The sequence below is a fragment of the Beta vulgaris genome, chromosome 6 (assembly GCF_026745355.1).
Source record: "Beta vulgaris subsp. vulgaris cultivar EL10 chromosome 6, EL10.2, whole genome shotgun sequence".
Classification (NCBI taxonomy): Eukaryota; Viridiplantae; Streptophyta; class Magnoliopsida; order Caryophyllales; family Amaranthaceae; genus Beta; species Beta vulgaris.
The window spans coordinates 33570251-33642339 of record NC_079207.1 but is presented as its reverse complement, the minus strand read 5'-3'; the positions used below and the strand labels follow the sequence as shown (position 1 = coordinate 33642339).

Here is a 72089-nt window from a genome sequence, read left to right as displayed (position 1 = left end):
GAATTAGGGGGAGGGTCACATAATCAAGTTTCCTCTTTGCTTCAAAAGAGTCTCTAGCCTTTTTAGCCTCTGCCTTATCATGTTATTTTCTGAATTTGATCATTGACCTTCATACATGGATGTACACCATGCCCAGGTAATTTTAAGAGATGGGCTTTCAGTTTTCAGTTTGAACTTATAACCTTTTTATCACAATAGTTACAACTCCATTTTCTATTCCCGCCACTACAAGGATTTTGAACAACAATAACATGGTTCCATAATGGTTTATCATCATATGAGGTAAGTTGTGATGCACTAGGTAGTTTTTGAATTTCTTTGGAGGTTGAGCATAGAGGAGTCTGGTGAAGCCATTAAAATGAGGAGATTCTAAAAGCTGAAGAAACTCAGAAATATTTGGTTGTGCTGTGAGAATTGGGCTATGCATAGGCTTCATATTTATAGTTGAGAGATAAAGGAATTCAAGCTAGGAAAATTGAAGAGGGATACACAGAGTCGAAAATGATACTGGAACTTAAGAAGATATATTTAGTTGGGAATGAATATTATATATTTAGTTAGGAAATGAGTAAATCATGGGTAATATTAAAACTTTGATGCTACAACTCTACAACATAGGGAAAATAAGAATCCATCATTATATAAGTAATTGATCATTGGCAATTTGGCCTCAACACAACAAACTATATCTCTGGTGCACCTAACGTCACCAACTTTGTCTAGTAGCCAAAACACCAAAAACTATTGCCATGGGTGCAGCAGTGTCATAAATGATGCTGAATCTAACTTTTTTTTTATACATGTTCACGTGACAAACTTCTAATCAATGAAAAAATAGTATGAATGAAAGAAAAAGGGTAAAATGGGGGGGGGGCGGATAACACGGTTACCTTGCCATCGGCAAGAAAAAGTTAGCTCCAACTTAATTTATGATACTCGTTGCACCATGCCAATAATATGAGGTGTTTTGGCTACTAGTCAAATTTGGTGGTGTTGGGTGCACCCCGTCCATAGTTGGTGGTGTTGAGGCCAATTTTGCCTTGATAATTTGATATTATCCATAAATTTGTTACTTATGCTTTCATCCATCCTTTTTTTTCTTTTTTCTTTTTAAAGGTAGTTTTTTTTTTCTTTTATCAATCACATGCTAATAATAATTTTTTTACTATATTAATAAAATTACCATAAACGTAAAACATTTATATAAATTCTTAGCTACCTTTATTATTTTTGTATGTAAATGTTATGATCATAATATATTTTATATCAATTTTTAAAAGATGATCACTCACATATCATTAATTTTTATTCCATTAGAGATGATCAATATATCGATCATAGGCGTCACTTATATAGTTTATCGATCATATATTTTTATTATTATTCAATTCATGGTGATTAATATGTCGATCATAGCCACTAGTTTAGTTTATCGATCATATAACATTGTTCTTATTATTTGATAATTTTGTTTAAGGATGATCGATTATGTATTATTATTCCTTAGTCAATTCATGATGATCACTACATATTTCATAGCAGTCACTTATTAGTTTTATTTGATCATATAACATTGTTCTTATTCCTCGATTATTTTGTTTAAGGATGATCGATTATATATTATTATTTCTTATTTAATTCATGATGATCAGTTAATCAATCATAAGCGTCACTAGTAATTGTTTATCGATCATATAAATGTTGTTCTTATTACTTGATCATTTTCTTTGATGATAATTGGTCATATGTTGTTATTCCATATTCAATTCATGATGATTAGTACATCGATCATAAGCGCTTTTTATATTTGCTTATCGATTATATAACATTGTTCTATTTGAACTTATATAAATATTTTGTGTCTATTATGTTCGGACCTTTAATTATTATAGTATATACTATATATTACTCATTTATTTTTGGTGTATAGTAATATATTTGAAATAAACTTATGATACATTTTGATTTTTGATAAGTATGGCTTTTCTTCAAACCTTTCCATATATAATTTTTCAATAGTGTTTTTTATTTTAGATCTTATTGTTCATTTAAAAAAATTAAAATTTATTACTCTATGGTAAAAAAACTTTATAATTCCCACTCTTTTTTTGTATAAGAAAATATCATTTTATTCTACAAATGATATATTACAAATTTACAAATAATGTTATTATTCAGTCAATTCAATTATTTTGTTATGTTATACCTTGAAATATAATTAAGGCCATCAAAAAGCTAAAGAAATATAGGATATTAATTACTAATTAGGGGGTAGTTGGCAGATAGAAGTTGACTTGTTGCTCTTTTCTTTATCTTTTCACTATTTTACTATTTTTATTTTTTCAAAAATAATGAATCATTCCTTATTTTGATCTTTTCCTTATTTCTCTGATCATTTACTCCAATCCATTCCCCAAATCTCTCCTTATTTATTTTTTTCATAACTGCTAAATTCAAATTATTCCCACTTCCAATAAAATGTTTCTAATTAATATTTACATATGTCTTTTGACAAGAAAATTTATACATTATATAGATAACTAATTTTTTTGAGAAAATAGATAGTAATAATTTATTAACACACTTTTTTTATAAACTTATTTTTAATTATAAAAAAAACTTACAAATTATATACCCAGTCAGTTAGTCTTAATTTTTTTGTCAGCTAATATAGTTAAATAGTAGTTATAAAATCCATTGAGTAACTATTAGTTTTACTATTCGTTTAAATGTTGAGAAATGAAATATCTTTTTTATTGCTTTTATAGTTAAAATTGACCAAAAAAATTTTTGTTTAATTTGTTAGAGGGTTGAAGTCTATGAGGTTCCTAACAACTAACTTAGATATACATCATATTTGCCTCAAGTAAATAATTAGTACATCGTCTTTAATAAAAATCACAACATTGAAAGACTAAGTGTATAGCTTATGGGGAGTGAAAACTTTTTATTGTAGCATGAACGGAAGTACACATACTTGTATTATTTACTATATACTAGGAAAATTAAATATTGAGCTCATCAGGTAACTTAATAATCTAATTGGATAAACTTGATGTTTCAAAATTCAATATTTGAAGCGAATGAGTAGCATACCTTATATATGCTTCGACTACATGATCTATCATCTATGCCATGATAAGTACTCAACCAAATGTTGCACATGCCTTGAGCATGTGTAGCAGGTTCCAAGCAAATCCAGGAGAAGCACACTGGACTGCAGATTAGAGCATCCTAAAGTACTTGAGGAGGACTAAAGGTTAACCGATGCGAGCTTCCAAACTCATAGAGATTGTTGTATTCACGGTTTTAATGATGACAAATAATGTTATTGAGTCTAGGAAAATAAGTTGAGTCTAGGAAATTAATTGTATAACTTAGAATTAATTTTCATATTGTCTTGAGTGTAATTTATTTAATTATAACTTGTGGAGAAATGGTTATGAGTTTAACCTAATAGTCAAGTTATTCAAATAAATTAATTCATTTACTCGAATTATTATGTGTTATAATTTGCTAACCTAATTACATGGAATGTTATTTTGAATAAAAATAATCTCCATGATATTAGAGAGAGTATGCGTTTGTTAATTCCTTATAGATTGAATGGCTGAAGTTTTGGGCGTAACAAACCTTAACAAACTAAGCTATTGCAAAGGACACTAAAGTCACGCTGTTGTTCATGGAATCTAGGGAGTCAGTTCCTAGAATCTTGGAGGAGTAACCAACTACCCAAGAAGATAGCGCACAACTAACCTAATGCTAAAATTGTGAAAAGGTGGCTGGAAGAACGTGGATTTAGTGGGAAAAACGGCGTGGATATTATGGCTACATCAACAGATAGATCAGGGTCATTTCTAACACCCACGTCTATGTAATGGAGCAAAAATAGGAGCTGTTGAGATCTCCTTTATATGGCTCAACAATGAACTAGATTATTTTGTACAACTTCCCAGATTTAATTGTATTATTTTATAAGGAAGTTTATTTTGGTTTTATTACTCTTCAAGCAATTATTCGTGTAATACTTTTCGAGAGTGGGTTGAGATAACAAAATTTTGTAATCAAGTGTGAGAAAGAGAAAGAGAAAGAGAAGAGAGAAAGAGAAGACTTCTACTGAAGTCAAGTGAGGATAGTCACGTGTTCAGGGGGAACAAGGTTACTAGAACTGGTTCCTAGAGGAACTAAGTGAGGATTGATTTATATTAAGTTGTAATAACAATTATAAATAAAAGATCAACATTTCTCCCTAAAAAATTGAGGAAGAGAACCTTGTTAAAAGGATCTTCTTGTGTTCTTCCTTATTGTCTTTTCTCTTCATTAGGTTTCAAATCATATTATCCGCAAAAAGTATGAAAATCTCCCCAACTACAATTCACCCCCCCTCTTGTAGTTGTTCTAGTGTTTATACTAGACTAACAATTGGTATCAGAGCTTGGTCCTCCAAAATCAGTTAACACTGAGGAGCTAGTACCTAATAATCATGAACAATACGGGAGAAAGATTAGATGAAGGTTACTCAACCCAACATCCGCCTATGTTCAATGGCAAGCATTCTCCATACTAGAAAAACCGTATGGAAATCTTCATTAAGGCTGAAAATTATCAAGTGTGGAGAGTCATTGAAATCGGTGACTTTGAAGTCACTGAGAAGGATGAAAAAGGCGATTCAGTTCCTAACATCTCTCAAAATATGATAAAGATGACTTCGATAAGATGGAGATGAACAACCCAGCAAAGAAGATTCTCCACTGTGGTCTTGGTCCCGACGATGAGCACAATAGAATCATGGGTTGTAAATCTGCCAAGCAAATGTGGGAACTTCTACACGTAACACACGAAGGAATAAGCGAAGTCAAAAGATCAAAGATATACATGCTCATGCACAGATATGAGTTGTTCCAGATGAAACCTAAAGATTCAGTTCAAGATATGCTCACTAGATTCTTTAATATTATCAATGAACTTGACTCTCTAGGAAAGTCTATCACTCCAGAGGAACAGGTTCGAAAAGTCCTAAGGAGTATCCCACAAGATGAAAAATGGATCGCTAAAGTAACAGCTTTGCAAGAAACTAAGGACTTCACTACATTCAATGTCGAGCAACTTGTAGGGTCCTTGTTGACTCATGAGTTGCACCTAGGAACTCATGAGGTTGATCCTAGTAGGCCTAAAGCTTTACCTCTCAAGTATAAAGAACAAGATGATTCAGAAACTGATGATGAGGAAGCAGCATTGATCGTGAAAAAGTTTATGAAGTTCTTTAACCGGAACTACGAAGGGAAGAATGCCAGAAAGCCCTCAAAGCTAAGCTGTCATAAATATGGAAGTTCTGATCACTTTATTAAGGAGTGTCCACTTTGAGAGAACGACAAGAAAAAAGTAAAATACAAGGAAAAGGAAGGAACAACAAAAGGCTTCCTCAAAAACATAAATGAGAAGGGCCATGGTTGCAGCCTGGGGGAATTCGACTCTGATGAGGAGCAGGAACAACCTGAAGAAGAAACAACTCATCTATATCTTATGGCAAATAAAGATAACGAGGAGGACTTGCTAAACAACAAGGTATGTATTAATGTTATTGAAGAAGAGTTATCAGAACTTAAAACGAACCAACTTATTAAATTGCTTTTTGAAACTTTGGATGATTAGAAGGCAATCTACATTAGAGAGAAGAATATGGAGAATGCTTTGGAAGTCACCAAAGAACATGCAAACTGGTTTAAAACTTTAAACTCAAGTATCGAGGAACGGTTCTTTGAAGTGTTTAATGAAAATCGGCGTATTTAAGAAGCATATGAAAAGGTTAAAAATGAAAACTACTTCTTGAATATGGAGATGGCATAATTGAAATTGTTTGTTCCTGAAGGAACCAGTTCCCCTAGAAATACCAGAACAGATTTCAAGAAATTGAAATATGCATGCGATTCTGTTTTAAATGAAAGTTTGGTACTTAAAGGGAAATGTGAGTCTTCAAGAACAAAACTTCCTGATCGAGTTAGCTGGATAGAAAAATATAAAAATGAATGAAGAAATGGACTAGGTTTCAATCATAAGAAGAAAAACAAAATGAAGAAATATGTTGATCTGCCAAGCAACCGAATATGCTCTTAATGTGGGAACAATGGTCACTTAGTATCTGACTGTTCCACCAGGGAAGAACATATTGAGGGGAACATTCACTTAGTTAAGCAAGTGTGGAAAGATAAAAGGAACTCAAGCCCAATAGAGGAACCCAAGTCTGACTGGGTTCCTACCACTGACTAATTATTTCGGATACAGGCTAAAGTGAGGGGGAACAACCTGTGGTACCTTGATAGCAGTTGTTCCAAGCACATGACAGGGGACAAAATCAAATTTCTCTCACTTTCAGTCTACGAAGGAGGAATTGTGACATTTGGAGACAATCTTACAGGTAACATTGTAGTTGTAGCTAAGGTTGGGAAATCTCAGTCACATTCCCTAAATGATATATTTTTGGTCGAGGGTTTGAAACATAATTTACTAAATATTTCCCAATTCTGTTATAAGGGGAACAATGTGAAGTTTACTAATGAATGTTGTGTAGTAAGTGATGTAGTTACAGGTACCAAGATACTGGAAGGAACTAGGAAGAGAAACACTTATGTTGTTGACCTAAACCTGGTTCCTAGGAACAACTTGACTTGTCTAAGTGCAATAGAAGATGAACCGCTCCTTTGGCATAAAAGGTGTGGACATGCAAGCATGACCTTACTTCATAAGGTAAGTGGTAAGGACTTAGTTGTTGGTCTTCCAACAATTAAGGTCTCAAACCATGAAGTTTGTGGAGCATGTGCGAAAGGAAAACAAGTTAGATCCTCATTCAAAACAAAGAAGATGGTAAGTACACAAAATCCACTTTAATTGATTGACATGAACGTATGTGGCCCTCTACGTGTCCAAAGCAGACTAGGTAAAAGACATGTATTAGTCATAGTTGATCATTTTTCTAGATACACATGGCTTATTTTTCTTCATAGCAAAGATGAAACTTTTGATGAATTTGTGACCTTTGCTAAGAGAATTCAAAGAATAAGTGGTTTTAAATTGAAACACTTAAGATCTAACCATGGTAAGGAGTTTGAAAACTCCAAGTTTGATGATTTTACAGCAATGAAGGACTTGATCACAACTTCTCTGCTCCTAAGACCCCACAATAGAATGGCGTGATTGAAAGGAAAAATCGTACTCTGGAGGACATGGCTAGAATACTGCTCATAGCCAGCATTCTTCCAAAGAACTTTTCGGCAGAATCAGTTAACACAACTTGCTATATCATCAATAGGGTCATGTTGAGACCCATCACCTTGAAGACCCCCTATGAACTTCTCAAAGGAAGAAAACCCAATATCTCTTACTTTCGAGTCTTTGGATGTAGATGTTTTGTACACAATAATGGTAAAGATAACTTAGGATAATTTGATGCAAGAAGTGATGAAGCAATTTTTATTGGATATGCTATAAACTCTAAAGCCTATAGAGTGTATAACAAAAGAACAATGTGTGTTGATTGAAGAGAGTGTCCACATTATCTTTGATGAAACTAACTCTCTGTAGGAACCATGTTATAATAATGACTTTGAAATTGGATTGACTCGATCTGAAGAGTCAATCAACTTTGATGAGGAACTAACTCCTGCAAGTACCAACAGAAAGCATGTTCCCGAAAAAGAGATGATTGTTCCTAATCCTACTCCTCAAGGGGAACATGCAGATGAAGGAACTCCTGATGAAGGAACACAAGAAGAAGAATTACATCCACATAATGAATCAATAGAAGAACCTCAAGCAGAAGGAACGGGAACAAGAAGGTTTGATCCAAAACCTTGGAAGCACCTAGACTCCCATCCACTAGAGTTGATCATAACTGATATTGAGAAGGGAACTCAGACAAGATCCCAACTCAAAAACTTTTGAACATTCCAAGTCTTTCTGTCCATGACAAAACCTCGAGATCATAATGAAGCGTACTAGAGTCTGACTGGATAAATGCCATGCAAGAGGAACTGAATGAGTTCCAGAGGAACAAGGTCTGGCATCTTGAGACCAAGCCTAAGAACCAAAAGGTGATTAGGGCTAAAATGGGTCTTCAGGAACAAGCTAGATGAGCATGGAACAATCATAAGGAACAAATCCAGACTTGGGCTATAGGTTATAATCAACAAGAATGTATTGATTTCGATGAACCTTAGCTCCTTTTGCTTGAATAGAAGCTATTTGAATTTTGATTACGTTTGCTGCATTTACGGGATTTAGGTTTTACAAAATGGACGTTGAATGTGCTTTCTTAAATGGATATTTAATGGAAGACGTCTATGTGGAACAACCTCTTGGATTTGAGAATCCATCTTCCAAACAAAGTCTATAAGCTAGATAAAGCTCTTTATGGGCTGAAACAAGCTCCTAAATCTTGGTATGAAAGACTTTCAAAATTATTACTTTCACATGAGTTTATAAGAGGTAAAGTTAATAGGAACATGTTCCTTCGATCTAAAGGAACAGACATTCTAGTAGTACAAAGTTATGTAGATGATATAATCTTTGTACTAACGAATCTCTTTGCAAGGAATTTGCTGATCTAATGAGTAGTGAATTTGAGATGAGCATGATGGGAGAATTGAACTTCTTTCTTGGTTTACAAATCAAGCAAACAGAACGAGAAACAATGATCCATCAGCAAAAATATGTGAAGAAAAAATACAGAGATATGATTGGATCTTTACTTTATCTAACTGCTAGTAGACCTGACATTTTGTTTAGTGGTTGATCATGTGCTAGATTTTAGTCAAATCCAAAGGAATCTCATTTGACAGCAGTCAAAAGAATTCTTAGGTATTTGAAAGGAAGTGATGATCTTTGTTTGTTCTATCCTCGAAGTGACACGTTTGATCTAGTTAGCTACTCTGATGCTGACTATGTCGCGGACTTGGTAAATTGCAAAAGCACTTCTGGAATTGCTCAGTTCCTAGGAACAAGCTTAGTTTCTTGGAGTTCAAAGAAACAAAACACTGTTGCACTCTCAATAGCTGAAGCCGAGTATATATGTAGCAGCAGCAGCTTGTTGTTCCTAGGTATTGTGGATCAAACAACAGGTACACGATTTTGGCATAAAATATCAGTGTGTTCCTATTTTCTGTGATAACACAAGTGCAATATGTATCTCCAAGGATCTTGTACATCATTCTAGCATATTCATATTAGACATCATTTCTTGATGGACTATGTTGAAAAAGGCTTAGTAAAAGTAGAGTTATGTCCTACTGAAAATCAAATTGCAGATATCTTGACCACACCTCTTTCTAGAGACAGATTTCAAAAGATCCGCTTGGAACTAGGGATGATCAGAATAATATGAAAATGCCTTTATATTTATCTTCCTAAGTAATATTCATTACTAAGTGTGTCCTGCAACTTTCATGAATTTTATTCATACACCTTAGTTAAGGTTAAGGACTCACACTAGTCTCATAATATTCTCCTTAGTGTTCTCACTAGTACTTAGCTAGAAGGTATCATAAGCATGAGTTCAAATATTTTTCATTTTTTTATTTTTTTCTTCATAATTTTTTTCCTTTTCTTTATTTTTCCGAATTTTCATTTTCTTATTCACATTTCATATGTTGCATTGGTTCGAAAAATTTATATGCATGCCCATTTGAAAAATTTAATGTCTAAGAAAAATGGAAAGCACCACATTAAATGAACCTCTTTTCACACGCATAAAGCCTCCTTCATAAACACTTCCCTCCATCCCATCATTATTTGCGCCTACTATTCACTCTCAAAATCTCATCACTCCCAAAACTTCCCATCTACTCTTTCTCTTCTCAAAAACCCTAATTTCCATGGCACCCAAGCGTTCTAGCACCGAAAGTATTCCTCTTCCATAAGAGAAACTACAAGAGGGGGGTGAATTATAGTTGGGGAGATTTTCAAACTTTTTGCGGATAATATGATTTGAAAGCTATTGAAGAGAAAAGACAATAAGGAAGAACACAAGATCATTTTAACAAGGTTCTCTTCCTCAATTCTTTAGGAAGAAACCTTGATCTTTTATTTATAATTACTATTACAACTTATTATAAATCAATCCTCACTTAGTTCCTCTAGGAACCAATTCCTAGTCACCATGTTCCCCCTAAACACGTGACTCTCCTCACTTAACTTCACTAGAAGTCTTCTCTTTCTCTCTTCTCTTCTCTTTCTCTTTCTCTTTCTCTTTCTCTTTCTCACACTTGATTACAAGATTTTGTTCTCTTAACCCACACTCGAAAATTATTACACGAATAATTGCTTGAAGAGTAATAAAACCAAAATAAACTTTCTTATAAAATAATACAAATAAATCTGAGAAGTTCTACAAATAATCTGGTTCGTTGTTGAGCCATATATAGGAGATCTCAGCAGCTCCTATTTTTACTCCATTACATAGACGTGGGTGTTAGAAATGACCCTTGATCTATCCGTTGATGTATCCATAATATCCACGCCATTTTTCCCACTAAATCCACGTTCTTCCAGCCACCTTTCCATAGTTTCAGCATTAGGTTAGTTGTGCGCTATCTTCTTGGATAGTTGGTTACTCCTCCAAGATTCTAGGAACTGACTCCCTAAAATCCAGGGACAACAGCGTGACTTTAGTGTCCTTCGCAATAGCTCAGTTTGTTAAGGTTCGTTACGCCCAAAACTTCAGCCATTCAATCTATTAGAAATTAACAAACGCATACTCTGTCTAATATCATGGAGATTTTTTTTGGGGAAATTCAAAATTATTATTGATAACAAAAAAAGAGTTACAAACACCAAAACAACAAGCAATAGGAACACAAGCATCAGTATCTATTTGAACCCACCTTCTAGGAAGGTTAGAAAAAATAGACTCTTCATATGCTTTCCTAAAGCAAACACCAGAGCACCCGAATCAAGCTAGGCACTAAAACAAAAGGTGCCAAAAGGTACAAAGCATAATAAAAAGAGTAAACTATCTATTCAAAAGTTGTTTCAGTTCCTCAGAACATCTACATGCTACATTAAAGACAATGTTGTCCTAATTGAGCAGGATCAATAAGTTTGTTCTCGAAAACCTTCTGATTTCGTTGAATCCATATGTGATAAACAGCTTCAGCAAACATCATGCCATAAACCTTGCTGTTTAACATGCCAGAAGGTGAAAATACAACATATGAAGCCTGGAGGAAAATTGCAACCATTGGAAGTGCCAGGATGAAATGGGAATCTATCTCTATGGATTTCATCATGGGATTATAGAATATGAGGTTAGGAAAGAATGCAATATGGGTAATAGTGGATCGTTTGACCAAGACGGCAAGATTTATAGCAATGAAGGATACTTGGTTGTCAAAACAATTGGCTGATGCTTACTTTAATGAGGTCGTTAGGCTGCATGGTGTTCCGAAGGACATCATTTCAGATAGAGACTCGAGATTCTTATCTAAGTTCTGGAAACAGCTCCAGACAGCCGTGGGTACACTATTGAAATTCAGCACAGCTTTCCACCCAGCAACAGATGGTCAAACAGAAAGAACCATTCAGACCTTGGAAGATATGTTGAGAGCATGCGTGATGGATTTCGGAGGATATTGGGATGATCATTTGATGTACATTGAGTTTTCATACAACAATAGTATTCACTCGAGCATAGGAATGGCACCTTATGAGGCATTGTATGGACGAAAATGCAGGAGTCCTATATGTTGGAGTGATGTGAACAAGTCATTGAATCTAGGACCGAAATGATAGAAGAGACTACCAACAAGGTGAAGTTGATTCAAGAGCGTATGAAAGCAGCTCAAGATCGACAAAAATAGTATGCCGATCAAAGGAGACGAGATTTGGAATTGTAGTTGGAGAGAAAGTGTTGTTGAAAGTTTCACCAACCAATGGAGTAATGAGGTTCGGTAGGAAAGGGAAGCTAAGTCCTCGTTATATTGGACCCTATGAGGTATTGGAAAGAATTGGACAAGTGGCTTATAGGATAGCCTTACCTACAAAATTAGCCAAGGTTCATAATGTTTTTCATGTGTCTCAACTTCGTAAATACATCTCTAACCCCTCCCATGTTATTCAACCTGAAACCATTGAACTAGATGAGACCCTTACTTTTGAAGAACGTCCTATTAGAATCCTTGATTCCAAAACAAGAAACACCCGAAGCAAGGCAATAAAATTAGTCAAAGTTTTATGGTCTAATCATGAAATCGAGGAAGCAACGTGGGAAAGAGAAGACGACATGAGAAAGCTTTATCTTGAACTCTTTTTTGAGGTACGATTATCGAGTTTCGGGGGCGAAACTCCTTAAGGGGGACCGAATGTAATACTAACAAAGCGCAAAGCTAATGCTTTGTTAATATTAAACATCTAACTCTAAAGTTCGAGGACGAACTTTGTTTTTAAGGAGTAGATGTAATACCCCGAATTTTCAGAATTTATTTTATTATTTATTAAGGTTTAATATTATTTCCACTCAAAATTTATTTTATGATAATATGATTTTATTTGATAACTATGTTTATTAAAATAATAATTTCATTTAGTTTTGATTTATTTAACAAAGTTTAAAATAAATTATTTGTTTTATTATTCATTTCATTATTTCTAATTAATTAAACTTTTTACATTTCTTATGAGTGTCCTTATACTAATTGTCCATTCAAATTGTCCATTCATATTGTACAAAGCCCAAATGTCAAGTCCATACCCATATGCCTTTTAGCCAAAAAGAAAAAAAAACAAAAAAAAAAAAGAGGAGAGGTGAAAACGTGATTCACCATCTTCATCCCCCTCCTTCTCCTTCGTCTGGTTCGGCTCAAGAACCAAGGAAATCAACTCCTTCCTCCATCTCCTTCCTTCTCCTTCATCTGATTCAAAGCACTAAAACCAAGATTTTGCAACTCAAAATATCAACCTTTGTCAGCAAATAATTGAATTTAGGGGCAAATTTTTCAAAAGCTAAACTCATCCACCATTGGATTTTCTATCCAAATCTTCCATATAAATACTGATTTCACTTTCATCAATTACTCAAGCAAAACAATTCAAAAGGTTTGCTTCAATTCTCTTCTTCCTAATTTCTGAAATTTTGTTTTGAAAATAAAAAAAAATGAAATTCAACCCCATAATCAATCCCTCTGTTTTCTTCCTCCACTGGAAAACCACCGCACCACCTGACCTCCAACCCATCTTTGAACCACCACACTGCCAGAAATAATCGAACCACCAAAATTGACCGCAACACTGTCGTCCTTCCTTCCCTTTCGCGACTCGCTTGCGGCTCTGCAGCGCCCTGCTGCCTCGCGCCCTGCCACCACACAAGCCGCCACCTGAATTTCGCCACCCTACTTTGCCCAAAACCACCGAAAACCGCCGGCCACAATAGCCACCACCAATTTTCTTCACCCTCCTCTGCTTCATCTCCTCTGTCGCCTCTCCTGTTTTCTCCCTCTTCTTCTTTCATTTTTCCTCTGTTACGTTTTCTCAGTTTGAGAAAACTGATTCCTTAAAAATTTCCTTTTTCCTTTTCCTTTTTGTTTAATTAGTTTTATTTGTTTACTTTTATTTTTAAAACTAAAACCTATAATTTTCCTAAACTAACTTACATTGATTAAGTTAGTATATTTTAGATCACTTAATCTTTTATAACTTGATAATGTTTCTTGATTTTCTAAAATAAAATAAGGAGTAAAATAAAATTAGATTTTCATGTTTAAAATAGTTGTTAAAGATGATGAAAGTTAAGTTGAAATAATTTTGTGAGTACTTAAAAAGTTAAAATGATTTCATAAATGATTTACTTTGATTGATAAACTCTCTTAAAAATCATTGAGAATTTCTTTAAGTTATTTGGATTATTTAAATCGTATATTTTATATATGTATATAAAAAGGGGTTATTTAGGAACTAACTTAGATCTCGTTAACATCTATTGTAGACTCCGATTTCGTAAATGAGGAATACCAGGAGTGCTAATACATTCATGAATTTAACTTTGGACACACGTCACGAGGTAATCTCCGATGTCCATCTATAGATAGATCCCATTAGCGTAAAACGAATTAAATACGTGATTATGTGGTTATAAAATTTATAAGTATGGACTATAATTATGGATTATCAACTTAATGTGGATTATGAATACGAATAACAAAATGGGCAACGACTATGGATTTCGATGATGAATTATGAATAATGACGATGGACGATGGACGATGTACGATATGACAACGATGTTTATTATAACGCTATTAAAATCGGTTAATGTCATTTAATAATGTTATGATTATTATTAGTATATTAATATGATTATTATATTATTATGATCATTATTATTATTATTATGATTATTATTGGTATTACTGTATATCATTATTATTCATGAATATTATTGTTATTAATATTGAGACTTTATGAAAGTTGGAATTGATAAGAACTTGTGATAATGAAATGATTATGAATCTGAAGTGATAAATGAACTCAAGAGATGATTGTGTTTATGAAATGAATTATTGAAATCTCTATGAATGGATTGAGATTATGATGCATTGAATATGTTCACACTAGATTGAACAAAATGACGAAAATGTGTACGTGATTTATGTGATGACTTGATTAAAAGATGTTAATCACCTAAAGTGAAATATCGGAGGAAAATGATGAACAGGTTACCCTGTATGAGTGGTTCAGCGGGCCCTACAGGTTCTCTGGTTATTATGCTTATTATTCTGTTACTGTCTTTCTTCTATCTTGTTTTGATCCAAGTAGAAGGGGTGTGCACACTAGGGACTCTGTTACTATGGCTATTATGATATCCGTAGGTGGTTACAGGGGTTCGCCCCGCCTAAAAGTAGGTGGTTACAGGGGTTCGCCCCGGCCTACAATGTTGAAGTAAGTGGTTACAGGGGTTCGCCCTGGCTTACTAGCATTCTATTTCCTCTCCTTGAATAACTGGATTAATTGAACTAATGGCATGATTATTCTGTGTATATATATGTGTGTATATGTGCTATGACTTCCAAAACTATTAACTTACTATTTTACAAAGTATTCTCAACTTAAGTATTTTACGGGATGGTGTTGGAATTACTCAGTTTTTCTGATTTTTGGGAGCTTGTCTCTCTTGTCTCTTTTCAATGTGTTTGTTCAGGTGGGTGATCGATCGGGGGAATAAAAGGGAGATCATTTAGAGTTGTCATCCACTTAGCATATGATTAGCTTCCGCTGGAACTCTGAAACACTTGATTAATTAGTAATGTTAATGAACGATTCACTTGGTTGTAAGGATTAATGAATTGAGTTTAGTTTGATTTTAATACAGCCTTGCCTTTATTTCCAGGGAGATAAGTGCAGCGGTAGTGCCACCCGTCGAGTCGAACCCTCGTGGATTTGTTTTCCCCAAAACCCAAGTTTTACTAAATGAAGAAGGGTTCGGGTCGGCGGGGGTGTTACAAGAAGTGACGAGGCTATTTTTCTAGGTTATGCTTTAAGTAGTAAGTCTTATCGTGTCTACAATAAGCGAACAATGTTTTTCTAGGAAAGTGTCCATGTTATTTTTGATGAGACTAACTCCCTGCAGGAACAGAGACATGATAATAATATCTTTGAAATTGTATTAACTCGTCTTGATGAAGTGTAATCAAAATGATAAGGAACTAACCCTTGCAGGAAAAGAGAAAAAGCTGGTTCCTGATCCTGATAACCCTGTGCCTGATCCCCTTGAGGAGCCAGGAACAGGAGGAACTTAGGAGGATCAAGGAACTCGTGACCTAGGAGAAGATAATATGAATCAAGCATCACAAGAAACTCAAGAAGCAACTAGAAGATTTGATCCAAAGCCTTGGAAACACCTAAATTCTCATCCTTTAGAATTGATAATATGTGATATTTAAAAGGGAACTCAAACTAGATCCAAATTGAAGAATTTTTGTGTTTTTCACGTTTTCTTATCCATGACAAAACCTAAGGACCATATAGAAGCGCTCAAGGAGGCTGATTGGATCAACGTTGTGCAAGAGGAGCTAAATGAGTTCCAAAGGAACAAGGCTAGACTTCTTGCCAAAGCTTATAATCAACAAGAAGGAGTTTGCTGATCTGTGAATTCGAAATGAGTATGATGGAAGAGTTAAACATCTTTTTGGGATTGCAAATTAAGCAAACTGAAAGAGAAACAATGATCCCTCAACAAAAATTTGTCAAAGAACTACTCAAGAAATATGGAGTGGAACATTCAACAACCAACCACACTCCCATAAGAACAGGAACAAGGTTATATGAAGATTCAAATGGTAAGTATGTAAACAAAAAGTATTATCGAGGTATGCTTGGTTCATTACTATACTTAACTGCAAGTAGCCTGATATTTGTTTTAGTGTTGGTTTATGTGTTCGGTTCCAATCAAATCCCAAAAAATCTCACTTAACAGCAGTTAAGAGAAATTTAAGAAATTTGAAAGGAAGCGATGACTTATGTTTGTTCTATCCTAGAAGTAATGTGTTTGACATAGTAAGCTATTCGGATGCGGATTATGCTGGTGACTTGGTTAACTGCAAGAGCACATCAGGCATTGTCCGGTACCTAGGATCAAGCTTGGTGTCATGGAGCTCAAAGAAGCAAAATATTGTTGCCTTATCAACAGCAAAGGCTGAATATGTGGCTGCTGCTGCATGCTGTTCCCAGATCCTTTGGATCAAGCAACAAGTAAGAGATTTTGGCATTAAGCTTAAGTGTGTTCTTATCTACTGTGTTAATACTAGTGCTATTTGTATCTCTAAGGATCAGCTCATTATTCAAGGATCAAGCATATTCTCATTATATATATTTTCCTTAAGATTAATGTATCGTGTCAAACTTAAACTTTGTCCAACAGAAAATCAAATAGCTGACATTCTGACTAAACCACTTTTTAGAGAAAAATTCGAGAAAATTCGCTTAGAGTTAGGGATGATTAGAATTCATTGAGTGTGCTACTTCTAATAAAACCCTTAGTTACAAGATGATACTAAGTGGCCAGCAACATTTTGTGATCTTCATCACTCATTGTACAATCTTTGTAAAGGACTCACATTAGTCTTCATAATACTCCCCTTATTGTCCATGCATATACTTGAGTAAAAATAGAAAGGTTGTTGTACATATAGATTGAACATGTGTACATGCATGAGTTCACACTTTCTACTCCTTTCTTTCTTTTCACGTAAATATTATTTTTTTTCTTCTTCCATTTATTATCATCTTTCATTCATCCCCCACAAATTTTTTTTTCAACGTTTCACCAGCGTTCATGTACAAACTTAAAACTAAAATCACTCACCGGATTTAATGAAGGAAGGGAAAAGCCACATTGGATTCCTCCTCACAATTCCCATAAATTAAACCACAAAATAAAAACCCATCATATCAAACCAAATTTACATGGCACTTAATCCCATTTATCCCAAAACCACTACCTCTGCAAAACTGCCTCTCTCTCTCTCTCTCTCTCTCTCCACAACTCTGCCATCTTCATCTTCCTCACCTAAAACCCTAAATGGCTCCCAAAAGAAAAATCTCCGAAAGTACCAAAAAAATTTCGGCTGAAAAAGCTTTACCCCTGGTGGATTATAACGGAAGCAAGAATGAATCTTCCAACTCAAATGAAGATTCTCTGGGTTCTCAAGCAAATTTGGCTGAAAATGAAGTGCTTTCCCAAAGAAAGAAGAAGATCTAGATGATGCTGAAACAGAGCAAGAAAAAGAAATTATTTACCTACGAAAAGGGGTAAGAAATCAAATCCTCTAAGTATATCATTGGGTTTTGTGTCGATTTCACCTGGTGCAAGAAAATTAAGTGGAATCAGTTTCTTGATCTTGTTAATTTAAAAATGGGTCAAAGTTTTGAGTTTTGATGAAGGTCTTTATGAGAGTGAAATGAGTGAGTTTGTTGCTAAGTTTGAAAATACTGAGGGTTTATGTATAAGTGTTGTCGCTGGGAAATTGGTTAAGTTCAATGCAAAGTCCTTATGGGAATGGTTTGATGTACCTAATGAGGGGTACAGGGATATGTGAAGGGTCGGGCTAAGTTAAATGTGAATGAGCTTCAAACGCTACTATTTTGAGTTACTTTGGGGGTAAGGAGGCTGACCAGTCCCTAGATCAGAAAGATCTCTCTCCTTTTCACAAATTCTTGTTTCACTTAGTTTGGCGCTTTATTCTGCCAAGGACTTCCAAGAGGACTCAAGCGAGCCTCATGGATCTTTCCTTGATGTTTTCCCTTGCTAAGAACATAAAAATAAACTTTCCTGCTTTAATGATTTCTCACCTTTTCCTACTGTATCTCCCATAACACCAAGGTGGGGTATATGCTAACCTTGTTTATGTTATCCTCAAGAAGAATCACATAAAACTCCCTTCTAGTACCTCTTTTGATCTGGAGCCTGATAACTATTTGACTAAGGAGACCTTATCCAGGCTGTCTCTCAGGGTACAGGGTGGGATGTTAGACTTTGAGGTCACAGAAACTAAGGTGAAGTTTGAAACTCGGGTAAAGCGGAAGTTAGAGGAGGAGGTCAGTGCTGAAGGACCTAGGTTTGTGTGTAAGAGTCAGAGAATTGCTGAGACCAAGGCTCCCAAGGAACAGGGTCCGGGGGCAGTTCATATTGATCTTGAGGAGGATTAAGCTCCTTCAGGATCGAGGATTGTAGATTTTCCTCTTATCTCTACCTCTAGTCTTCATGGTATACTGCATACAATTCAGGAGTCTCTGTCTCTCCTTCATACTAGAGTCCAGGGTCTTGAAGCAAGAGTTGCTCGTGTTGATCTTAAGCAGGAGCAGATCCTCACACGTGTGCAGAAGGGAGAATCAGCTATTCGGGAGAAGATCGATTCTGTGGTCGGTGCTTTCCTTATGCGTCCCAAGATTTCTAAGCCCTCCAATCCTTAATCTCCTTCCTTCATTAAATGGATGAAACAATTTTTATTTGGTTGGTTTGTATTAAAACAATGGTGACTAGTTGTTACTCTCTTTTATCACCCATCCTTTTTGGTGATAAAATGTTTTGGTTTATATCTTTTCTTTTCTTACTTTTCTTTATTTGTGCTCTTTTCTCTTTTTCTTATATTCATGTTGAACACAGTTTGTGCTTTTTCATGACTATGTGCTTTAATCTTATCTTAATATGCTCATGATAATGTTAGGATGGCTAGTATTATTATATGAGTGTTTGAGCTACTACGCATTGACATTGTTGTACATGAGGCACTCTTAGAGTTCAGCTGGGTCCTTATTGTTTTTGATGGTGACAAAAGGGTGAAGAAGTAGAGTGGCACATAAAAATCAATTCTAATTCTCTTCGGTTCTAGGTGATGATTTTTGGATTTTTCTTTTTCAAAACTGATTTATGATTAATTTAGTTTTAGTTTTCTGTTAGTTTAGTGTTTTATATATTTTCTTAGTTTTTGTTAGTTTTGTTTTAAAGACATTAGCTCTTGATTATTTTGCTTTAGCTCTTGATTCTTTTGCTTTAGTTATTTTATTGTTTTTATATGCCTTATATTTGCCATCATCAAAAAGGGGGAATATTTTGTATTTCATGTTTTGATGATGTCAAATACTTAGGTTAATTTTACTATATAGTAAAAAATCAAAAATAATGTAATGTTCAAATTTGCATTTATATCTTGTGGAGAAAGATTAATTATTTAATCTAAGTCAAGATATTTAATTTATACACTTTGAATTTTTATCATATGGTATGTTTAATATTCTAGTAACTTAGAATCTTTAGATAAAAGATTCTTTAATCGTGCTGTTGGAATTGTTTGAAAAACAGATTGAAAATAGCGTGGAGGAAAGCATGGAGATGATCCTTGAATATCTCCAACAAACTCCAATGGCGTGGCATACGAAGTGGAACTGATTCCTTAAAGCTCTCCAACAAACTCCATCTACCTGCGTGTTACTTGCTGGAAATTCTTCCACTAGCAGATAGTGGAAGGTAGTTTGTTTCCGTTGCAAAAAGCATGGAGGAAGTGCAGCGAAAATAGGAAAATGATCTCCACACCACTACAAGCTCACATCATGGAGAACGTGGAGCACAAACTGTCCAGAAGAAGAATAATTGCAACAACTATTTAAGGAAGAAATTATTTGAAGAAAAACTTGAGAACTTTCAAGAAAAAAAAATCTATCATTACTCAAAAAGTTTTTCCTGTAATTTCTTCTTCATTCAACATACCCATTATTGTAATATTCATAGTGTGTGGGTGAGATAAAATTAAGAGAATATCCTTATATTCAAGATAAAGAGAAAGAGAAAGAGATAGAGAAGAGCGAAGACTTCGAGTGAAGTCAAGAGAGAAAAGTCACGTGTTCGAGGGGAACAAGTTCCTAGAGAAACAGAGAAGGTCCAATATTAGGTTGTACAAAAGAGAGTCTTTTGGCCTAGTATATTAAAGAGAGTTTGAGTCAAACTTCCTTGTGATCAAGGTTTTTCTTCCTATTGGGCCTAGGAAGTTTTCCTTGTAAAAATCTCGTGTGCTTGTCTCTTTCTAATTTCGAGTTTGTTTTAATTCCGCATTACAAATTGAAAATTTCTCCTCAATTACAATTTACCCCCCCTCTTGTAGTTGGTCTAGTGTTCATACTAGAATAACAGCACTACTTGCCGCCATTGTTGTAGAGTAAAAGCTTCATGATTGCTCCTTTGATTTGAAACACCAACACAACAAATTCTAACCAAAACAACAATCATACAACATAATTTCGCAGAATTTATAACAATCAAATGATAATTATATATGAAATCGAAAACCTAGGTTGAAGATTAAAAAGCAAAAGAAATTACAGTAGAATAATCAGATTGAGAGATGAAATGGAAGAGAGAGAAAGTACCGGAAGAGAGAGAGTGAGAAAAAAAAAAGTTGGGCAAAAAAAATAAAAAAAAATTCATTTTACCTGTTGCAGCAGGTCATAACCTGTTGGGACCAAATATGGCAAAAATGATACATAGTTGGGATTGCTCAGAAATAATCTTTAGTTGGGACTGAAAATGGTGAAACGCCCATAATTGGAACAGTTACTGTCAATTTTTCCTATATAAACACGCATATTGTAATATCAATGCTTACCCAAAGAGACCCAAGCTTGTCTTCTTCAACAGGGGTCGTGAGAAGCCCGAAGAGAAGGAAATGGCGTTGTATGTTGGAACATTTAAAGTGTAATGGGTTTTCATGCTCATATGATCATATACTAGAAGAGGGGGAGGTCTAGTATGTTAAAGATTAGAGTACACAAAAACAAAGGTACATGGAAAAACAAGGAAAACAGAAGGTCGGTCGCGGGTCGCGACGTGTCTTCTGTCTCGGGGATATGAAAAGATGCTTTGACGGTTTTCAACCGTTGTGATGCGTACGTTATTCGTTTAATGACTATTAGGATCCTTAATCAGTGGATTAAAGGTCCTTAATTAGTGATTAAAGGGGGGGTTATGAAAGTAACAATAATAATCTATGAAGGGTATATTTCTATATAACCTTTGTGATTCTTATGAGGAGGGTTATAGAAAAATCAGTTTTTTCCTACTCTAAACTTGCTTTGCTTGAGAGAGACTTTGCTTATTTCTCTTGAGTGTTCTTCACAAACTCTAAACACAAGTTCTTGTTAATTCACTTAGAAGATCATCTAAGTGGATTGTGCTCTCCATTGTATCTCATTAGTTATTTCGTGGTAACCCGGTGATCCTAGAGTGGCGAAATTAAACTAATAGGAAAGCGTAGTTTTCGTGCCTTGGAGTGGTATATCCGATTCTCTTGTTGATCACACCTAACAATCTATTAGTTTAATTTCTTCTTTCTGTTCGGATATGGCTCAATCACTCAGGGACATGACTATAAACTTCCAAAAGTTGGACAAGTTTGAGGGGGTGCGTTGTCGAAGATAGCAAAAGAATATGCACTTCTTGTTGACTACTTTGAATGTGGTGTATGTTCTATCAACACCCATGCCACCATTCCTGAAAGATGGAGAGGAAGAGTCTATTGAGACTACAAGGAAGAGGATAAAGTGGGAGAATGATGACTACATTTGCCGGGGTCATATTCTCAACTCTCTTACCGATCCTTTGTTCGATCTATACCAAAACGTGGAGATTGCAAAGGAACTTTGGGATGCTCTTGAGGCCAAGTATATTTCGGAAGATGCTTCAAGTAAGAAATTTCTTGTTGGTAATTTTAATTCTTTTAAAATGACTAATGATCGGCCTATTGTATAGCAATTTCATGAAATTCATCACATTTTAAATCAAATAAGATCACACGGTATGGTGATGGATGAGGCAATTGCGGTTGCCTCAATCATCGATAAATTACGAAACTCTTGGAAAGATACTAAACATTCTTGAAACATAGAAGGAAGATATGTCCATGGAGCAATTAGGAACTCATCTTCGTATTGAAGAGGGGATCCGGGCTCAAGATGGGGTTAAGGATACTACTACTAGTATTCCTAAGTCTACCGTGAATATGGTAAAGGTTGGTGGGTCTAGTAAGACCAAGAAATCCAACGATAACAATAATAACAAAACTAATGTTGCAAACAAGAAGAGGAAGACCCTCACTTGTTGGATATGCAATGGTCCTCATCTAAGAGGGATTGTCCTTCTAAGAACAAGAAGAAGACAAAGAATGAACACCCTAGTGTTATTCAAAACCAAGGTAAAATTGCACATGTAAATGTAATTGAAGAAATGCATTTTGTGGCTATGATTTATGAAATTATGTTTGTGCAGGTTGATTATTCTTGGTGGATAGATTCGGGAGCCTCTAAACATGTGTGCAATAATAAGCACTTCTTGAAGCCTTTGAAAGATTTGGATGATGGTCCTATCTTGTATATGGGGAATGATTCCACGGTAAAGGCTAAAGGAATAGGCCAAGTAGAATTGTTGTTAACCTCGGGAAAGACTTTAACTCTCCGGGATGTTTTTTATGTACCGGGAGTTAGGAAGAATCTTGTGTTAGGAGGTCTTTTGAATAAGTTTGGTTTTAAAGTTGTTTTTGAGTCGGATAAGTTTATTATTTCCAAGGGTGGTATTTATGTTGGACAAGGTTTCTTCTGTAATGGGATGTTTAAATTTAGTATTAATAATAAAGTTGATACTAGTTCATTTTACATACTTGATGTTTCTTCTCTATTGCACAATCGTTTATGTCATGTGAAATATTGTAGATTATATGACATGTCTAAGATGGGTTTAGTACCGCCTTTCGATTCAAAGTTAGAGAAGTGTAATATATGCAAGCTAAATAAAATTACAAAAAATCCTTATCCTAGTGTGACTAGACAAACGGTATTGCTAGAATTGGTGCATAGTGACTTGTGTGACTTTCATAGCTCACCTTCTTTGGGAAATAAAAATATATTGTAACTTTTATTGATGATTTTTCAAGGTTTTGTTACATATATTTATTATTTACTAAAGATGAAGCAATAGAAAAGTTTAAGACCTTTAAGACCGAAGTGGAACTTCAACTTAATAAAAAAGTTAAAAGACTTCGGACGGATAGGGGTGGTGAATGCTATAATTCTAGTTATTTTAGTTCCATTGGTGTAATTCATGAAACAACCGCCCCATACTGTAACAGCCCGCACTTCCGAGCTGCTAGCTAATCACACTTAACATTCATTAATCTCAATCAACGATTAATAAACCTCACCTTATATTATCTTGCAGCGGAAACATAATTTACTAAACGATCCTGGACCTGTGGGTCAGGGCCCACAACAACAAACCACCTTCAATACCAATTAACAGATTACATAATACTTTACTCGATTCCCAAAATAATATAATATTTTATTCTCAAATAAGAATATGTACTCCTAAATACAACCTCTGAATAACAATTTTAATTATAATGTCATAACCACATTCATCCTTTTTGATCCATTCTGAACCTCGAACACACCTGCAAGATTACTAACAATAAACTCTGCCCCACCAGGACATGTTCCAAGAACAAAATCAGAAAAATTGAGTACACACTGTCCAACCAGAAATCCATTTTAGTAGCTTAAAATATACTCGTATCGTTAATCAATTTTCATAAAATTACTCTATGTATTCAAATAGATGAATATCGATATAACAAAACCATACACATTAGAAATAAGATGAGATGATAATCTATACTACTTTAATAAAACCATAGATCTTCCAAACGAAACAGACAACTATATATTTCAATTCCATAAAGCAGTTCTTCGTTACCTATTTTATAGATAAATCATTTCGAAGATATTTTTCTAAATCCAACTACTTAATCAATATTTCAGAACACTTTATTGAGAGTGTATCTCTCAGTATAAAATCATTTGTATAATATCTCAAAATTTCTAGATAAACCCCTAACTCGTTGCAGCAACCAAAACGTTTTTTTTTTCATATAAGAAACAAATTTGGTAATTGTTCGAAAAATAATTCATCTTTTAAATATATCGTTGGCATAGCTTAATCACGTAATAGAAATCGTTGGCAAGTATAGACTGAAACTTAACATAATATAACATAACACAATACTCGACCTTATCTGGTCTTAACTCATATCTGAATCATTTTCCTCCACTTGTACCTTGCCCACTATTCATCTCAGTAAATAAACTAAGCCAGCTAAAACCATTTCAAAATCATTTTCTCATTATCATACTCAAATCATATTCCAAAAATACTTTATAGTTTTCGTAATCGGGGAACTTATACGAATAGAGAGGTTACACCATCTCTAAAACTCATGGGGACGGCTCCCCTATCAACTTTGTACTGCTTGCAAGACTTTCTAGGTCATGACCCTATATAATGGAGCAATACCCGCTCCAGAGCACTACCCGCTCCAGAGCACTACCCGCTCTAAACACATAATGAGCAAACCTGCTCTACAAATGTTGTTCACTTTCCCTTATAAAATAAAACTTGTAATTATACAAAAATATTTATACTCAACACTTGTACTTAAATACTTATTCGCAATACTTATACTTAAATACTTATACTAAAATAATTATACTTTGAGGTGTCCACGATTGTAAAATATATACATACATAAATATATCGAGCTTAACACAAGAAATCCATGTAATTATACCAAAATACAAATTCATATTTCGAAGGTGGAAGGACATGTGTGTACTTCTACGCATCTTCAAAATAGCACTCGACTCCAAAATAATTTTCGAAAGTCCAATATTTCCTCATCCAAATTATACTCGAATTCCACAACAATTCACCTCATAATAATAATGACCATTAGCATCCATCTTCGCAACAATTCAGATAAACAAATTTAACTTCTTATACTAGTTTCTAACTTCTTTCATGAACTAACCACAAACCTTTTATATACAACTATTTCACTAATCAATTCACATTTTCTATCTCACATAATAACTCTAATTCCTCATTCTAATTTATAGAGAATGTATTCAACAACATGACTTATCGAAATTTGATTTCATAAACTAACTTAAGAAATATAAATACAAATTATAAACCTCAATCCAACCCATTAAATAAATAGTAAAGATTTACTCTTTAAGTTGAACAAATTTTTATCATATCTGATTTTGTATCGTAACAAGATTTGATTGTCATTAAATTTATTTGTGAAATCAGACTATAAAATGCAATTGCATCAGGCTTGAATCGGAATCAAAGAAGAGGATGAAGAATTAAAATTTAGCTTATACCTTCTTACAAAAGGAATACCAAAATAATGGTACCAACAACATATCAGCGAACAACAATGGCAAAGGAACTGACTCGCAGCACCAACCCCAATAGCAGCGGCGGACCACGATGGTGGCGGCAGCAACCAGCACCAGAAAAACAAAGCAGAGGAGAGAGAAAAACAGCAACACAATACCAGAACCTTGAAGTAGAGGAGACGGAAAAGAACAGACGCGACAGCATGAGGCGCCGTCACCAAAGAGAGAAACAACCGCCTGTAGGGGCATCGACCGACGGAAAAAAAAAACAGTAACACCGACCACTACAACGTCAACACAAAGGAGAGAGAAGATTGAACAAGAGTAAGGCAAAAAATGAGAGAGAGAAGGATTTGGGAATTATGGGTTTCCTTAAATTCTGGTTGATGAATTCCAAGAGTTGAGAATGAGTTGCTAGATATCTAAAACTTTAAAAATCTTATGAGGCTTTGGTGTTTTGACAGCTCAAAAATTTCATTCAACTTGGCAGCACAATACCAAGGCACGAAGAGAGAGAGAGAAAAATAGGTTCTTGTTTCTTTTTTTTCTTCCAAAACGTAAATTGACCCAAATTCTATTTAGACATTAAAATTCACCTTTCCAAAGATGTTTTACTATAGGTTTAACATACAATTAAGGTAATAAAACATAATTATCTTTTAGTAAAACCTGCTTAAAAAATATGGGCTATTACACATACTCACCTCAAAGTAATGGTATAGTGGAAAGGGAAAATAGGGTCCTAAAAGAAACGGTTAACATCATGCTTTCTAATTCGGGTCTTAATGACGGTTTTTGGGGTGATGCAATTTTAGTTGCATGTTATATATTAAATAGAGTTCCTAATAAAAGGAATAAGACTAGCCCTTATGAGCTTTGGTGTAACAAAAGCCTAATCTCAATTACCTTAAGGTATGGGGTTGTAGGGCAATTGTCAAATTGATGGAACCTAAAAGGAAAATTTTAGGTGAAAAAGGAATTGATTGCATTTTTATAGGCTATGCGGTACATAGAAAAGCCTATAGGTTTTATGTCATTGAGCCCAATGACTTTGTCTCTATCCATTACGTGATAGAGTCAAGGGATGCAATATTTGATGAGACTAGATTCTCATCCATTTCTAGACCAAAGGACATGATACCTAGTACTAGTTCCAATGTTGTGGATGACATTTCTAATGATCATGATACTACAACACCGAAAATTAGGAAAAGTAAAAGAATTAGAAAAAAGAAATCTTTTGGACCGGATTGTTACAATATGGAGGAGAATCTTAGGACCTTTGATGAGGCTATGAAGTCTCATGATTCTGCTTTCTGGAAAGAGGCAGTGAATGATGAAATGGATTCAATAATGGGAAATCATACTTGGATTTTAGCTAATTTACCTCCGGTTGCAAACCCTAGGTTGTAAATGGATTTTTGGAAGGAAAAGGAAAATCGATGGAACCATACTAAAACATAAGGCTCAGTTAGTGGTCCAAGGTTTTAGGCAAAGATATGGTATCGATTATTTTGACACTTATGCTCCGTATGCTAGAATAGCTACTATTAGACTTTGATAGCATTAGCTGCGATTCATGGTCTAGTAATTCACCAAATGGATGTAAAAACTTTTTCTTAATGGTGAATTGGAGGAGGAAGTGTACATGAATCAACTGAAGGTTTGTGGTCAAAGGTCAAGAAACTAAAGTTTGCAAATTAGTTAGATCTTTGTATGGTCTTAAACAAGCACCTAAGCAATGGCATCAAAAATTTGATGAGGTTTTTGTCTAGTGGGTTCAAATAAATCAGTCTGATAATTGTGTATATAGTAAATTTGATAATAACGGTAAAAGGAGTTATATTTTGCTTATGTTGATGATATGCTTATTTTTGGGACTAATTTGGAACAAGTGGAAAAAACCAAAGTTTTTCTCTCTTCTAGCTTCTCCATGAAAGATTTGGGTGAAGCGGATGTTATTCTAGGTATTAGAATAATGAGAGGGAAAGGGTTTTCTTTATCACAATCTCATTATATTGAAAAGTGGTCAAGAGGTTTAATGAGTCAAATTCGACTCATTTTGCTACTCCATGGATCCTAGTATTCACTTGTTCCGAGTAGTGGTACTCCTATTTCACAATTGGAGTATGCAACTTAATTGGAAGCTTGATGTATGCTATGACTAGCACTCGGCCGGATTAGCTTTTGCTATTGGAAGCTCAGTAGGTATACTAGTAATCCTAGTATGTTGCATTGGCAAGCATTGAGAAGAGTGCTAAGGTATTTAATTAAAACCTTGGATTATGTCATAACTTACAAAAGAGAACCTTCTATCTTAGAAGGTTACTCGGATGCTAGTTGGATTTCCAATAAGGAAGATTATTCATCCACTAGTGGTTGGGTGTTTCTTCTTGGGGAGGTGTATTTCATGGGCATCAAGAACAAACATGTATAACGATTCACTATGGCATGGAATTCATTGCTTTGGCTTCTTGTTGCCAAGAAGGGAATGGCTAAGGAATGTGTTGAGTGAGGTTGACTTATGGGTCAAACCTATGTCACCTCTTGCTATCCATTGTGATAGTGCATCAACCATAGCTAAAGCTTATAGTGAAGTCTACAATGGCAAGTCAAGGCACATTGGAGTTAGACATAGCTATGTGCGGGAAATGATAAGGAATAGTTGTATAACTATTAATTTTGTTCGGTCTAACCGTTGTCAAGGGAACTAGTGAACAAAATGAACAAAGGGATGGGTCTTAAGCCTCTTACAACTTATGGTGAAGGAAAACTCTATTTGATGTCTAATACAACGTTAGATCTCAAATTCAAGAGGATAGTACTTCTCTAGAAGGTTGGGAGCACTTGTTTAATACATCCCAGGTTAGTGCTTGTTGCTACAATTGAAAGAGGTTGAATTTATTCTTAATAAATCTTTGATAAAGTGCTCAATTGTAGGAGCATGTTCGAAAGATTTACCTAATAAGCTAGAGTTTGGCCGCTTCACAAGTCTAAGGCTTGACTTGGAACGCTTATGAATGGATATGGAACCAAGGCTTCATAGGTGTCGGAGGTTTAAAGAACCTAGTTTTATGTTTATGTGTATTAGTATCTTCAATAATTTTATGTGGTTATATGATTCAAAGCTTTGTCTATCATTATGATCGAAATTATCGTAAAGTTACTTTTACTAAATGGAAATTCAATCGTTAGATATTTCCATGATGCATGAACATGGTTGTTTGCGATTTATAGCAAGTTGAAAACTTTTCAACATTACCCTATAAATGGGAGGAGGATTGTTGGAACATTTATAGTGTAATGGATTTTCATGCTCATATGATATATACTAGAAGAGGAGGAGGTCTAGTATGTTAAAGATTAGAGTACACAAAAATTGCAAAGGCACGTGGAAAACCAAGGAAAACAGAAGGCCGGTCGCGGGTCGTGACCTGGGGGCCGTCGCAGGTCGCGACCAGTTCCTTGTCGCGACTCGCAAGCTATTTCGCCAGTTGCGAAGTGTCTTCTGTCTTGGGGAAGTGAAAAGATGCTTTGACGGTTTTCAACCATTGTGATGTGTACGTTATCCGTTTAATGACTATTAGGATCCTTAATCAGTGGATTAAAGGTCCTTAATCAGTGATTAAAGGGGGGGGGGGGGTTATGAAAGTAACAATTCTAATCTATGAAGGGTATATTTCTATATAACCTTTGTGATTCTTATGAGGAGGGTTATAGAAAAATCAGTTTTTTCCTACTCTAAACTTGCTTTGCTTGAGAGAGACTTTGTTAATTTCTCTTGAGTGTTCTTCACAAACTCTAAACAAAAGTTCTTGTTGATTCACTTAGAAGATCATCTAAGTGGATTATGCTCTCCATTGTATCTCATTAGTTATTTCGTAGTAACCCGGTGATCCTAGAGGGGCGAAATTAAACTAATAGGAAAGTGTAGTTTCCGTGCCTTGGAGTGGTATATCCGATTCTCTTATTGATCACACCTAACACTGTAGGTGGTGGTGGCAGCGGGCCGGGGTTTCGCAACAGCAGGCAGCAACGAGATCAATTGGATGGTGGTTTCGCGGTGGTCTTTGAAGATGAGAGAGAGTGAGGCGAGAGCGGTGGCAGATGACGGGTGCAGTGAAAGAGAAGGGGAAATGGGTGGCTGCTGGGCGATTATCGCCGGCAGTGGTAGAATGGCGCAGCATGCGGTGGTTCTCGCCGGTGGTGGTCGGGTGGTGGAGCTATAGTGGTTTTTTAGTTGTTACTTTGAGTTCCGAAAACAAACTAAAACAGGGGAAGAAGATTGAGGTTTTTAAATCATGTGTTTGAGTTTAATTTTCGAATTGTTGTTGTTGATTTGTAATGCAAAAACTCTTCCATTCTTCTCTATTTATAGAGAAACGAATAACTCAGTAGATGAAGTTCAGAAATTTTCAATTATCAAACCATTTAAGTCCAGAGATCTGGAATAAATTAATAGGAAGTTTTGCTGGTTTTGTAGTACAAGGAAAATGAAACAAAACCATGATTTTCCATGGTTGGGAGTTCCAGGATGAGTTTTCCATCTTTTCTCTTTTTCTTTTAGTTTTCTGATATTTAGAAGGTAGTGTGGGCTAAATTCAGTATATAGGTAACTCTTGTTTGGGCTTAGAGTTTGAGCATTGAATTAACATAGACCCAAAATCTTTTGCATTATAAAGTTGATTTAAAATATTAGTGATTCAAATATAAACTTCATTACCAATGAATCATTCATCAAAACAATTACTACTTTCAAAATACTTAGAATCCCAAATAGAAATATATTTTAGAAAATAAACTTAATATTTAGAGTTTGTCTTGTACGAGACCGTCTACTTTTAAATCAAAATTAGACAATGGTAAGCCCAATATTAAAAAGAGAATTAACCCAATAACAACTACGTTAATTTCTTTTTGTGACTAGTTTAATCCATTTAGTTATTAGGTCTACTTTTATATTAAAAGTAGACTCTCTTTTAATAATTTTTGTAATCTTTATTTGAGCAATATTAACCATTGAATAAAAATCAATGACTGATGAGACTGGAAAGTGGGGATTTATACCTACAAGCATAAATCCACACAAACTCCCCAAATATGAAGTTGATGAAAATCGAACTTCCAATCATGAGGTTGGGAGGTGGGAGCTCCAACCATTTTATATTCCCTTTCCAAAACTCCCTTACTAAAATCCAGCCCCTAATTATATCACTCACTATATCATGGAACGCAGGGGGACAACCTAAACAAATTTCCATCTAGCCCAACTTGAGGTGCTCTGACTTTCCAAAAAAAAAAAAAAATCCCTCGCAGCCTTCACTGCAACTTTGAAGGCAGAAGGCAGAAGGCAGAAGGCAGAAAGAACAAGGAAGGACTGACGAGTGACGTCCAAGTATCTAACGAAGACTCACCTAACGCCAAGTCGTCACTGCTCACGCAGCCACCGAGTCACCGACCCACGGCCAAGCCGGCGCATCCGACGGCCACCAGACACCAGCCGACCACCCGCTAATCAGGTGTTAATTTTTTTTTTTACATTACTATTTTCCTATATTGTGTATTTAAAATATTAATTGGTTGATATTAATTGTAACATTTGCGTAAATGTGTGAATTTCCAAATTTGTGATTGATGTACTTTGTTGTTAATTTTTAAAATTGAAATAAGAGTATGAAATTAGACATTAGTTGTTGGTTAATTTATCAAATTAATTATATGATGGTAATATGTGAAGTAAATTAGTTGTTGGTTAATTTTTATAGACTGTGGTGTTGAGGATATTGTTTCCACCTCCCATAAACATCTTCAACTTTACAATATTCTATTCTTCTTTTTTCTTAGAAAATTGGAATTATTTCTTTTATATGTTATTGAATTTCTCTTTGAAATGGGTTTTTTTTAGCTAGGATTGCGAATTGAAATGGGTTTATTCATACTACATTTGATGGGTTTGGTGAGTAGTTGTATGAATTTGGATAATTATTGGCCAATTGGCTTCTTTGTCACTGTAATGAAAAATAAGCACATTATTTGAATGTTGGGTTGTTATCGCCTTATTAGAAATTAATTTCTAATTATGTGTTTAATTTATAAATGCTAGAAGTGGAAGATAAAAAACAAATTTAGAATGTTTTATGTATTTGAAACTTATGTATTTCCGTTGCTTTGAATTAGTTGTAACTTGTAACTTAAGTCGTTGATTGAATATGGACATTGTATTTTGAGTTGTAATTTGAATGTAGTATCGTCCTTCATTTTACTGGATCTTATCTTATCCGTACCCCAATTCCATAATTCCTAGATCTGCCCCTGCCGGTGCGTCCTAAATCCTATCTTCTTCAACAATGCCTACAAATCCGGCGGGAAACTCCAATAACGCAGTGGAGCTATTCCTTAAAATAGGGTTAGATGAGAAAGTAGCTCATAATACAATTGCAAATAACAAGGTTACCAATAATCTGTTGGCAGTGATTCATGAGGTACAAACTATCTCTAGTACATTTGTCTCTTCTGCAATTCTTTGTGTTTTATCAACCGCATCTCTTTTTGGAATATAGGCGGGTGTTACCAATGGTTGCGATCGGACTACTGGAAATCTTCTATACACTGTAAGTTTACTTATCTTAAAGAGGAAGGGAATATGGATTGGATAGCGAAGATTATGGCAATTGCGATATACTCCCTCTTTTTCAAAGTATAAGGCATGCACGACGTCCGATGTTGAACTCCAACCGTTATTGACTCTCAATTTATGTTGATAAAGATTATAAAAAAATAATATTATTGTAGTATTTTTCAAGACAATAATATAATTTTTGTAAGTTTTATTTCTCATATTGTAAAAGATTTTTGTAGTTAAAGCAAATTTTCGTAAAGTGCATGTTCCTTATATTTTGAAACGGAGGGAGTATCTTGCCTAGAGATTAATGGTCAAACATATATATTGAAGACCTAGAAAAAGTAAATGGAGCATACTTATAGGGACGTATGAAGGGAGTAATGATAGGAATTATAGTCTTCTTATGAGAAATTGTGATAGAAATTTTCTGTCTTTCTTTTTGCATTTGAATGACAGGTTGCTACAAAATTCCCTGCCAATGCTCTTGTGCATCGGCTAACACTGGTCGGATATGTTGTTTCTTCAAAGGTAGATTGTAGCTTTTAGTTGTGGCTATATGAGTATGTCAAATCATAAAATGTTTCGAGAGCCTTTTGTTTTTTTGTAGCAATGTAATTTGCAATGAAGAAAGTAAATTTTGGCGCTCCATTATAATGTAAATACTTATATATTCACAATGATCTATCTATGAAATTCAAATCTTTTTCAGATTAAGACACCAGCTCAATTGGAAGCTGCTTTCACATTTTTTGCAAGTGTCGGTCCTGAAGATCTCAACTTAAGTGACTTTGAATTAGCTTGTGGAGTCGGTAATTAGTTTTTTGATTGTTGTTTGTTTCACTTGAATTTCTTAGATTGTGATACGTGTCTTTTTTGCACTATATGCATACATGTTTTATAGTGTCTGCGCATGTTGATTAGGTATTGAAGTTTCTAATGAAGAGATAGAGCGTTCAGTTGGTGAAGTCTTTGAAGAGCTTAGAGCAACTATTTTGGAGCAGCGATATAAAACAAATGGTTGGTAACTATACGCCCTATAGAATGATGTGATTGTTCGAGAAGATAATCTGTTCAATACATAGTATGCAAGTTTAAAGAGTAGTTCTATGTTAAAATTTGGTACAAAAATGGGATATTAAGCCATTGTTGCTTGCTTTTTTCTTTCTTTTGTTACTGGCATATGTAGCCGTGTTTAGTTTTGCGCAAAAGTGTCGCAAAGGAGTTTTTTTTCCTCCATCAGTCCTATTTTTCTTGTCACCTCTTCGGCTAGCTACTGATACTATATTGCTTTGCTTTACCAGTGGGTGACTTGTTTCGACGTGTTCGTGAGAGACAGCCATGGGCTGATCCAAAGATTGTTAAGGTACCTTTTTCTTACTTAGTTGAACAACAAATCAGCTATATAAATTTAAATTGGCATAACCGAGTGAATTATATTCAAATCTTCATCGTCAATCTCGGTTTCTTATGTTGCAGCAAGTGGTAGATACAAAACTTCGTGAGCTACTGGGTGAAAGGACTGCAGCAGATGATGAAAAGCCAGTTAAAAAGAAGAAGGAAAAGCCTGCTAAAGTTGAGGTCTGCTTATTGTCTGAGTTTTGTTGATAACATTGGGTTTCTGTATGTGCTAGTTTACCCTTCTCTTCTGTCTTGCATAGGAAAAAGTTCTTGCTGCTGCTCCAGCTCAGCCATCTGAAGAAGAACTTAATCCATTTTCTATCTTCCCACCTCCAGAAGAAAATCTTAAGGTATCATGTGCTGTTCTATCACTATGATATCATATAATTGATGATTGAATAAGTTTGCTATTTGTTATTGTGTATAACTAGTTGTTGGGCCTGGGTGGTGGCCCGAGTAATTAAATAAGATAAAAAAGATGTACAGTACTCCCTCCATTCCGCAAAGGATGTTCCATTTTTAATCTTGATACTATTCATATTTAAAGAGAATCTTCTAAATTCTTTCCAATATATAAGAAAAAATATAGTCACGTGGGGCCTTGTTTGATTCATCTTAATGAGTAAATTGCGATAATCAAACTTTTAGAAGTTTTACTAATATGTAACTAAAGATATTAATGATACAAAATATGCATTGGCAAATGTGAAAAGGAGAAATGGGAAATCCTTTGGGGGATGGAGGGTGTATAGTTAAGGATTGACATTTTGTCCCAGGCACATGTCATAGTTTAATTGTAAGATTATATAATTACAAAGTAAGATATCACGGGTTCGAGACCTATAACAATATTGATCACTTCTAAGGAATGCCATGTTGGGGCGAAGCGGTGTCACATCAGCATATGAGGTGGGGTCACACGTGGCGGTTTGCAATGCTTGGCCACTTGTTTTAATAATATATATAGATATCTGAAGAGGCTCCTGTGCGTATTTTAAGTATTCCCCCTATTCGGTAAAGTTGCTCATGCATAAGTTGGATAACATTTTAGCTCAAGATGTATTTTTGTAGTTTCGATTATAATCTTTTTCGTTAGTGTATTCATTTGGTGATGGTATTAACAGAAAATTTTGTACTTTACATGCCTCTTATCTATTGGATGAGTTACGTCACATGCCTGGGCATTTCCGCTGTGGGTGACTGTGCTAAAGTGCAGTAGAAAGAGCTATGAAAACATAACTTCTTTTCGAAAATACCAAGGGGTTTTTTTTTCTATCTTTTTGTGCAATTTTGCCTCTTTAAGTTGTTATATTGTCTTGTGAGTACATGACAATCTTTACATCGATCTGCCTAGTTTTCCAGATTTTGACATTTTGTCTTGACGTGCTTGCTGGTTTCTGCAAGGTTTTGATTGAGTAATCTGTTCACTTTAGGTCCTCACAGAAGTTTTCTTTAGTGATGGTTCTATTTTAAGAGCTTGCAATACAAGGGAAATTCTTAACAAGCACTTAAAAGAAACTGCGGGAAAAGTTCGTACCCGCTTCCCACCTGAGCCCAATGGGTACCTTCACATTGGTCATGCCAAGGTAGCTTGCAACTTGATGCTGCCAATCTTGTTGAACCTTAAAGTCATTTGTTAATGAAGTATAATCTGGTTTTTATTCTATATTATAGGCAATGTTTGTCGATTTTGGATTGGCTAAGGACAGAGGTGGACATTGCTATCTAAGGTGGGAACCTTCGTGGCTTAGTAATTTTGTGAATTTATTTGTTTGATTTACCATGTGCGACATTTAACAGTCTTTATGATGTTAATTTTTCAAACTTTTGATGGCTTCCACGTCTTTCTGCTATGTTAACTGTCTGTACCCCATAGGTTCATGTTTATTGATACTTGCAGTTGTGCCATAAGGTGTTTTTGTTTCTTGGCTGATCATGTCGCTGTCACTCTAAAAATTCAAAAAGTAAATGTGGTCCCTTTTATGAGATGAAATAAATGCTTTTGACTTGGTAGAATTGCATTGCTGTCTTTTGTTTGTTTGAGGATGGATGATATATCAGAAATTTTTGTTCATGTATGTACTCCCTCTGTTTCTAATTACTGTACACACCTTGCCATTACTATAACCAAGAAAAAGTGAAAAGTATGAGGGAGGAAGAAGAAAGGTAGAGGTGGAGAGAAATAGTAACCAGAACATAGATCACATGAGGGGTTTGATTAGATAAAGGTGTTGACCAACATCCTAATATGGTATAAAAACATTGCGTAAATGATAAAAAGAAATGGTCCAAAAGGAAAAAAAGTGTAGACAAAAAGAAACAAAAAGAGTCTATGTTATCCTCAAATTAGTTTGAGACTAAGGCTTTGTAGTATGTTATCTAGTAGAGTGTTATCTAATTGTCCTTATTATTACTACAACCATCTCGTTGTGGGATTCTCCTACTTTAAAAGTTTTTTCGTGAGAGATCAGAGAAGCCTATTATCATTCCACTTATAGTGTTGAGAGAGAGAGAGGAGAGAGCATAATATAAAAATGCAGCCCTTACGGTTCGGTGTGGCCGAATCATAATGGATTTCAGAGCTGGCGAACCGATACACTGGTTCTTCACGCTTGTTCTTAATACGCCGAGTTTATGCCCGGTACAACGGAACCGTACCGGTTTCGGTCGATTTTTCTGGTAAAAGCATAGAAAAAAGAAACAAACTTGAAAGAAGAAGAGAGAGTTCATCTTTTTCTTCTTCGATCTCCGCTTTCTCTTTCTTCAGTGTCCTCTTTCTCACTCTTCATTCTCTTCTTTCTCAATTTCTTTTTCTAACTTAACTTTTTTACTTTGCATTTCTAAGGTCTAAGTAGGCCAGTTGTCCCTTTTCTCCTTCTCTCTTTTGTCTCTTCTTATATTTCACTAAAGTACCCCACGTGACAGTCTCATATTCTTCTTTACCCTTTTTCTTTTTTTAAAGAAACCCCTCTGTACGCTGTACCAATACATGGTACGTACTCTCATCAGTATCATGTTTTACTACTGTTAGTGTTACTCCGACACCTTCATTTACCTCAAAAACAGGGTGTCGTGTCGTGTCGTGTCATGTCCGACACGACACTTTACTTGGATACTTCATTTTAAACTAAAAACTTGACTTTTTTTTGTACAAAATAGCCGAGTCGGACACTTGGACACCCGTATCCGAGTAGACACTCAATCCGTTTCTGAGTAACATAGACTATTGTAGTAATGTTGCTAGCTTACTACTCCCTCTGTATTTTTTCATCTTTCCTACTTTGACTTTGCACGTTTGCCAATACACTTATTCTATATTAAATATCTTTCATTACATATTAGTAAAAATTATAATAATTGAATATTAATAAAGTACTCATTGAGATGAATCAAAACAAGACTCCACATTACTGTATTTTTTCTTATATATTGAGAAAAATCTAAAAGATCTCTCTCTAATTGTGAATACTGTCAAGATTCTAAGTGAGAAAGATAAAAAAAATATAGAGAGAGTACTACTTATAATAAAAATAACTAGCTATTAGGCCTGGGCTATGCCCCGGGTAAGAAAATTTCATTTATTAATATAATACTTTATGATAATAACACGAAATATAACTTAGCCTAGCGGTTAACACTTTAGTATATGTACTTGAGGTCTCGGGATCAAACCCTATACTATGCAATTTCTTAATTTTTTATTGTACATAGATTACATGAACTAAAACTCCCTAGGGAGAGCGCCACGTGGCACAATTTCTTGTTTTCGCACGCCTTTTAATATATTTGTATAGATGATTATTTAATAATTAAAATGCATGTGTAAAATTTTTTGAAAATACATAATATAGAAAAAAATAAAAATTTGTCCGTGACAACCGCGACGCAATTCGCGACAGACGTATCCGTTCCGTTCCAGCGAAACCGTGACTGTTCCCGTTACCTTTACCGCGAGTGAAATCATATTTTCGAACCATGGGAAAGAGACAAAATAGTTAAAGTATGAGAGTGAAAAAAAGAAACGAAAGATGAGAGAGAAAAAGTAATTAATGAATGAGAGAGAGAAAAGAAACTCTAGAGGAGAGAGAGAAAGGGAGAGTAGAGATAAAAATAAAATCTTTGTTCTCTAGCCACCTTCTTTTGCTTTTCTTTTTGCTTTATTTACATCCCGTTTCTTTTAATATGACTTATCAGTTAGTCAAGTAGCCAATCTATGTCCCAAATTAGTTTGAACAATTTCATTTTTGACTTGGTCCTGCTATTATATATCATTTCTTTTACACTCCTTTGGCCCACACTCTACCTTTTATCAATAAAAAGTTACCCAGCTTTCTCTATCCTCTAATAAAAAATACTCCCCCAACTCCTATCACATCTACTTTTTAAATAAAATTAGTCAACTTTCCTTTTATATTTGTCCTAAATTAGTTTGAATATTTCCATTTTTGATATGGTCGGTGCTATTATATATTATTTCTTTTACACTTCTTTAGCCCACACTCTACCTTTTACAATAAAAAGTTACCCAACTTTCTCTATCCTCTAATAAAAAATACTCTACCAACTTCTATCACATCTACTTTTAAAATAAATTAACATTTGATAACCACACTTCAATCACCTTAAAATATGTGTTCCAACAAGTGTTCAGATCTTTTTTGGGACGGAGGGAGTAGCTTTAATTACACTTATTATTTACAATGATGACCGGACAAGCCATCATTCAACACAAATTTGAGGTTGAGTGAGTTCCTTTGTCCCCCAACTTAGCCAACATCGATGAAGCAGTCGACGCCAAACTCACAACTATTGTAGACAACCTCTCTAGGTAACTGCCTTGAGAATCCTGATTTGGATCTCCTTCTAATCCTTCCATCCCAATGCTTAGAATCCATCCACCCCAAACGTGTGGAATACCCCCACAATAGTTCCAAAGCTCTAAACCGAATCCTACCAAGAGGACAAAGCCAAACGTTGGAACCCTTCCCCTAAACTTCAAATCCAGCCAAAGATACCTACAACCAACATGAACACCTTTGAGCCTCTATTCCCTAAGAAACGGCACAACGGCAGGCATTCAAAATCACACTGGAAAATAAACCAAAGGCCAAAGCACTAAACACCTAAACAATGAAAACAACTGAAACATATAAGACGAAAACAACCTGATAAGAGCTAGACACAACCATAAAAGGTTGATTGAAAAGGCCATCGTGCTGCCCAAACCAAACCCAATCTCTTCAGACCCACCAAAACCCATAAGGAAGCCACGATGGAAGAGGAAACAAGGAACTACCATATCCGACCAGGCCATAGGCAGCACAACCATCACCGAGAGCGGCGACCAGCCCAAACAGCCAAACTCTAGACCCCGGCGTTGAGGACAACGCTACAAACCTAAACCCCAACAGAGGAACCCACTTGGAACCACAACAGAAGAGTGCAGAGCGAAACCACCTCAAATAACCACAAAGACCAACTAAAAACACTAACTAAAGAAAGGAAACAAACGTAGCTCACCGCGCGGTGAAAAATCACCAAGGTGGGTGAAGTGGTGGGGGAGAGAGTGTTTTTATTTGTGAAGTGAGCTTACTAACTAAGGTAATCTTAGTATATGGTGATTGCACTCTTTTTATAGCGTTTTTTCATTATTATTTCGCATTTTTGGTTGTAAACATTTTGTATAACTGCTTATGGGTCCAGGTGGGAAGTTTGAAATTTGGGATTATTGGGTATTGATTTGTGAGCTCTGAAATAATGAAGGTGGTGTTATTTAGGTATGATGATACAAATCCTGAGGCTGAAAAGAAAGAGTATATTGACCATATTGAAGAGATAGTCAGGTGGATGGGATGGGAGCCATTCAAGGTATAGTATTTGCACCGTACATTCAAGTTCCATTACAGTGCGAACCTGCAGGATTAAGTCTTGCTACCTGCTACATATTCGCAGATAACTTACACCAGTGACTATTTTCAAGAGCTCTATGAACTAGCTGTTGAGCTCATAAGGAGGGGTCATGCTTATGTTGACCATCAGGTGTGCACTTCTATCCCCCTGGCTTTGCTTCCATTTTCTCGTCTATACTTTGTTTTATTTTCTTTTTAGTGATCAATCTTCACTTTTACTCTCTTAACTTTGTTGACATTGAAATGGCTAATGTGCTTGAAAAACTTTTGTTGGTAGTTATTTGTAAAGAATATTTTCTAATATCAGTGCTGGATTGCAGACTTCTGATGAAGTAAAGGAGTACAGAGAAAAGAAGATAAATAGTCCTTGGAGAGACAGACCAGTAGAAGAATCCTTAAAACTTTTTGAGGAAATGAGAAGGGGAATGATTGAGGAAGGAAAAGCAACACTAAGGATGAAGCAAGATATGCAAAGTGACAACTGTAATATGTACGACCTCATTGCATACCGTATCAAGGCAAGTGTTGTGTTAATTTTGTATGCATACCTGGCTTTTAATTACTTGAACTGTATCGTGATACTTCATGCTGTCTATCTGACCCCTCCTCACCCTTCTTATCTTTATTTTTCCATTTGGGCTTTGTGCAGTTCACTCCTCATCCTAAAGCAGGAGATAAGTGGTGTATTTACCCTAGCTATGATTATGCGCACTGCATCGTAGACTCTCTTGAAAATGTAACGCATTCGGTATGTGCTCAATACAATATGATCTCTCTCTCTCTCTCTCTCTCATGCTTGCTTTTTAAGGTTAGCTGGTATACTGAACATATGTGATTATTCCTTTTTAAGACTGTTACTTTTAAGTGTCATAATATTTCAATAAACTCACGTTAGGTAGGTGGTTATAAATGGCACTCTTGGTAATGAATCTTAGTGTAGTTTTGTAAGGAAAAACCTGATGTCAATGTCCATAGTAACGAGAATGCATCCCCTAACATGTGTCTTTCCATGAGTTTGCATTACCATCCATTACCATGGTAATAGGCTATTATGCTAGGACTCAGATATGAGTGCCCGACTCGGGTATGTTTATGAGAAGGCGAGAATTGGACAGGGGAAATTCAAAATTAAAGACATGCGGAGATATCTAAATAGTGTCCAAATTCCAGATACGGATTCGTCATTCGAGGACATGGCACTTGGCAAACCACAAATGAAAATATTACTTTATATAATTTTAGAGAAGGAAATAGAGACTGGTTGGTGGGACGGTAGCTGAGTAATTTTTTCTGGTAAAGGGGAAAAAAGTGAGAGATAGGATAGATTTGACAAAAAAAAATTGTGAATAAAGTCGTGCCAAATTTTGGAAATTGGAACTCTAATTCGACCCAAAGCCTGTAAGAAATTGCAAGGTTTTGCTTTATTTTGTGCCTTAAATCTGAAATAATGTGTTGATTAAAACCCTAATTTGCGATTTAGTAATGAATGGACTTCGCAGCCGCATGAACTTCGATAGAGATCACCTGATTGCTTTTACCAGTGGCTGTCGCCAGTCATCCTACCACTAGTGGCCGTTTAGGTCATTAGTTTTGTAGTTTGTCGATTTCGTTTTCTTGGCTCTCGCTCACTTTACTTATGGTTATCTCTTTTCTTTTCCCTTTTATAGTCTGACCTTTGCTTCTAGCCTTCCAAACATTTTTTCTGTCACTTGCTTTTGCTTTCCCCGCTTTATTTTAACAAGCTTGCGAACACATCAGTGCTTGTGCAATGTAGAAAAAAAATTGAAAATATAAACAGGGAAGGTTATTTTTTGTTTTGTAAACCACCTCTTGACAAAGGAAAAACTGTTTTTCCTATTAATAAAAAAAAATTGTTTTTTCAAAAGAATAAAAGTTAATATAGGTAAAGGGAATTCTCGGAAAGTGAAATCTATTGTGACTAAAAGGTCTTTTGACTTTATACGTGACATAGATTTAGCATAGATTCTTTTATCCTTGTAAATTTTCTTACCTCTTCCTCAGTGCCAGAACTTTATCTTGACCAGAGTCACATAATTCACTGGAGGTGTATGCAAATTGGTTTGAATGTTCCAATTTGGAATTCGCCAATTCGTAATTCGTGGATAAAGGGGATCCTCCCTAAAATCAAACCACTATGCAGCGAATCCCGTTCCCAAATTTGTTCCACGTTCAAGAGTGATATGGCAATTATGTGACACTTAACATTGGGACTCTTCAAGGAAGAAGAAGAATGGGGTAGTTGATGACTCACACACCTCCATTATGAAATCATTTGGATGCTGTTAGAGGAAAGAATTATACAAAGAGATATACAGAGGAGACAAATAGAATATATTAAATTCTATTGAGAGAATATGCACATATACACATCATAGAGAGAGAAAGGACAACCACAATAGTATAAATAAACCAAAAGAACTGAGGGGTGTCCAGACTTTTAGCCTTGATTGTACTCTCATCTTGGGAGAGACCTTATTTTTGAGCAATACAACTTACCGCTTTAATTCATTTTCTATTGGTCTTTATTATTCCTCCCTTGTGTTAGTTTGATTCTCTGCACTCTTTTAGTTGAATTTCCATATAGATAGAACAGAAATGTGTGCTTCAACTATGGGATGTGTGAGCCTTCACCTTACATCTAGGCTCTAGGTATCCTTAGTGCACTTTGTGCCTTTAAGAACTAAGTTATCAAGGCTCTGTCATGCATAGGCAGGTGGGCAGGCCAACTGGTATGCGCATCGACACATTTTGTGAGATACTGTAGCTTCTGGACTATCGTAGCTTCTGGACTGAACAGGAGCTCATCTGCGTGGAAGTGCAAAGCCTTGCTAAGGGCACATCTGGACATACGTCTACCAAGGCATAAATGTTATTGTTTGAGGGAGAGCTCAATGAGGTAAGCAAATACCTATTGACTAAAAGTGCCACTGCTTTGAATTGTGAAAAGTACTTATCCTGATCGATCAATTTAATTAAGGATCATCTCATCATTTGTAAGTTGGCTGACCAAGGCTATAGGATTGCCCCAAACAAGGATTATATATCCTTCGTGATGATTTGCAATCTGCATGCTTTATTTCACCCTCGAAATATGAGCCAGTGCTGTCACAATGTCACACTTTCTACTTCATTGTGATTTCATACATACTCGTGCATTAAAGCAACTGTAGCTGGCCCAACTGTTTCTAGAACTCGAGGTTGATTTAGCTATTATAAGAATGACATTTTCTAGATCTGGTGCTAACTGTTTATAGAACACGATTTTAATTTAGCTTTTATAAAAATGACATTCTCTAGTTCCATTATGTAGCAAAGGTTGCATAAGTAGCTTTTCTCCCAAACAAGCGAGTTTTCCGAAGATTTCCATTGAGTAGCGTAGGAGCCCAAAATTTATAGTGTTTATCACATAAAATTTATAGTGTCTATCGCATAAAATTTAAAGTTCAATCTATGTACTTTGTTGAAGTCCACTATGATTCTTTGGTCACATATCATAGTAAACGCTCCATCTTGCTCCCAGGAGACGTACAGCGAGCTGCTTTCAAGCACTTCTTTTGCTCATTCAAGTTTTATCAAATGAACAAAAAGAGATTTGAATGAGCAAAAAAATGTGCTTTGGGAGCACCTAAGAATATGTATCTACCATGAGATTTCTGCAGTGTCTAATAATAAGTTTATAGTATGGAAATTCTTGTCATGCATTGCTAGAGTATTGCTGATGATCTTCTGGTAATTACTGAATTGAAGAAGATATGCTAGATTTTGTAGAGCCTGGCTGCATGTAAGAGCTAAATGTAGTGAAATCAACTTGGTGAGTCTGAGACCCTGTCAGTAGGCTATCTCCGAGCAAGAGGCAGAGAGCAAATGCAAGATTGATTTGTTGACAATTGCGCACATGAGATCTCTCTTTTTATTTGGATGTTGCTTCTTATCATTGATGGCTCCACCAATGAACCGCATAACAGTCATATATGTAGCCAATCAAGTCAGTCAGCAGATTTCTTTGATTCCCATGCTTGAACTTTTGTTCTTTGGTTTCATACGTCATCATATTTACATTCCAGGTTTATGCACATCATTCTCTCATGAAGAGCAGATTAGCCTGCAGGAAGATATTTCGCCCGTTCAATTTCCGCAAGGAAATTAAATGAGGGCGTATATTTCAAGTCCTCTAAAAACTGTGATCTCTGTTTAGTGTTTCTGGGTAGAAGGACATGATTTTTTTTCTTTTGATAATTTTGCCAGGATAATTTTGTAGTTATATCATGCTGTCTTCACTCTTCAATATATATAGCATGTCATTCAACCTCTAATGTCAGTTAGGTTCATTTCAGTACTTAATGACCTTGTCTCTCTCTCTCTCTCTCTCTCTCTCTCTCTTTAGTATGTGGTATCCTTTAGTTCATCATAGAGCTTTCATTTTTGATGCAGCTCTGTACATTGGAATTTGAGACACGGCGGGCGTCATATTACTGGTTATTGCATGTACTTGGCCTATATATGCCTTATGTATGGGAGTACTCACGGTTGAATATGACAAACACAGTGATGTCAAAGAGAAAAGTAAGCTTTTCAATATACTGATTCCTGTTAATTGTTACAAAATATATAATGATTGCTGATGAGTTCGATCCATCAAAATTGTGTCCAATCTTTCAGCCTTATGACAATATGACTTACTCTGATCGGTGTGTCTTTTACAGCTTAATTGTCTTGTTACTGAGAAGTATGTTGATGGGTGGGATGATCCTCGATTGATGACACTTGCTGGTTTGCGCCGTAGAGGGGTGTCAGCAACAGCAATTAATACCTTTGTTAGGGGTATTGGAATCACTAGAAGGTGAGACTTTTGATGTTTCTTCATGGTTACTTGTCTTACCCTTGATAAATTTTGTAAGCTAAATTTTGGTGATTGAGGATATAGCTATGCGTACTACTATTTTGGCAAAATAAATATCACATTATCTACTTGTACTTTACTTAAATACTTTAAAGTAAGTTTAGTGTTAAAACAGGCAATTGGTTCAAAATTTTACGAACTATATCCGATGTGGAAAATAATACAACTTGAACTATTTGCTCTAAAGAACATGAACTTTGCCCATGGTTCTGCAATATAGTACAGGGATCACCACGACAATATTCTGGTGGGAAAACATTTAAACATTTAAAGACTATTTTAAATCAAGAGATAAGCAGAAAAGGTTTCGGATTTTTCTTTTCAAAATATAGTTAAAAAAATAGAACTTCTTGAATAAAGTAAATGTAGAAATCTACTTACTCACTTCGTTCCTTATTGATGTTCCTAGTTGGAATCTTGGCACTGTTTATAATTCAATAGAATCTTCTAAACTTTTCCCATTATATAAGAGAAAACATAGTATGTAGGGTCTTATTTGATTCATAAGTAATACGTAATAACGTATATTAATAGTCAAAGATATGCAAGTTAAACTACGAACATCAATAAGGAGTGGAGGTTGTATAACTATTTCAATTTTGGATTTCTTTATTAAAGAAATATTTTTTATTTTCAAAAGCATTCTTATTTAATTTTCATATCTTAAAACATACATTTTGTGTAGAATGTTTTATAATTAAAATAGCGAGCTTATATTTTTTTTAAAAGAGAAATTCTATTATTTAAAGAAGTTGTATTTATTTCTTAATTTTAGAATAATTCTTTCTTTATGTTGTACTAGGAGAACATAAACCTCTAACATACCTTCTAAAAGCTTTGATATTCCCAAAGTATTCTCCTAGTGTTGATCCTTGTGTAATGTTGCACATATAGTGTAAAAGTTGTATTGTTAAAGAGCAAATAGCTCATAACGTATTATTTTGCACATATTTGTTATAATTCATACTTCCTCCCTTTTTTTTAATTGCAACATACTTTTTTTTTTTTTTTAGTTCTACCATTTCTATTTTGCACGTTGAACAAAGAAAAACTTTAAGCATTAATATACTACCTCTATATATTTTTTTTAATTTGCATCATTTGCTTTTTCACGTTTGCCGTGGCACTTCTTTGAATGTTAATGTCTCCTATTGGGTGTAAGTAAAAATTATGAAAATTTGATTTTTGGAATCCTCGCATTAAGACAAATTTAACAAGACCTCACTTGACTATGTTTTTTCTTATATATTGATGCGAGATAGTTTGACAAAGCTGGTTGGTGAATAGTTCCACAAAAGCAAATGTTGGAACTAAAAAATTACGGAGCTAGTATTAAATTACACATAAGTAAAAATTATAAAAAGTGGATATTTTTGAAAATATATATCAACAAAAATCTAAGAAGATCCACATGATTATGTTTTTCCTCATGGGGCGGATCTACTATGAGTTCACTGGGTTAAACTAAACAAAGTCACACAACTAAGAAATAAATAGCATGCAAAAGAAACTATAAGGAGAAATAGAGTTAGCTTAGAAGTCTTTTTGCACCGCTAAGAACGGAGAAGTGTAATGCTAGTCGGTCTTCACAGAAGCTCCCTCCTATACTTTTAGTCCTATTTTGTTTCTTTTACTCTTTTTTCCCTTTATTTTGTTTGCTTTTTTTTCCTTCATCTGATTATCTAGTGTTATATACTTTTTAGCTAGTGCATCGATTTGAAGAAATCCAAACTCGAATTAGCTATACTATATTTAGCAAATATTTAAACTTAGGTTGCTAGTATTCATTTAAAAGAATGTGAACCTCATAAACAATAGCATAGCAAAGAGAGGGTATTCATTATCGTTGTAAACTATAAATAATGTTGTAAAATCATTAGTTTGATATTAAGAGAGAAACACAAATATATTTTGTGTACTTTTCAATTATCTTCTCCTACTTATACTTTGAAATTAGCAAATTCCTTCACCAACATATGGAATCTGACAGCGAGGCTCATACTTGTTTATCATTTGAATAATGGCAGCAGCTACAAATAATATGACACATGTTCAACTTCCAAAGTTAAATAGAAAAGATTATGATAATTGGTCTATTGAATTGAAAGTATTTTTTTGTTTTCAAGAATTATGGAGTGTTGTGGAGAGAGGATTTACAGATATAAAGCAGTGGCACAAGATGCCAAGGCTCCAATGTTAAAAACCAGGATAAAAGATCAAAAGGTATTGTATCATATATTTCAAGCACTCGAGGAGCCTGTGTATTTATGAAGATATCAGTGGCAGAGACATCACATGCAGCGTAGGATATTCTGCAGAAATCCTACAAAGGTGATGATCGTGTTAAGGATACGTTTGCTGTATGGCGAATTTGAGTCATTAACCATGGATGACTCAGAATCTATCTCAACTTATTTTGATCGTGTACAAGTGATCATGAATCTAATAAATATCAATGGAGAGGTGTAAGTGATGCAAGAGTTGTACAAAAGGTAATACGCTCACTAAATAGTGATTTTGATAATGTCGCTTTTGCTATCGAAGAAGCACATGATTTATCAACCTCATCTAGTGAAAGGTTATTGGGCTCGTTGCTTCACATGAGCAAAGAATGAGGTAACGAGGGAAAAGTTCCAATGCAGAATATGCTTTACAAAGTAAAGCAAATGTATCAAATCGTGGTGGCTATTATGGTGGTCGACTGGTCCTGGACGAGGCCGAGTAAGAGGTGGAAATTACTCTTCATATAATAGAAATGCCTTATATTTAGCAAATGGTGTAGCACAGAGAAAGAATAAAACAATATTTGAGATGGCAAGAAGTATGCTAAAAGCAAAATCTTTGCCAAAGGCATTATGGCAGAAGTAGTTTGTTGTGCAGTGTATTGGTTGAACATATGTCCAACAAAGAGTGTTCATGGAATGACCCCAGAAGAAGCTTGGAGTGGTAATAAGCCTGATGTATCTCATTTGCAGAATTGTATTTTTATCGGCTATAGTAATTCAACAAAGGGTTACAAATTATATGATCCCACAAAAGAACTAATAATCAGCAGAGATGTTCACTTTTTTGAAAATGATGCATGGAAGTGGGGTGAATCAAATGAGGTCATTAGTGAAGAGACGCCTTTTCATAAGGAGGGTGAGAAAATCAATTCTTCAACTACATCCAGCAGTAGAAAGTAGCAGTAGAAAGTAGTCCTATTCAGACAACACAAGCTGATATTTCATCCCCAACAAAACTTGCTCCTAGGAAACGTGTAATGCCTTCGAGGTATAAAGATTTTATAGTTAGAAGAGATGATGATGATACACATGAAGAGATAACAAATGAAACTATGGTAAATTTTTGTTTATTTGTCGATTATGATCCAGTCTCTTATGAAGAAGCAGTAGCTAGTCACAAATGGAATCAAGAAATGGAAGAGGAAATTCATTCCATTGAAAAGAATAATACGTGGGAGTTGCATACTTTACCAGTTGGGAAAAAGCCCATAGGAGTGAAATGGGTAAATAAAACAAAATATAGACCTACTAGTGAAGTCGATCGCTATAAAGCGAGGTTGGTAGTTAAAGGCTATAAGCAGTAGCCAGGAATTGACTACTTTGACGTTTTTGCACCGCTTTCTAGAATGGATATTGTTTGAATGATTCAGTCACCTGCCGCTCATAACAAATGACAAGTTTATGAGATGGACGTTAAAACTGCTTTTCTAAATGGAATACTTCATGAAGAAGTATATGTAGAGCAACCCCGAGCTTTACAAAGAAAGGTAAAGAAAACAAAGTCTATCGACTCAATAAAGCTTTATATGGTTTGAAGCAAGCACCTCGTGCATGGTACTCCCGTATTGATTCATATTTGCTTCAATATGGTTTTCAAAAATGTCCGCATGAGCATACATTATATGCGAAGAAAAAGGATAATGGTGAAATATCAATCTTATGTTTATATGTTAATGATTTGATCTTCACTGGAAATAGTAAAATTATGTTTGAGGAATTCAAGAAAGCTATGAAGGAACATCTCGAAATGACATACTTGGGGTTGATGTCGTATTTTCTAGGCATTGATGTACAAACTAATGAAGGTATATTTATGTCAAAACAAAAATATGCCACAGATATTTTGAAGAAATTCAAAATGGATGCAACCACACCTATTAGGACTCCAATAGCTTAAAGAGTCAAAATGATAAAAGAAGGTAGTGGAGAGTGTAATTTTGATTGTAAACTCTAATTATCCCATTAATACCTTTAACATATTTAAAGAAGCCATTGCAAAACAACTTCAGTAATATCTTCTTTGAAAGCTTTGCAATATCTTGATCTCGTTTTGTTCAACGCATTTTCTTGACAACTAATCTACATGGATATGACCTTCTAATCTAATGAAGTGATATTAAATTCCCTACTTCTCGCCACCTCAAAGTAATATGTCAAAGAAAAAATGATTTGCAATTTGTAATTTAGACAAAGATATTTGAATTTTGTTATATGTGCAACCAAATTCATTGGTCTTATCAGCTTATGTTTACCTTCGAACCCACTACCATATATTTGTGGATCCATCACTGTTTTTCCTTAAGTATAAATAACGCAAGATAGATGGTCAAAGTGAAATTTGGGAATAGTGTCAAAAGTCAATGGTAGAAATACAAAAACACAAAGGAAATATGGGCACACTATTTTTAAGGAAGTTATATAGGTAGTGGAGCCTTGGAGGTTGGCAAAAAGATCTATGTAATAGATTGGTGGATAATTAATGATGGAATTAAGTAGACCTTCATAAGGGTAATGTAGTTCAATTGGGTAGCTTTTGTTGCCAAAAGAGGGAATGTTGCAATAGATATGAAATTACTGGAACAAGTATATGTTGCAATAGAAGAAGACTAGAGGAAGTATCATTTTTAGCAAATATTACTCTAGAATATGGTAGACTATCATTTGGGGTCATTAGTACGATGAGAGACACTTAGATGGAAAGGAGAGATTGATTGTGTTATTGTGTTATGTGACTCCCATTTCTCTTGGCTGCAGTGACTCTAGTCTAATCCGGTTAGATCGCCTTGAATACCATATTAGAGAAGAGCTAAACAAATCAGCTGCTCGCGCAATGGTGGTTCTACATCCCGTAAAGGTTTGAATATCTGTTTCGATCAATTCCCTAAAGCTCAATATCGATCATTTGTCTTATATTTTCTTCCATTTAAGGTTGTTATCACCAATCTAGAAGCTGGTAAAGTTATTGAACTTGATGCTAAGAAGTGGCCAGATGCTCAAACTGATGATACCTCAGCATTGTACAAGGTCAGTGTTATTTTTGTTTCAATTATGTTTTTAGAAGGATGTCTTATTGATGAAATTCAAGCAAAGAGCAGCCTGTTTCCGCTATCTCGTCAACCTTTTGCTATATATTCTTTCACACTTGTATCTTATTGTTTGAGATGCCTGAATAATGGTGTGTTTGTGACTTCAACGCAGGTACCATTTTCTAATGTTGTATACATAGAAAGATCTGATTTTCGAATAAAAGACTCGAAAGATTATTATGGACTTGCTCCTGGGAAGTCTGTCTTGTTGAGGTAAGAAAGAACCTAAAGTATTATGCCCTTCCAACTGGACAAATATCTCAAGTACTGTGCACACATGCAGGTATGGATTTCCGATTAGGTGCACAGATGTAGTTGTTGGTGATGACAATGAATCGATTATTGAGATTCGTGCTGAGTATGACCCAGAGAAGAAAACGAAACCAAAGGTTTGTCCTCTCATTTCATGTATGGCTATCTCTTTTATTATGTTGAACTTGTAGGATCAATGGGCTGATTTTTTAATAATTTGTTTTTCAGGGTGTCCTCCACTGGGTTGGTGAGCCTTCCCCTGGTGTTAATCCACTTAAAGTGGAAGTCAGGCTTTTCGAAAGACTTTTCCTTTCTGAGGTAGGTAGAGCTGGAACTTGTTTCTAGTCTACAATAATACAACATGAATTATTACTTAACTCTTTTCTGATTGTTTAGAATTCCGCGGAGCTTGATAATTGGCTTGATGATTTAAACCCCAACACAAAAGTTGTCATACCTGAGGCATATGCAGTTTCTTCACTCCAGAGTGCTGTACTCAGTGACAGATTTCAGTTTGAACGTTTAGGTATGTTCAAGTTCAATGACTTCTCAATTGCTGAATTATAGCTTAAATGACAGGAACGTTTTGAGTATTAATCATATTCAATACTCTTTTGTTCCCCATTATCTTTCCACTCTCCTTTCTAAGGTGTCCAAAAAAAACTACCTATTTTCTTCTCAAGTTAAAGTGTCTTATCTCAATTCCAATACTTTTGCTTACTATGTTTTCTGTCTTTCCATTATATCAATCCTTCTTTTGTTTGTGACTTGTATTATTTGGTTTACTTGTCAAACGATTCTGTCTGCTTTTATACAAGGAAAGAATCCTACAAGCCTTTTTTTTTCTTTTCATTTTCTTAACTATTCTTAAACTAATCCATGAAAGTAATCGCATAATCCATCATTCTCTAATCTCACCCTTTGTTCCCTCACTGAGCCATGTAATGAATATGCAAAAGCATTGCTAGTTCTTGACGACAAACCTGTTTCTTCTTGTGTTTTAGTTAGCCACATGACATATCTGTTTGTTGCTCTTTTAATTGATTATTTTGGTTTCTCGTTTTAGGTTACTTTGCTGTGGACAAGGACTCCACACAAGAGAAATTGGTTTTTAACCGCACAGTCACATTAAGAGACAGCTATACCAAGGGTGGGAAATAGACCATGCATGTGGTCATGAGAATGTTCCTTTACGTTTTATATCTGATTTAATCAATACTTGTATATGCGAGTTGGGAAACAAGGTGTAACACTTTGTCTGAATAACAAGATAGAAAGGTAATGGAAGGGAACAAGGGAAAGAAAGGCAAATGTGGAGCTCTATTTTTCCTCGGAGTGTCTCCAACTTTGGAGGGATAGTTTTTATTGAAGACGAAGGGAAAAATGGATCTCTTCCCTTCCTTTTCCCAACCGGTTATCCAAACAAGTAAATTTGTCTGCTTGTCCCTTTTCCTTGTGCCTCTTTCTCTCATTTGCTCTTATCTAAACAAAGTGTAGTTCACTATTTATTGTTGAAATATGTATGATATAATTTGATCAAGGAGGCTGTCCATTTGCATAGATTAGATGCATTAATATTGTCAAGATTTTTGTGGACTTAAGTTGCATGCTGTTATTTGTTTATTTTAAGCTTAACAAGTATTTTTCACTTAAATTGTCTCCTATTCAATAATTATCCCGCATTTATCCAAGTAAAGGTACCAATTAAAGATGACAATCTAGTTTGGATTCGACCTTGGTTCGAAGGAAAAACTCTGAGCTAACTTTGGAAGAAAAAATTTGTGTTGGACTCCGTTTAAAGTGTCAGATTTTTTAGTCGGAAGAGGGTCGGGGATTGAATCCCATAAAATATGATTCATCCAAATTGACACTGACGACGTATTATAAAAGTAATGCTTAGTTAAACTTATATTATTGTCGTATAATTATTAAATAGTAATGATTAGATTATTTGTATCATATAAGATTTATCTATTAAAAAAGATAGGGCTAATTAAAAGCGGTCGGAGTTGAATGTTATGATTCTAAGTTGGATAGAATTCGGATTTTTGAAGTAGGAGCTAAATCTAAAATCTGGTTTATTATATGGTTGGAGTTAGATTCGGTTCAAGTCTGATCGATTGACATATCTAGTTACAACCTTAACATCAATTTTTCAATAACAAAGACAAACATCCTTGGCAATATTGAGCACTTCTTTAGCCAAAGAAAACCTCAGTTTACACTTCTTACAAGTTGCTTTTGTTTGGTTCTTGTCATTTGAGTGGAGTTTTTTTGTGAGTGACTTTTGTCTATGGACTTTCGAAAAATATATATACCATCTATATTCAATGTAACTAAAGGCAAACCTTCTAGGACCTTCCATTGGAATATCTCTATGAAATTCTGCACTTTAGATTGAACATCCAAAAAATTATTAGGCTCATGTCCCCTTCTATTCTAATAGTTCCACTTTATAATTATTAACTTAGTCTTATATCACTTGCCATGGGTGCATGACTGCGTGTTACTGATTTGCATAAACCATAATATTATTATGGCAATCTACGTGGTGAACCAAGCAAAAATGTAAACGATATACCTGCTCCATTTGTTTTTAAATACATCATTTTTTATTTTTAAGAAATGTCAAAATAAGTGCAATCAAGAAAAAAATGAAAAGTTTTTTTTCTATTTATATACAAAAATGTTATTATTTGATTCTCCCAACAACTTAATTAATTTATCATTCCACTAACCTACACAATATCAATTAATCAATTTACCCAACCTCCTTTCTCATCTTACCCATCTCTCTCTCTATATCTCAACCCACCCAACCTACACTCTCATTAACTCAACCCCATCTCTCACCATCCAGCCTTCTGAGCATGGCCAGCCTGGCCGACTGAGGTAAAGTGTCAGGGAGGATGGCCAGTCGGACCAATAAAGGTCCAGACATGAGGACGGGGGTCACCCGCCAAAGGATAGATCCCCTCAATAAGGGGAAAGCCACCTGTGCCTCTTCAAGGTCCCCCGCGGACAATGGGGAACAAAAGCCGAAAGACACTCGACACTTCCTCAACAAAAAACGCCTAAAGGAAGGATATGACGTCAAGGATATCCTCAATAAAAAAGCAGCCTCCCGGGAACACAACTCAAGAATACCCAACCATGAAGAAGGACATGGTAATTCGGCACAATCCAACCCCACCATAATGAATAGTGGTGCCTTACAGTCCATGGTCCCACTTAGCCACTCAATCATAGAAGCCCCTAGCCCGGGACAAATCAAAACACCTCCCACTGAGTCGCTCACTGGCCTAACCGATGCGAACGATCACATGACAACATAAAAAGCTCAGATTAGCGTCTAGACCAGTTGTGAGGCCAGCTGGTGCCGCTTCTTTCCCATCACATTGAAAGGGCTGGCGCTAATTGGTTCCAAGAGCTACTAGTTGGGATCCTCGCAAAAGAAAACCAATCTTCCCTTTAGAAGACGAAATACGGGAGCGACTCCGTATTGCCATGACCGACAATATCGAGGAACCTTTAAAATTAAAATATAGGACACCGTGATCAATTTCGGTCCCAAGAAAAGTCATGGGCTACCACCATGTACTCCAACTCATACTTGTCCAACACTTCAGACGTGCATAAGTCTAAAGCTATTGTTATTCACGTTTCACTTTACATGATTAATAATTTATTACTTGTTATAACTCACAAGTAGAACAAACATTATAATCATCAAACAATCATAAGATTCCATTTTTATCTTAGGATTAGATAAGGTGATCAACAATAACTTAACAACCCAAGAATAATTCCAACTTTATACATAACCTTTCTTTATTTGTTGAACCAAGTCAACAACCAACCAACCTTTCATATGTATAATAACCAACTTACCAAATAAGGTCATCGGTCCTCATAAAGTAATTAAATAATCAAAAGGGAACAACATAATTCAATCACGATCCAACCAATATATACATATATATTAATCCCTCATATGAATCAATCTTCCATACAAACATAATATAAATATCATAACAACATGTTTCACACAACGACATGAAACATGAAAATCCAACTTTAATAGAAATCATATATGAACTAATAATAGTTCCCTATACATAATACTACGTACTTCTCATCTTTAGAATCATGACTTACACTACAAGTGGAAAACAATTCATTGAACATTGGTTGTAACGTTGTATCAAGTTTAAAGCTCCCTTGAAGTTAATCCGACCTTTAATCCGTATCCTTATCTTAAACTCCAAAAGCCTAATAGTCAACCAGCACAGCCCAAAGGGCTTGGGCTTGTATTGACGTCTAGACTTGAAACCCAACAGGCTACAGATGCAAAGGAAAGGACTGATGATCCAAATGCCCACAAGACCAAATCAAAATTATTGAGTTACTACAATCCATCTCAAACCTCGGGCTCATTCCCATATCAGCCCATAACCCAAGCATTTGAAAAATATATTCTTAAAATGGTGTTACTACTTACTACAAACAAACTCAAATTTCAACTTTCTCTTCTCTCTTTGCCAGCCAAACGCCCCCTTAAGCTGAACAACAACAACAACAACAACAGAAATTCTCACCTCACGACTCACGAGTCACGACCAAGAAGAAAATCAACCTGACATCTTTTTTCGCAGGTACTCTTCTTCTTCTTCTGACAAACCCTAGCTTTCTAATTTCAATTAGATCTCGAGTCTTCAACAAAATTATAATTTGAATTTGACTTTTTAGCTTCTTTTGTCTACATTTGAGATTATTATATTTGTTGCAATTTTTCCGAGGAAATATAATGGAGCGATCCAATGCTTCGAATTTTGCTACAAAATTGCAGAAAACTATGTGTTCTTTTTGCTAATAGTTGTGAATTGTGTTATTGTGACATCTTCCGATTTTCTTATCTTGTTTTTTACAATGATTTTGTTGCGGATTTTCCCGACAGAATTTTATTCGGTGCGGAATTTTGTGGCCCTTTTTGGGGGCTTCATGAAGGGCATTTGAGATTAGCAAATATACATCTTGCAAAAGAGGGGAAAGTGAGGAAGAGTGGTAGAAATGAGTTCAAAGAATGGCGGACCGTCCACCTTGGCTCTTCGGAGAGATCCATATGAAGTGTTGAGTGTTTCTAGGGACTCAACTGATCAGGAAATTAAGTCCGCGTATCGGAAACTCGCGCTTAAGTAAGTTTGTGTTTTTTCAACAGATTCTTGCGTATCCTCTATTAGTTATTTGAGCTGTGCACTTCTCTTTTTCTTTAGAAGAATCAATTTTTTTTATCTATCTTGAGTTGTCATTGTGGTTGTTGCCTTGTTGGTGATGTTAAATTGTGAAAGGCATTATGCTAGCTTTTATCTTTGTGGCCTTGATTAGGTGCAGGATGAAAACATTGCAGTAGTGAAATCAGTTCTTACAAGGCTTTAATTATTAGCCAAGTTTGGTTGATATTTGCCATCTTTTACAAAATTTACAAGGCAACTAGACTACTAGATGCCATTGTAGATCTGCCATGATTTATGAGACTGAAGCTATTGTTGGAATTCTTCCCTGAAAAGCAGAATATTTTACTTATTTGCTATCCACAGAGTGTTACTTATGTCTTTTTGCTGTGTTGAAATGTTTTGTGCTATATGCTTTTTTGCTCTTGAGACACATGAGCATGTGAAAGCAAGGTTATAGCAAATTGCCGTTCCTTTTACGATAACGCCCAGACTCTGTTCTTACTTTGGAGCATAACCTATGTAAATACTTTAGGCACTAAGTAGTATTGGGTTCCCCAAATATAATACATGGTCCAATTGTGTTCTGTAATATAACTATCATCATCGCACTAATCCTTAAAGGAGGTTTCAGCTGAACTTAGACAAGTTATTGTCAGATCTATGCAACCTTCCCCTTTAGTGAGTGTTGGAGCACTGTGTGTACCAGTTAGATAGAGATGCTGTTCCAGTTAAATAGAGAGGCTGCTTTCATTGGACTCTTGATTTAGAATAAAAAGGTCAATTGGTTAATAGTCTGAATTAATGTGCCATTTTGATTTGGTTAATTATAATTTTAAGCTAAATAATAAGAAATCTTTCAACTGCCCTTAAATGGGCTTAGCTATATTCCTTGATATTAATTGCATGGTGCTTTGACTGCTTTCAAGGACACCATTCCCTGTTTTAACGTGATAATTTTATCATGAACTCATGGTGTTAATTCAAGTTCCCACTTGGAAGATAATGTGCTAAGTTCTAACTAAGGTTGGATATAGGTATCATCCAGACAAAAATGCCAATAACCCTGAAGCTGCGGAGCTTTTCAAGGAGGTTGCATATTCTTATAATATCTTATCTGATCCTGAGAAGAGAAGGCAATATGATGCTGCAGGATTTGAGGTGTACTAATTTTCCTTCATATGGTTCATTATCTAGTTTGTTTTGTGGTTTGTTATCTAGATACTGTCAGTTTTGTTTGTGATTTTTGTTTTGTTGGCTCTTTCAAGGGTTTTTATTTTTCTTTTACTCCCGTCATGCATTTCTTTGGTGAATTGACACAATTTCATTATCTATAAGGCATTGCATGTACTTTGTTTGAAATACTTAGCTTTTTAATTAAATCTGATGAAACGCTCTTGTGCAGGGGTATTCATGCCTTTTCTCATCAATGTAATTGTATTACTATACCAAGCTCGGTTATGAAGCCCTTTGTCTTGTCCAGGATGAGACTTTGGAATCCATAGGACTGAGCTCACAAGCTCTAAGTCATTAGTTTAGTTTTGTTAAGGCAGGTTAAAAACATCTAATCTGCCTTCAAAACTCAAATGGCTCCCACAATCCCACTAGTGTGGGAATTAGGATATGGATGAGGCTAACAGATATGGTGATATCAGAGTGCAGAAGTCCTTAATCGTAATGGAAGTTGGTGGCAGTTGGCACTCATATTGCCGTGCTGAAATGGTGTAGGTTACTCTAACTAAATTTTGGTGCTACACAGAATGTTCATGAACAACAAAGAAATTTGGAGACAAGTTTCTGCCTTTCCACCAATATTCTAGTTCTCCATTTAGGATATATGCTTATCGAATCTGTAAAAGGATATAAAGATCTTGAGATAGATGGAAGTCATTTGTAAATTATGAGCCAAAAGGAAAGTGTATTTGTTGGAGGGGCTGTTTATATTTGCAAGGTATTCTTAGAACTTGGATTTTTGTAAAAGGATAAAAGATGTTGGTGATGTAACATGATTTCATTGCTAGTTGGAGTCTCTTTTTTTTTTTAATAATTTAAACCTTAAGTTCTCTACTGTCTCCATAATTCTTAAGTGTATCTGTAACCCTTAATTTTTAGAACTTGGCTTTGTGTCCCCTATGATTTATGGATAATCAGTCTTAATTTGGCGCATAAAGTTAGGATATCAGGCCAATTGGGTTTAGAACATAGATTTATAAAGTTTCTCGAATTAGGAAATTACTCCTTGGTGCTTAAGAGTCTCGAAGTAGTTATGGTATTTACTAATCTCTGTCCGGTCGTTGATGATTGGTAATGGGAACAATGAATTTTTTTTTTGTGCTTCTTTATTCTTTTAGTGAGCCAAAGTAGGTAGCCTTATTCTTTTCTTTCCTATTTAGACATTTTGCAAGGAGCCCTTGGGATTTGCCTTGAGTTAAGGTAAACCTATTATGAGGATGAACTTGAGGTATGTATGGTTAGTTCAATGCGTGCATTGTGCTCCCAGGAGCACAATGAGAACTGTGCTCCCACAATACAAAATAGAACATTTACGAATACGAAAACAAACATTTTACTGTTGAAGTGGAACATTACAAAAATTCACTTACGAAAACGAACATTTTACTGCTAAAATGGAACATTACAAGAATTCATTTACGAAAAAGAACATTTCACTGTTGAAGTGGAACATTACCATAATCCAATTACGAAAATGAACTTTTTATTGTCGAAGTGGAACATTACTAGAATTCAATCACTTAAATAGAACATATCTTTATCAAATATAGAACATATTTTCAGGTAAAATAGAACATATGTTCAGGGAAAATAGAAATATCTTTTTGGTGGAAAATAAGTTTTAGAAGAACATTATTTAAAATAAAACATTTGCTTATCGAAAATTGAACAATTTTCACGAAAATAGAACATAATTTTCTACCGAAAAATAAGCTTAAAACGAACATTTGATGAGATAGAACATTATGCTTATTGAAAATAGAACAATTTTTACGAAAAATAGAACATATTTTTTTTGTTGAAAAATATGCTTAAAAGAAACATTTGGTGAAATAGAACATTTACTCGTTGGAAATGGAACAAATTTTACTGGGTGCATGGTGTGCACCGTGCTCTTGGGAGCGCAATAGAATTTTCGTGGTTAGTTTGCCTAAGCTTCTAGAACTGTGTTGAGATACCCTAAAATGCCTTTCTTTTTTGTTCAGGAAGATATGGGGTTCATTATGATGAATATCTGATGTTTAGGAGGTTGAACAAGGTTATGCTTTAAGTTTCCATGTGTTGGTGGTAAAAAAAAAATGGCAACAAGTTAGGAACTGCGAGTAAAAACAATTATAGAGTGTAAAGGATTATATTTAAGAATTGAAAAAACAATTCTCAATAATTTATGCAAGAATAGAAATCCTTATCCTCCAAACTTTGTATGAGGTGTTATGTGGAAGGTCTATCTCTTGATGAAGTACATAGACAAAAGGATTAAGCTCAGTGTGAACATGTTCAGTTAGGATTTTGTGGAGGGCCAATTCTGAGTGCACTGTGAACTGGTGGCTGGATTATCGATACATGGGGGCATTGGAACTTTGGATCCCTTTACTGTTGAAGGTTGAAGGATTTGTTTCAGACTAACTTTAAAAATGATAATGTAGTTGACACTTCTTTTTTTTTTTTGAATTGTGATTATTCTGTGGAATAAAAGCTTACTAAAGCCATGTATAGCATATCTGAAGAGTTCAAGTCCTTGTCTGCTTTTAGATTCTAGCTGGACATGTTTATTGAAATCTGCTGAATGTATCACCAGGCTCTGGATGCGGAGGGTATGGATATGGAAATTGACTTATCGAATCTTGGGACTGTCAACACAGTGTTTGCTGCCTTGTTCAGGTAAACTATTTTGAGTTTCATTTGGTGCAGTTCGTTTTTCCTCCATTGCTTAGCAATTCTCATACTTTTTTTTTTCAGTAAACTGGGAGTTCCTATCAAGACGACCATATCTGCTAATGTTTTGGAAGAGGCCTTGGGTGGAACTGTGACTGTCCGCCCACTTCCTGTTGGAACATCAGTTAATGGGAAGGTAATTGCTTGATTGACACTAACATCTGTACAAACCATGCTGCCATGTTGAACATTAAGCCACTTACCTTCTCCTCGAGGTGTTGGGGGTTCATAAAGGTTATAGGCTGGCCTGCTACGAATTCTGTACCAACTAGAAGTGGAAGTGAAATTGGTTTTTTAATTTTGTCTAATTTTATCCAAAGTTCAAATATGGTCAATAGTAACTTTTAATTTTGGGAAGAACGGGTAGTCAAATGTAAATTATTTATTTATATATATTTTCCTGTAGGTAGATAAGCAGTGTGCACATTTCTTTGGCGTGACAATAAGTGAGGAGCAGGCACAGGCGGGCATTGTAGTCCGTGTTACTTCAGCAGCCCAAAGCAAATTTAAGGTATAGATGATGGTAAAGTATATCATATATGGATATCTAGTTACATATAGTTTCATTAATGGTTTAATCTCTTGCATCTCTCAGCTTCTTTACTTCGAACAAGAGGTAACTGGAGGTTATGGCCTAGCATTACAGGTATTTCATTTGTCCATTTGTTATTACTATTGTTTTCCAAGCCTTCCTCTCCTTGTCCCTTGATCTCTCTCTTGATATTTCGTGGCAATGTGGACTGTGGAGACAGGATTTGTTAAAGGAAACTGTCAGTTGGGTTTAAGTCAGTTGATTTCAGGTTTGAGTCAATTTCTGGTAAGGGTCTTTCTAATTTGTGTCAATTTCTGGTAGGGTATTTTCGGGTTTGGGTTGAACAATTATTTTCCAAAAACCCAAAGATTGAGTTAGGTTGGCTTAAAGGGGTGAGGAATTTCAAGATGCCTTCTTTTTTAGAGAAATATATGTAAACAAATATATGGTAAGTCATAATCAATAGTCATTCATAGCCAAGTCCAACAGTGTATGATGTTTGAATTCTAAAAAAAGCCATGTCACAAATGATACGACTAGTTGAAGTCTTTTTTTTGCTAGAGAGTGGTAGCTTTAGCTTCCTCTTGTCTTTATTCTTGTGTTCTGGTGGTGTACATGGAGTTAGGTGAAGACATGGAGTTAGATGTTGTGGTTGAGGGTGTCGAATGATACATGGGTAATAATGCTACGGTATAGAACTTCACGGGTTATAAGGAGAAAAAAACTAGTTTTTGTGGACTGGGCTTATGAGCTTGTAAATTGGACTTTACAGATTAAATAACCTTAAATATGTGGTTTCTTAGCTCTAAGCACTAAGAAATATTTTTTAGAATATATATAAATGAAGAACTTTTTGTTTTTTGAAATGTTTTCTTGTTTTTTTAGAATTTTCTCTTCCCATTTATGAGACATTGCCATTTTGGAAACCTTTTTCGTGCTATCTAGGCCAATAGCCTAATATTAAGGAGAGTAAAAATACTTAAGTAGATGTGCTTAAGATTAATGGGTATCTCTATAGCTCATCCGTTTTTTTATACTGCCTCCTCCATTCCTAAAATATGCTTCATGTTTCCTTTATATTTATGTGAAAATGTTGCTCCATTTCTCTTCTTGCTACAATCTCTATAGCATGGTGTCCACAATCTATCTCTACTTCTTGCTACACCACATGCAAAAAGACAACACAACCTAGCAACTAAACATAACTCATAAATAAAGTAAAAGAGAGGGGAAAGTGGCAAACAAAAAGGCTAAGAGGGAGCACTTTCTATATGGGGGAAAGGCAAGAGGAATAGAAGCCCATATGATGAGAAAATTAGAAAAAGAGAAGAGAAGAAAGAGCCCATGTGATGATGAGAGAGATGAAGAGAACCCATTAGTGGAAAAGGTAATTTTGCAACTTTTCGAACTTTAAGAATGGAAGAAGTAGTTGGGGAGGAGAATTAGTTGTACTGGGAGATAGTGGGTACTCTCTCTGTCCTTAGATATATGCCCCATTTGACTTTTTATGATCTTTAAGACACATCTTCGAACCGTTATGTCTTTAGTAATGCATTAATAACAGTTATAAAGAGTAGATATTATAGTGTAAATATACATAGAGACAAACCTAACGAGATCCCATATGACTCTATTTATCCTTAATCCTTGTATCGAATAGAATGCACAACTCCAAATATGGCAATGATGTTTACTTTTAGGAACAAAGGCAATATATTTTATATTGAGGATAAAAAAAGTAGATGTGATTTGAAGACAATGGTTTCATGCCCAAAATAAATGTTTATTAATGGGGGGTGGAGGTAGTTAACTCTCAATAATCTATCAGTTGCTCTTGTTCTGACGCTTGATGCTTAGACTGGCTTTTTCTTGGAAAACTGGAAACTTTGAGGCTCATCAATTCACACCTCATGTAGATGCTCTTTGGCTTTTATATTTAATGAAAGATGAGTGCTTACCTCTGATGAGGAAAAGGTTTTATGAGTAAGATCCAAAAAGTTGTGCAACCTTTTCTTGGTTTTGCTAACTTTGACGAATTCTTTTATAAAAAAAGACAAGGATTTACAACTTGAGAATGTCACTATTAGATATATTCCATACTCTATAAAAAAATGTAATGTATATAATTTTAATGATACATAGTGAGAAAAAATGGTCGTCAACAATTCATCTGGGAGATCCAAAAAAACAAAGGAGATTATGTTTTGTGGTTAGAGGGTGTAAAGTTTATCTTTAATTTAAAAAATTTAGCACATGCGATTTTCAGTGATTTGAAAGTTAAAATTAATGAATATTCCTTATTAGAGTTACCCTGTTTGGTCAGCACACTTGTGCATAAAGTATAATTGACCTGTCATGCATCTATCTGGACCTTTGGAAGGTTAGGCACCTTTATGATGAACTTTTATCTTTTGAGATACCTCATATTTGAAAGTATTATCTTTGTGGTATCTTGGTGAACTTACCCTGGATCATGAGTATTTTCCTACAGAGGAGCACTAGGAATCTGGGATGCATCTCTTTGCCTGTCGTTTGTTCGCTCTAGGATGAAATGGTTGGCTTCCGGTTTGACTTGAAAGCTGTTAGATTGGGGGGTAAGGGGTGGGAGGGGAATGTTTAAAGGGCTACTTAAAATGTTTGAGCAGTTTCTTGTGATCGAAGCTGATTCTGTCTGTTTCATCTGATATTGTTTTATGCATAGAATCTGAATGATACTATTATATCTTGAATATTCTAATGGCTGCTGGCTTTTACTTGTTGTCTATATGTCTGTCCTTTTGTAGGCTTGGCCCTCAGTCTATCCTTGACAAAGTCGCAGTCCTAATACACTCTGTGTGTGGGAAAGGGAAGCCAAATGGACAATAACATGCTATGTTATCAGACTCGGCTACTCAGACTTGGCTACTAGTGTCTGACTGTCTGATATGGGACTATGTCTAGGTGTCAGACTTGGTTACTATACGAAATTATTTGCATAATTTTGGTCCAATATGAAGTGTCCATGCCTTGTTCCTTGGCAGTGTTGACTATTGAGTATCTAAAACAAGTATTTAGGACAATGAAGTGTGGTAATATGGAAAAAAGTATGTGCTATAGATCCAATGAAATAAATGATATATCTGGTTTTAGTGGTTTTCTTAGCCAGTGGCCCAGTGTTTTCACTCTGCTCGGCTTGATTTGACTTTTGTGATTGTAGTTGTATACTTGTCTATTATGTTTGAAGAGCATTCTGCATCTAATTTTTTATCCTAACTATGTACAAGGGTCTATATAACTCTAGTGGTTTCTTATCAAGTTACAGTTTGCATTATTGCATATAGTTTCCAATGGGCATGTGAACTTGCATCTTGTTTGAATGCTTTTTTTCATACCTATATAGATTTGTATTATAGAGCAGGGTTCTTCCTTGTAAACGCAGGAGGACAGTGAGAAGACAGGCAAGGTGACCTCCGCTGGCATGTATTTCTTGCATTTTCAAGTGTATAGGTTGGATACAACTGTAAATGCCGTAAGTAGATGTACCATTTGCACCCAAAAAGGGGGATTATTTTTTCTTTTTTCAAGTTTAGGTGTCATTTTTTTCTATGTCTAGTTGATTTTGTTCCCTGATTATGCAGTTAGCAATGGCCAAAGACCCGGAAGCTGCTTTCTTTAAAAGGTTGGAGGGTCTACAACCTTGTGAGGTCTCAGCATTGAAGCCAGGCACTCACATATTTGCTGTCTATGGTCTGAAACGATTCCTTGTTCGACCTGTATTGTTTGATTGTGTTGAGCCTGTATTTTGCTGCAATCTCTTGTGCTTCGTGCTACAAATTTATGTTATGTGCTATACCTAATCGATTCGAATGGACTTAGGTGATAACTTTTTCAAACCTGCATCTTACACAATAGAGGCGCTTTGTTCTAAGACTTATGAGGAGACGACAGAGAAATTGAAGGATATTGAGGCACAAATTCTGAGAAAAAGAAATGAACTTCGTCAATTTGAATCAGAGTACAGAAAGGTACAAACAGCTGTGTTCTTGACGGCAAATAATAATTATTATCTTCGTTTCTGTGAAATCTGCGTATCTTCTATTCTTGAGCAACCTTTATTTTTGTCATCTTGTATTAACGGCAGGCACTGGCTCGTTTTCAAGAAGTGACAACCAGATACAACCTGGAAAAGCAATCTGTAAGTTCCATCACTATGTTTTGCTGCTTTTCATTTACCTTCTTTCAGGAACTTAGGGACTGTTTGGTGTGATTGTTTTCTGAAAAAGGTGACCAAATGCTCCTATTGTGTTTGGTTGATTTTGTTTTTCTGTTATTTTCAAGGGATTTCAATCCCCTCAAACTTATCTACATCTCCATGAGGCATGACAAACCCTGGCCAATGCCATATTTACTGGCTCCACCAAGATTACCACCAGAATCATCACTGCCACTCCTTCCCCCCTTAAGGATTTCAATTTCCTCAATCTCATCTACATTCTCATGAGGCATGACCAACCTTGAGCCAATATCATATTCACCATCTCAACTGCGCCTCACATTTCACACACACCAACCTAGAATTCAGGGACATGTCCAAATGAAGTAAACCAATCAAAAACAAGTCTACATCTAGAGCTTTACTGGTTGAATTTGATTATCAGAAAGCCTCGATGTGGTGGCAGTATGGTGGAAAGGGTCATGGTTGCAGACTTATGGCGAAAGAAGCGACTGATGTTTGCTGAGAAAGGTCATCTTGGGTTTAGTGCGGTGGGCCGGTGGCAAGAGGAGGAACAAAGCAACTTGGGGCTGGGGCAAAGAGAAATTTACGCTGCTGGGCTTGTGAAATTAAGAATAAGAGAGGAGTTTTGTTATAATTCACCTACTGAACAATGACAAAGGGTTTAGAAACCCTTTCTTTTCTCTAACCAGATTAATTGGGGTATTGAAAGGTTTTGATTCCTTACTTTCCGTCCCGTTCTTTATTTGTTACTTCTTTGAATGTGAATCTAACCGATCCTTAGATCTAAGGGTGTATATAATTTTATTTTGATGTGTGTTCTTAATTACTTTGTTCTATTTGGACTTTCCTCTAGTGTAGTGTTTGGAAACTTGTATTTCATTTCAAAAAATGGAATTGAAATATGGAATTTAAAGTTTGTATCTCAATTCCTAATCACTGTTTCGATATGATGCTAGAAACAGAGAGAAAAAGGGGTTTGATGGAGGAGAGAGAAAAGGGGGTTTGATGGAAGAGAGAAAATTGGGGTTTGATGGAGGAGAGAGAAAAAGTATGGGTTTAGTAAAGTAGGGAGAAATAAATATTAGAAAGAGAACGAGTGCAGGTTGGAATTGGGATATAGATGGACTCATTAATGGAGTTGTAATATGTATGAGGTGAGAAATTTCAAATGACAATTTGATTTTCAAATTCTATTATTATAGGCTTTTGATAAGAATTTGGAAAAATTCCATAATTTCAAATTCTGTGCCATCCAAACAACAGATGTCATCCAAATCCAGAATTTGAAATGAAATCTTGCTGTCCAAACATTGCATAGTTGGATTTGAAACCGAAATGATGGGTACTGCCTTCATTCATATTAATTGATACACTTTGACCAGCACATAGTTTTAAGAGTTCTATTTGACTTTTTATTTTATTGTTGGTACTTGGAATTTTTTTATATATTATAGCTAGTGGGTTATGGGACCTCAACTTTCTAACAAATTAGTTTAGGAGTGTTTTTTTATTATTGTTTGGGCCTCTCATGAATAGAAAGAAATAATATACAATTGATTGGACCTTGCCATTTAAGGAAGTTATCAATTAATGTGGGATGGACAAATATCGAAGTGTATCAATTAATATGAGATGGAGGGAGTATTTAATTTTTTAAGTCATACTTCAAACCTAATCTAACAGATATTTATCATGCTTCTTTGGATTCGATCAAAGTCATCCAACTTTTAGGACTAACATTTTGAGGTGAGGAAAAACAAAGTGATTCGTGCTGTTTGGCTTGGTAAAGAAAGAATGAGGCACTGACTACCCGTCAAGAAAAACAATAAGGTAGAGGAGTTCTGTCATATTTTACCTACCAAACACCACAAAGGGGATGGAGACCTTTCTCCTCTCACTAGAAAAATCAGAAGATTGAAGGATCTAAATTTACTCACAGGTCCTTTTGAATTCATTTATTTTCTTAATATGAACCTAATGGGCCCTTAGATGTAAGGATGTTTATAATTCTATTTTGACTTGTTTTTTTATTGGTTTACTTTATTTGGAGTTGTGACTGAGTTGGATTTTAAATCGGGATAATGGGTGTATGATTTTTGAGCCAAATATTAAAACTAAATTGTCTAATCCAAATTTATCATACCTTTTTGGATCTGGCCGGACTTTTGGGACTTACATTCCCTTCCCCCTCCCCCCAAACAAAGACAAGACCATCTTAAAATATTCCACATCTAAAATGGTACACGAGTTTTAGCTATCCCATCGAGATATTCTATGGCAAATTTCAATTTCCATGTATCTGAAAACAGTATGATAATTTTTATAAATTTGGTCTAATAAGTTTGTACTTTGATCCAAACACTTCAGTCCAATCTCAATATGCTAATTGTACACTGGATTTGTTTGAGGATAGGTCTTTGATCAAATAACTTGCCCAATTTCGACTGCCAAAGAGTATTGAACTTCTAATAGGTAGGATATTTGTTTATCCAGCAATATCTAATGAACTCTTTATGAGTTCTAGTCCCAACCTGATAAGAATTCAAACGTTATTGCGCTTGTTCTAGAATTCATTCATCATAGACGAATTTCGGAACTCTATCCATATTAGGCTGCCCTATCAAAGTGGTGCAGATTGTATAGCAGTGCATAGGATAATGCTTTCAAATTCTCATCTTGTTTAGTGTACTATATGATGGAAAACCTGTTGACAGAAGCATTTTTAAATGTCTATATGAATACATGAAAATAGCTAGGTGTACTATTTATGGCTTGTGTTCTATATCTGGTGATGAAGCAGCCACTGGACTGCTAAAGTGGCTTGGTTAGTCCATCTCGTGCAGAATACTGGAAGCTACCTTGTAACTGTTTTGTTCTAATGTTTTTATTGCTTTGCAAATAGGTTGATGAGCTACTGAAGCAACGAGACAGTACTCATTCTGCCTTTACTGTGGTCAGAACACTGAGTAATTCTGGGAGTAGTAGCAATTTAGCCAATGGGAGTACAAGTAAGGCTTCTGTTGAAGATGCCAAGGGTGACAGCCCATCAGAAGATGGAGGTTCTGATGGTAAAGAAAAATCATCTCGAAAGAGGTGGTTTAATCTCAATCTCAAGGGTTCTGATAAAAAGCTTGGGTAATGGCTTCAGTGAGATATACATGGCGATCGATATCAGCCAATTGCTTGTACTTGCCTTTCAGTGGTCACCTTGTATCCGTAGTTCAGTTTATTTCCCCCTGATGATTCTGAAGATGATCTGATTTTTTTTACCATGCTTTCAGTCCTGGATTGGACTGAGAGAATGGAGATGGGATACAAAAAGCATGGAAGGGTTATTTGCTCTCTTAGAGAATAGTCGAGTTCTTTGGATTGGCCTCCCTTGAAAATTTGCATTTGTTTGTTATTTCTCATCGATGTAAGCTGATTTTGTATGGTTTATGCTGTAGATATTTTATAAGTCTGAGGTTTCTGTTGTAAGTATGAATTCTTCATTATTGGTTTATTTTATGGATATCCACAAAGTTCTGGTTGTAGCACCTGTATTATGAGTAATGTTCCTCAAAGAGCTCGTTTGGTATAATCAATACGTCAAATTGCTTAACGGGTCATTAATGTCAATTTGCTATTTTGTGTTTTTTTTTTTTTTTTGTTTTTTTGTTTTTGAGTTGGATAACGCTTTGTTTTAATATCAATGTTGTCTTGAGATTCCGTCAGAATGATCCACTTTAAAGACAGATCTTGCCCACAGGAGAGTTACAGGTTGATCCATATAGCGATATCAGATATCTAAACGACAATGACAGGCTAGTTTTAACAATAAATGAAAAAAATAGAAGGATTGTCTTGAAAAATAATCCAAAGAAATACAATTCTCATTTTGCATTGGATTAATATCTATGTAAATGTATATCATTCGTGTGGGCATGAGTTTAATACACAATTGAGTATTGAACTTTGCCTTTGTTTCAATTTTGGTACTTATTTTGGATGTTCGTTACATTTGGAATTGATGTTTGCAAAGTTACCATTATCAGCCAAAGAAAAAAAGAAAATTGTGACGTGGCAATAACTACAAAGTGACAGTTAATTCAGTGTACTAAATTTCAAAAAATGCAGCCCAATTCTTCAGCGGTAAAAAAAATCAGGAAATTGGACTGACTAGATTGGATTAAATGAAGGTGTTTAGAATGGGCTTTTAATTTTCGAAATATTTTTTTGAAAGAAACCCCTTGTTTTTATCTTTTGTTAGGAAAAGATGATGGATTAAATTTGAAATCATATATGTATATATATACATATATACATATATATGTATATATACGTATAAGTATATATATCTATATATGTATATATATATATATATATATATATATATATATATATATATATTATATATATATATATATATATATATATATATATATATATATATATATATATATATATATATATATATATATATAGGGGTGGGATCCGCTGAAAACAACTCTTAATCTGAAAACTGAAAACATGGTAACTTTTAACCCATTTAGGGTAACTTTTAACCCCTTTAGGGTAACTTTTAATACTTTTAGGGTAACTTTTGTCAATTTTGGGGCAACTTTATTATATTAAGGATAGTTCTATATATTTCAAGGATAACTTTATTTATTATAAGAGTAACTATTACCACTTTTAGGGTAACTTTTACCATTTTTAGGATAACTTTTAGCAAATTTAAGGTAATTTTATATATATTTCAAGGATAACTTTTAGCACTTTTAGGGTAACTTTATATGCTATAAGAGTAACTTCTTCCACATTTAAGGTAACTATAGATATTTCAAGGACAACTTTCCACTTCCCCATCAAAATAATAAGGATTAAATAAAAGACACTCCCTTCCTTTCATCAGAAAATTTATGTTACTCCAGAAAAATGCGAAACACCTCTGCAGAGCAGTTCATAGTTCATATAATATTCTTAGGAGGACCCACCTAATAATCAGCTTATGCAAATTTCGAAGCCTCTGAATTCTGATGGGCTGAAAGTAACAGTATCAGAAAAATTGAACAAAAATTGTAGTTAAAGCATGAATCTTTTAAAGGTCACAGAAGAATTTAGATTGATATCAGACTTGGAAATCCACCATTATAAAAATGAACCAATAAGATGTCAATTTGTCAATATTGTTGCAGCGACAAATTTGGCAACTCAGCATCATCTTAACTAACAAAGAATGAACATATTATTGACATAAAGATCTAAGAGAATTATGAAAAGGACTAAACTAAAAGTTGAAAACTTAGATTAGAAGCAAATGTACAAAAAACTCAAATAATGCCTACTCTAATATGACTTAAATCCTCCCTATCACCTGCAAAATCATCAGATTGGTGTTGCAAATCCTGATTCAAATCAGATTTGTTGCAAAATCTCTATCAGGCTCTCATCTGTTTATTTCTTTCCGACAGTCTTTGCATCATTTTTGGGGTCCTCCGTGAAACAGTACTCACACAAAGACGCGATGCATCAACCAATCAGTCATTTGCATGAACATGATGAGCTAAAGGTTGATTATTTCAAACAGAAGCTAGCTTAACCCAAAGTTTCTGATTTGTATAATGAGAGACCCCCCAAATTAACTTTCTTTTTCATTTTTAGCTGAATCACAGTAACCAGTAACCACCAAAGCTTCAAAAAGGACTCCCACTTCCTTTTATGGTGGGGTTCCATGCTCTGGTGTGCACACTCAAGGCTAGAAACATTTGAAGATGATATGGAAACCAGCAAAACCAAGTGCAACTCCAGCTAAAAAGACTTATTACTCTTGTTCAATTGCAATGCTTTGCAATCTATGCCTCTGTCCAAATCCAAACAAATATTAACAGCGTATCAGGCCTTAGACAAAGTGAATTTGGCGTTACCGTGTTTATTTTCTGCTGATAATTTTTACAGCTTCCTTTTCTTCCTCCATGCTATTCTTACTGGCCTAAGGAGGCCTTCCAAGTCCAACAGTTTCATCATCCGAAGCTCTAGCTACTAAAAAAGACAGAAAAAGAGTTGCTTTAGTTTATTAGCATATGGTCGATTTATTCATAGATTAAAGAGTAAAGGATTAAAGGTAAAACTTCATTTAAGAGACAAACACAGGAAAAAGGGAACTAAAGTGCACTGGGGAAGAAAGTCAAAAGCCAAAAAAGGAAACATATGCCTGCATTGAATAAGCAACATAACAATATACATATGCTGACGTCCAGTATCACATAGACTATCCAAAGATCAAGAATCATATGTTATCGTAAACAAGCCAAAATAAAAAAATCATTCAATGAACAACCGGAGGAGAATGGTCAAGCAGAATGATGTTAAGCTTGAAATGTGCATGATAAGCTTGAAATGTGCATGATAATCTTACACAATGTTTTGCCAATTGGGCTAATAGGTTGTATGAATTTCGTCAAATATATGTTAGTAAGAGGGGGTAACAAATAGCTTTAAAACAGCAACTAATAACAATACTTTGGAAACTAATAAAAACAGAGTATGCTACACCATAATGAACAAGATAAAAATAACAGAGAGAACACCAAAAGTAAAAAGTAGACAATACCACATGAAACGAAAGATTATGAAAATTAAAATTGCAAGGAAAGATTATCAGTTTTACATCAGAGAAAGCAACAACATCCAAGTAATGTAACCATAAGATTTCATAAACACGCAAATTCAACAAAATCACAAAAATCAACACTTAATTACAAATAAACTAAACTCTAACAAACTCAACAGATTCATAAATGAGTAATAATTAAGCCTAAAAAAATTCAAATGTGACCTAATTAAAGAAATTAAGCCTAAAAATTTGAAACACATATAATTTTCAAATAACTAGAACAAAATTAAGCTAAAATTGATGTGAATCTAGCGATTCGCAAGTCAAAGAATGAGTAATAATTGAACTTCATGAACAAAACCATGAAAAAAAACAAATGAAACCATACCAAAATTTCAGATATATGTATATATACGTATATATGTATATATATACGTATATGTATATACATATATACATATGTATATACATATATACATATACATATGTATATACATATATACATATGTATATACATATATACATATGTATATACATATATACATATGTATATACATATATACATATGTATATACATATATACATATGTATATACATATATACATATATATATATATACATATAGATAGGAATGGGATCTTGTGAAAACAACAGTAAAGCTGAAAACTGAAAACAGTTAATCTGAGCCGTTGGATTTATAAAATGATATTTTGAACGGCCATGATTTAACCATACGCGTGCCACCTGATTTTCTTTCTCTTACCCCTCATTCTCAAATAGATTCTCTCTCCTAATCTCTTGAAACGCCATTTTTGCTCTCCAAGCTAACGTCTCCAACACTAACACCCACACAAAACCCTAGAAATCATCTCCTCATCCAATTTAATTTTCGTTATACTCAGTAACTTCAAACAATTCCAATTATATAATCCTTCAGGGGAAAATCTGCATAAACAAATAACTAATTCCACCAAATTCGCATCATCGTACAGAAATTCAGGCAAATTATACTCAACACCTGCAATCTAATGATAATTACTACTAAATTTATGAGTAAAATCCAAACACAAAGATTTGACCTGCTTTTGAACAGCGAATTTAATCCATTCATCAACGAAATTCGTATAATTTGCATCATCCCTAAATTTGACGGAGAATTTCTCGATTTTTTTGCCATTGTGAAACGCTAACGCAGAGTCGACAAATTTGTTGAAGGAGTTGCCATATTTGCTGTAGTTTTCATCGGAGAAACTGAGTGAGGGGACCCAGTTCCAGACTGAGTTGAATCGTAGGGACAAAACGATGGTTTTCGCTCCTTCTTCGACGT

General features: G+C 35.0%; 3 protein-coding genes across 3 annotated transcripts; all 3 read left to right on the top strand.

Moving 5' to 3' along the window:
• The first annotated feature begins 11929 nt into the window (after nt 1-11929).
• LOC125498707 (uncharacterized) lies at nt 11930-15779 on the top strand. The gene is made up of 2 exons (XM_048646964.1): nt 11930-12304; nt 15666-15779. Exons 1-2 carry the CDS (start codon nt 11930-11932, stop codon nt 15777-15779), a joined length of 489 nt encoding a protein of 162 aa, XP_048502921.1.
• A 15239-nt stretch (nt 15780-31018) lies between these two features.
• On the top strand, nt 31019-51780 carry LOC104908385 (glutamine--tRNA ligase, cytoplasmic). The gene is made up of 24 exons (XM_010697504.3): nt 31019-31286; nt 32072-32249; nt 32328-32378; nt 32846-32917; nt 33099-33198; nt 33311-33406; nt 33691-33752; nt 33866-33967; nt 34048-34137; nt 35221-35373; nt 35462-35517; nt 39565-39655; nt 39740-39826; nt 40017-40214; nt 40346-40444; nt 44149-44280; nt 44421-44557; nt 49657-49756; nt 49831-49926; nt 50101-50201; nt 50272-50377; nt 50469-50558; nt 50637-50766; nt 51307-51780. Exons 2-24 carry the CDS (start codon nt 32115-32117, stop codon nt 51399-51401), a joined length of 2379 nt encoding a protein of 792 aa, XP_010695806.2. The 5' UTR covers nt 31019-31286; nt 32072-32114; the 3' UTR covers nt 51402-51780.
• A 2954-nt stretch (nt 51781-54734) lies between these two features.
• On the top strand, nt 54735-67700 carry LOC104908386 (chaperone protein dnaJ 15). The gene is made up of 12 exons (XM_010697506.4): nt 54735-54895; nt 55198-55435; nt 56509-56632; nt 59283-59365; nt 59444-59555; nt 59826-59930; nt 60015-60065; nt 63370-63459; nt 63569-63677; nt 63807-63955; nt 64072-64125; nt 67070-67700. The coding sequence occupies exons 2-12, from the start codon at nt 55311-55313 to the stop codon at nt 67304-67306; spliced, it is 1239 nt and encodes a 412-aa protein (XP_010695808.1). The 5' UTR covers nt 54735-54895; nt 55198-55310; the 3' UTR covers nt 67307-67700.
• The last annotated feature ends 4389 nt before the right edge of the window (nt 67701-72089 follow it).

Excerpts from the sequence above, each read along its gene's own strand:
- LOC125498707 (XM_048646964.1), top strand. The coding sequence starts at position 11,930 with ATGAGGTTCGGTAGGAAAGGGAAGCTAAGTCCTCGTTATATTGGACCC. Across the intron at positions 12,305-15,665 it reads ATCTTGAACTCTTTTTTGAG|TGTAATCAAAATGATAAGGA; the intron begins GTACGATTATCG and ends GTCTTGATGAAG.
- LOC104908385 (XM_010697504.3), top strand. The coding sequence starts at position 32,115 with ATGCCTACAAATCCGGCGGGAAACTCCAATAACGCAGTGGAGCTATTC. Across the intron at positions 32,918-33,098 it reads GATATGTTGTTTCTTCAAAG|ATTAAGACACCAGCTCAATT; the intron begins GTAGATTGTAGC and ends AATCTTTTTCAG. Across the intron at positions 49,927-50,100 it reads ATACCTCAGCATTGTACAAG|GTACCATTTTCTAATGTTGT; the intron begins GTCAGTGTTATT and ends ACTTCAACGCAG.
- LOC104908386 (XM_010697506.4), top strand. The coding sequence starts at position 55,311 with ATGAGTTCAAAGAATGGCGGACCGTCCACCTTGGCTCTTCGGAGAGAT. Across the intron at positions 56,633-59,282 it reads ATGATGCTGCAGGATTTGAG|GCTCTGGATGCGGAGGGTAT; the intron begins GTGTACTAATTT and ends ATGTATCACCAG. Across the intron at positions 59,366-59,443 it reads GTGTTTGCTGCCTTGTTCAG|TAAACTGGGAGTTCCTATCA; the intron begins GTAAACTATTTT and ends TTTTTTTTTCAG.